The sequence below is a fragment of the Canis lupus genome, chromosome 16 (genome assembly GCF_011100685.1).
Source record: "Canis lupus familiaris isolate Mischka breed German Shepherd chromosome 16, alternate assembly UU_Cfam_GSD_1.0, whole genome shotgun sequence".
NCBI lineage: Eukaryota > Metazoa > Chordata > Mammalia > Carnivora > Canidae > Canis > Canis lupus.
Genome location: NC_049237.1, coordinates 55,433,388 through 55,504,103, shown reverse-complemented (window position 1 = coordinate 55,504,103; position 70,716 = coordinate 55,433,388). Strand labels below are relative to the sequence as shown.

General features: G+C 44.1%; 4 protein-coding genes and 2 long non-coding RNA genes across 27 annotated transcripts in view; 3 read left to right on the top strand and 3 right to left on the bottom strand.

Annotated features, from left to right (window-relative positions):
• The window catches only part of CBD139 (beta-defensin 139), a 19,140-nt gene extending 15,407 nt beyond the window's left edge, over window positions 1-3,733 (top strand). For 5 of the 12 annotated variants that reach the window (XR_005371706.1, XR_005371705.1, XR_005371707.1 and 2 more), the window contains 2 exons: window positions 2,684-2,756; window positions 3,380-3,733. Coding sequence is in view for 6 of the 12 variants with exons in the window: in XM_038560538.1 (XP_038416466.1) it covers window positions 2,684-2,756; window positions 3,380-3,585 (279 nt within the window). In the remaining 6 variants the exon portion in view is untranslated. Of the gene's footprint in view, window positions 297-781; window positions 832-2,683; window positions 2,767-3,379 lie in introns of all 12 variants that reach the window. The other 7 variants (XM_038560541.1, XM_038560537.1, XR_005371703.1 and 4 more) reach the window with 6 other exon arrangements.
• A 16,445-nt stretch (window positions 3,734-20,178) lies between these two features.
• On the top strand, window positions 20,179-35,506 carry LOC111090369. Of its 11 annotated transcripts, none has more exons than XR_005371691.1 (9): window positions 20,195-20,274; window positions 23,775-23,983; window positions 26,385-26,522; window positions 28,004-28,112; window positions 29,347-29,434; window positions 29,614-29,742; window positions 33,380-33,647; window positions 34,185-34,301; window positions 34,995-35,506. It is a non-coding gene; the product is annotated as an uncharacterized LOC111090369 (long non-coding RNA). The 11 variants fall into 11 exon arrangements; XR_005371699.1 differs by having other exon boundaries at window positions 29,347-29,456; XR_005371694.1 differs by lacking the exon at window positions 23,775-23,983.
• DEFB4A (defensin, beta 4A) lies at window positions 26,310-28,795 on the bottom strand. Its single transcript, NM_001113715.1, has 3 exons — window positions 28,661-28,795; window positions 28,015-28,094; window positions 26,310-26,505 (listed from the first exon to the last, which is right to left on the bottom strand). Exons 2-3 carry the CDS (start codon window positions 28,070-28,072, stop codon window positions 26,366-26,368), a joined length of 198 nt encoding a protein of 65 aa, NP_001107187.1. The 5' UTR covers window positions 28,073-28,094; window positions 28,661-28,795; the 3' UTR covers window positions 26,310-26,365.
• CBD103 (beta-defensin 103) lies at window positions 34,878-36,436 on the bottom strand. The gene is given in 2 exon segments (NM_001129980.1): window positions 34,878-35,121; window positions 36,266-36,436. Coding segments are annotated over 2 exon segments (204 nt in total). The 5' UTR covers window positions 36,324-36,436; the 3' UTR covers window positions 34,878-34,975.
• A 10,580-nt stretch (window positions 36,437-47,016) lies between these two features.
• Window positions 47,017-53,946, top strand: LOC111090370. The gene is made up of 3 exons (XR_005371690.1): window positions 47,017-48,154; window positions 48,714-50,460; window positions 51,346-53,946. It is a non-coding gene; the product is annotated as an uncharacterized LOC111090370 (long non-coding RNA).
• A 9,663-nt stretch (window positions 53,947-63,609) lies between these two features.
• On the bottom strand, window positions 63,610-65,378 carry SPAG11E (sperm-associated antigen 11 variant E). The gene is made up of 2 exons (NM_001171545.1): window positions 65,324-65,378; window positions 63,610-63,806 (listed from the first exon to the last, which is right to left on the bottom strand). The coding sequence occupies exons 1-2, from the start codon at window positions 65,376-65,378 to the stop codon at window positions 63,610-63,612; spliced, it is 252 nt and encodes an 83-aa protein (NP_001165016.1).
• Between the last annotated feature and the right edge of the window lie 5,338 nt (window positions 65,379-70,716).

Genomic DNA, 70,716 nt, shown 5'->3' with positions numbered 1-70,716 from the left:
TCAGAACAGCTTCTATCTCTGCATCTAATAATTGAAGATGAAACTGGGAATACAGACATAATTTAGGTAAACACACAGATAAAACAAATATCTTTAAGAAAAACTAAACGTGAGCAAAGAAAAAAGCCATCAATTCTGGCTACTAGATGAGTGGGTGCAAAACAAAAGGAAACCAGAAATAGTTTTTGCAAGACATGTGATAAAGGATTAATGACCTTACATAAGCATAGAGTTCTCAGAAATCAGTAAGAACACAGGAGTAGGAAAATGAGGAAACAAGTGAACTGTGTGAACAGGTAACAAGACATAAAAATAACTAGTGAATGTTGGTGAAAATGCTCAACCTCAGAAATGATGTTAAAGAGATATATTGAAGCAAACAGGAAATATTATTATTCACTAATGTGATTTGCAAAGATTGGAACAATCGATAGTAATCAGTATTGATAAAAATATTAACAGTCAAAGAAAGGTATTTTTATACACAGTAAGTGGATAAGTAGTACAACAGTTTCTCAAGTGGGCAGGTGGGCAATACCCATAATATTGGGGAGGTTGATATTTCGTGTCTAGAGATTTTTACAAAAGTTAAGAGTCCTATGAATTTCTAAAGATATATGTATAGTCATACAAATATGTGAAGTAAATGTATTTGCATAGACATTAAATAATGTCCCAGATAATATTCAAGTGAGGGAAAAAACTGCAACGGATCTGGTTGTGAAGTATGATTCTATGTTTTAAAGTTAAAGATTAATATTTACATGTTTTAATTCACAAGGGAGAAGAACAGAAGCACTCTGAATTGTAAACAGTGGTTATAATGGAAAGGTAGGGTTATGTGTTTTGTTTTTTTCACCTTCCAGTTCTTACATTTCTCTATTAATTGGCAGTTTTCCAGTGTGTAAGTATTATTTTTTATAATCAGAAAAGTAATTGGTTGAAGTGAAAGTAAAAGATAAAATTCAAATCTTAGGAATATTTTTTTCGGGCATATTTTTTCCCCAAATTTTTAACCAATATTCACTATCCCTTCCTTCAACATGGATTCTCTAGGAAGGTTAGAGCCAAGCCACCACCATTCCGGAGCTTCTGTAAGAAGCCCTGCACCATCCCGTCAGCTTGCCTCAAACTCTTTTCTAATGAACATCCTTCCCTGTAAGGAACTCTCTTGACTCTCCTGTTGCAACAGCTTGACTGTCCGTCCTCCTACTCACCCTCAGGGACTGCATCTTTGGCTTTGCCAGGACAGATGCCAGCCTCGCTCAGTGTGGTCAGATAGCAGTGCCTCTAAAAATGGAACTACTCTACCATCTGATAATTACACATTTTGGCATTTACCCCAAAATGCAAAACACTAATTCAAAGGGATACATGCACCCCTATGTTCATAGCGGCATTATTTACAAAAGCCAAGATACGGGAAGAGCCCAAGTGCCCACTGAGTGGATTTTAAAGAAAATATGGGGTATATATTTTAGGGTATACCATATATATTATATACACATACATATGCTATAATAATATCTATAATGGAATATTACTTAGCCATAAAGAGGATGAAATCTTGCCATTTGCAATGACATGGATGGAGCTAGAGATTATCGTGCTCAGTGAAATAAGTCAGAGGAAGAGAAACATCATATGATCTCAGTCATATGTGCAATTTAAGAAACAAGGCAGATGAGCAAAGGGAAACAAAGAGAGAGGCAAACCAAGAAACGGACTCTTACCTCTAGAGAACCAACTGAGGGTGGCCAGGTGGGAGGACGGTGGAGCGGCGGGGGAAACGGGGTGGCGGTGAAGGCTGCACCTGTCCTGATGCCACCGGGTGTTGTGTGGAAGTGTTGAATCTGCACCGTCCACTACCATCACGTGTATGTTAACGATACTGGAATCACAACTAAAACAAACCACGGCTTTAGTAGAATAGGTATGGTTTCTTCTTTAAACGTTTGATAGAGTTCCCCAGGGAAACCATCTAGTCCTGGACTTTTGTGTCTTGGGAGGTTTTTGATGACTGCTTCCATTTCCTCCCTGGTTATTGGCCTATGAAGCTGTGGTCTCTGTATACACTGGAATATTCCTCAGCCATTAGAAACGACAAATACCCACCATTTGCTTCAACGTGGATGGACCTGGAGGGTATTATGCTGAGTGAAATAAGTCAATCGGGGAAGGACAAACATTATATGTTTCATTCACTTGAGGAATATAAAAATAGTGAAAGGGAATAAAGGGGAAAGGAGAAAAAATGAGTGGGAAATATCAGAAAGGGAGACAGAACATGAAAGACTCTGAACTCTGGGAAACAAACTAGGGGTGGTGGAAAGGGAGGTGGATGGGGGATTTGGGGTGACTGGGTGACGGGCACTGAGGGGGGCACTTGATGGGATGAGCACTGGGTGTTATTCTGTATGTTGGCAAGTTGAACACCAATAAAAAATAAATTTATAAAAAATAAATAAAACAAACCACAGCGGTGCGTCCACCCTCAGGCCGAGAGGAAAGGTGACGAGCAGCCGGGCCCGCGGAGCAGAAGGGCCGGGAAGCTGCGGCTGCACCTGCCGCGGAGGAGCCGGGCTCGGGGAGGGGCGCTCGTTCCCACGCGGGTCCCTGGGCCGCCCGGACCTCCTCTGGCCCGGAGCCTTGGGCGTCTGACTGTCCTGCTTCTCGCCATCAGCCCCAGGAAGCCCGGCTCTGTCACAATGAGACTCCTCCATGTGGTCCTCACGGCCGCCTTCCTCCTCTCCCAGGTACTGCCCGGTAAATACCAGCCCCCCCAACCCGCCTGTTCGTGTTACTTTGCTCCCTGCTTCCCCCGAGGCCGCCACAGTCCAAGGGTAGAGGTGGGGGCTGCTCAAGGGCATCTCTAACCCGCCCCCCAAATAACTTCCCGATGAGTCTAGAAATTCCTGGAAGGGGGTGTAAAGCATCCTGCTGAAGGCTTGCTGGGCTGTCTTGCGCTCCCTCCCCTTCCCTGGGGAGGAATGAACTGGGTGATCGGGAACAATCCGTTGAATCACCTGCTGGAGGCAAAGATCCTTTACCCTGGCCCTGCCTGGGGACTGTTTGCTGCCCGTGTGACGGTGGTGACCTGGCATCTCGCCGGGCAAAGCTTCCTGCAGACTCGGGGTGTCGGGGCGCCGCAGGTGGGGGGCCAGTGAGGAGCAGCAGGTGGCCCGGGTTACCCTCCGTGGACTCCCAGAGGTTCCCGCTGCAGGAAGGACTGTGTGTCCCCGCCAGTGCTGTCTTGGGGCAGAGTGACAGGGGCGGCGGTGGGGTGTCGGCCTGGGACGGAGGGGTCTTCCCTCCGGGCGGTCTCCCCAGGGGCCCTCTCCGGCCTTCAGGTGCATGCAAGCCCCCGTTCATTTTCCAGACAGCACCGGGGCCTTCAATTTTGAAAGGCCCTGCTACCTGCGGGGCGGAAACTGCCTGAAGCGAGGGACGCCAAACTGTGAGCCCTTCCGAGGCCCCTGCCGAGCCTTCACCGTCTGCTGCAAAGCGAAGGGGAGCGGCAGGAAGAGGAGCAGCCAAGGAACCCTGGCTCCCCGAGCCAAAGCGCGGCTCCCCTTGTCCAAGTAGCTGCAAACAACGTGCAAGTCTAATTAATCAGTTATTTTGTCCTTAGGATTGATTGGAGGCACAGTTGTGTACTGTGTGTGTGTGTGTGGTGGGGGGTAGTCAGTGAGAGGGAGAAGATGTAAGAATAAAATCTCTGTTATGCTTTAAATTTTGCAAATCCTTTCATTCGCACAATGTGTAATCCTTAGAGGGTTTTGGTTTGTCAACCCCACTTGGTGGATGTAGAAACCAGACTTAGTTAAATAACAAGATGACACCATCGGTAAAAGGAGAGTAATGAACACTTCTGTTTTGGCTGGTGTATAGTACTCTACCCAAATGCAAGGGAAGTTATGGTTTTCCTTAACAATTGCAGGGACTCTGGGTAGGAAAGGGTCCCCTAGAGTAGGGCGAGGCGATGTGAGGACAGGACTGGGTCCCGGGACTGGCTGGTGCAGCAGGGCAAGTGCCCAGTGGGAAGGAAGGCGCTAAGGAGGGAGCCCAGGGCTAGGGGTGTGGTGCTGGCCCCGCAGGTGTACAGAGAGACCACCCAGAGGGGAAGCCCCACCTCAGGGCAAGCCTGGGAGACGTGTGATTATTTTGTCTTTCTTGATCATTTTTCTTGTTCGGGGCACAGTATCTGCTGTAGTGTCCTGAGTAAGGCACCTCTCCACTCCGAATGTCACTGTCCCACCTCTGCAGAGGGAGCAAACCCAGGGATGACTGTGGCTTTCTATGATCTACAAAGCCAACTTGGAAGCAGTGGGGAGAGGAGGCAGGAGGTAGGGCCAGGTGTCCCGGGAAGCTGGAGGACACAGAGAAAAGATAAGTTTTACTAACACCCTTCCAAAACCTAAACGGTCACAGGAAAAAGAAAGGAGCGTGAAAGGAATTGTGACAAGCAACAAAGAGAACCCTCTCTACCACCAAGGCCCCATCAATGAACAACTAAAGAACATCCAGTGCAAGTTTGTACAGGAGCAGTGGATTATTAGCAGCTGTAAATCAGCGTATATAAGATACCCCGATCCAGATGCAAATGTTAGTTTCCTTGGTGTTCTTCATCGGCCCGGGCCTCCCATACAGTCTGCCCACAGGGGTTACAGGACTGGAGCATTCCTGGTGTCTGTAACGTGAGGCCACAGTGTGCCCTGTCGGAATGATTTCTCCATCCAGTCACAGAATGATCCACGACCACCAGGGGAATTTAGGATCCGATGGGTTATTTATTTTATTTATTTTATTTTATTTTATTTTATTTTATATTCTATTTTATTTCATGTTAAGATTTTATTTATTTATTTGAAAGAGAGAGAGAGTGAGCATGAGCAGTGAGGAGAAGGAGAAGCGGTCTCTCCACTGAGCCCCAATGGGGGACTCGATCCCAAGACCCTGGGATCATGACCTGAGCCGAAGGTAGATGCTTAATGGATGGAGCCACCCAGGCGCCTCCCCATGAGTCATTTTAAAATTACTCATTTTCTTGTTTATATTTCTTCAACCTAAAGTAAAAACATCCTTCACTTTCTCATATATCTACCACCATGCACAGACTCATTGACATCTCTGTCTTATAAACTCTCTAGAAAACTCCAGGCACAGCCCTAGGCCTCTATTCCCTGCTCCTCCTTCCCTTTTGCTCTTGAGTCAAGCACTGTCTTGGCGACAGCAGAATAAGCACGGAGCATCAGAGGGCAGAGGAGGGATAGGAGCTCTCATGGGAAATCTGGAACTCTGTCACAGGGAAGGAAGAGAAGAGGCAAAGAAGAAGAACCAAATATAAATTTTGTTTGTACATGTTGGATCTCTGACGATCCTTTTCTCAGCAAAACAGTCGAAAGACATTATGGTTCAGATCGGGCTGCCCATTCTGCTGAACTGTGCAGAGGAAATGCAGTGATTACATCAACTTTCATTAATTTATTTTTCTTAACTTGTATTCATTGAGCAGTAAGCAAAACAAAACAAAACAAAACAAAAAATCCCTACCTTCGTGGTGCTTATATTCTAATAGAGGAGATAAACAATAGACACACAAACATTTAATATTTTAAATATTTAGAAGTGCAAAATGTGAAAAAATCAGGGAAAAGAGATAGGAAGTCCTGGGTGTGTGGGCAGGTGTGCAGGGTCGGCCTCACAGGGGAGCGTGTGGCTGATGAAATCCCTTTGCTCCATCTAACTCCATCTGGTATGGGTTTTAGTTAGTTATCCCGAATCTGAGGCTGCGCTCACTCTGGGGCAATCCCTAGGAATTGTTAGGTCTCTTAAAATAAAGTGGCACATTCTGGAATATGTTGACTCAAAATGCTGTCCAGCATGCCCATGCATGTTGTCTTTTTGCTGTGTCCTCGCGTGATGGTAGGGACAAGGAGCTCTCTGGGGTCTCATCCATAGGGACCTAATCATCTGCCACAGGCCACCCAAATACCATCACACTGGGGGATTAGGCATTAAAGTATGAATTTTAGGAGGACACATTCAGATAACTCTAAAAACCTTGACATATTTCATCCTTCTGACATTTTAGGAATTTTGGTAATAAATATTAAGTCTTGATTTTTTTTCAGTTATATAAGTAATGCATTCTTGTTCTCTACAAAACACTCAAAAATCAAAATTATGTAGAAAAAAGTTATAACCTATTTTCATGCCTCTACTTAGATTATCAAATAGTTTTTCTCTAGATGAATATTCAGTCAACTCTACATGCTTTTTCAGAGAAATAGTCCACGGCCTTCCCTCCCAACTCACATAAAGTCACCTTTATCATAAACTGTCAGTGTGTGCATGGTCTGTTTGTGGCTTCTCTGTCCTGGTATTTTTTCCTTTTTGGAGCCTCTGTCACATATTTCAAGCCTCACTGTCATTTTAAACAATAATAAGTGGTAGTGGAAGTCACCATTGTTACTCTTTATAAAAATATTCCTTCTTCTTACACATTTTCCCTATAGAGTGGATGTTTACGTTGCCTGGGTTAATGTCATAAAAACCTTTATTTTTAAGCCCTAATTTCTAAATGATCACTAGTCTATGGAAAGTTACTATTTGCCAGTTTATTATTCTTTTAAAATGTATACTTTTTACTGGATCCTAAGAGCCAATCCTTATGTAAAGAGATTAGTGGAATACCTTGCAGTAAGAAAGCACTCAGAATCCGGAACCACACTTCTGACTCTGACTTCACCACATACAAATATTATCACTGTAATAAGTATCTCCAGTCTTATTTTCCTCATGTGTACATTTAGGGATCATATTAGTACCTGCATAACGTAGGGCTACTTCTCCCCTGGCCACAGGGGAAGGTGGTAATAACGCCCTTCGGTATGTCTTCCTCATTGGTTCTAACTACTTATACAAATATAAGGTAAGTTACTATAAGGTAAAGTAAGGTAAGGTAAGGTAAGGTAAGGTAAATTAATGTAAGATAAATCATATCTAGGGAGAAGAGGCAAAGGTATGAAAATTCTTGAGTCAACAATTCCCAAGGACACTTGTTGTAGACAAGGGTTCATCCAGAGTCTGGGGAGATCATTGTTTTTTGAGGAACCCAAGATTTTCTCGGTGAGGAATAACTGAAATCTCATCCCCAGCTCCGTGACACTGAGTCAGGGTCAGCTAGCCACACCCCAGTTATAGAGAAGAGAGGCAGCAGGTTAAATAAAACATAAGGGGTAGATTGCCTTAAATCACCCTGCCTCAAGACAAAGGCCTAATTTGGGAAGAGAACTTGTCACTCTTCAGGCTTCGGTTAGGGAGGAAAGCCCCTCTGCTTTCACCTACACTGGAAATTATGTTTGCTTTGCAGGACAAGAGCCAAGAACACGAGGTTTTCTGTCATGAGATATTACCATGGCCAGAATCAGCAGGGTCATCGCTGGAACAGGAGAATTTCCCTGAGCAGAGTGGGCAGGACCAGTCCTTATTAAGACCACGTGGCATGGCCGAGCACAGCGTAGATTTCAGATCGAGAGACCAGAAGGACCACCTCTTCAGGGGGAGTAGGGCCTTGGGAGGTGAGTCATAAGAGGTAGGTGACGGTTTTCATTCTACCAAGCACTAGAGAGATGATTGGAAAAATATGAGGTCCTCTTATGACTGTGTCTCTACTCGGAGTTGCAGTACAGACTCTCCGAGTTCCCTGAGAATAACTGGGAAAAAAACTTATGCAAACCGTCCCAGGTTTTTCAGAGTAAATGCTGCATGAATCCCATGTTTATTTGACAGCCATTACCGTCCTTCCTTGGGCCTTAATTCATTAGGTGCTAACAAAAGAAATTCCTCCAGCTCTGAACCAAACGTTGCTAATCGCCGTCCTTGTTTATTTTACGTGCATTCATTGTCCACTATGTATTTCTGTTGGTTCTGTGATTACAATGGACATTCTCTTCTGTATTTAGTCAGCCCGATCAGACTTATAAAAGAGGAGGCTTTAAATGACTTTTTATTCAACCCCGTTACTCTGTCATTTGTCTTCTCTTTTCAAGGAACTTCAAAGAGGTCTCCACGGACTCGGCACCATGAAACTATTCTCCCTTCTCATTTTCGTTGTCCTCTTCATCTCTCAAGTCATGCCAGGTAAACCCTCTTTGGCATCTGCTTAAGCTGTGACCTGCTTTCTTGTCCAATCTGATGACATTTCTACAAATATGCTCTCCTTTCTTGAAGCTTCTACCTGCTGAGCTGTGTTTGAACTAAAGTCCTCCATCCTCATTCTCCAGATACTGTGTTTAGTGACTGGCTGTAAGAGCAGGAAAAGAGAGATCTTAAAGGTTTTCTAGAAGGAGGCAATTCATGTATTTAAAACCATGGTATTTTGGAAGAAACCTGAAGGTGTGTGCTCTTCCAAGCAAGAATAAAGGGAGTGGCAAGAAAAAAGGGAGAGAGGTAGAGAGGGCCTCACTTCCTGCCTGGTGTTCATTCCTGACATCCCAGAAGTACTGAATATCACAGAACAGCTCAGGGGCTTTATAGGGTATTATAACTCCTTGGATTTGGGGGGAGAAAATTGGCTTGAATGGTGAGCATCATGAAGGTCTGATGGGTCACTGAGAGTTTGAACGTTACTTCTTCCAGAAAACCAGCCATTTTCTTTTGTTGTCATATTGTGCTTTGTGTTCACCCACCTGAATCTTCCACCTCTACTTTTCTCCTCCTCTATATTCTATCTTTATATAAATGAATTCACCCAAATAGTCCATTCCTGTGTCTCATGGTTGGGGCTCCTATGCCTTCTAGAAGAGCACCACTTCGCAGAACTGACAGATGATGAGCCAAGGGGACAGGAGCTGGGTAGGGCAGGGTGCCCTAAGACACTGTCTTCCTTCCTGCTTTGTGTCAACAAGTCTGTTCACTGTGGACCCACTGAACATGATGATTGGTTTTGTTGCATCACTCAGAATAATGACCCAACCTCAGCTTCCTCATTGAACTGGTTTTTAATCCAAGAGCAGAGGAGAAGAGAGTATATTGGGCTATGAGAGAATGTATTTGGGGAAGAATAAGGAGAGGATTACAGGACTGCTCTTAGTGTAACTCTTGGTGACAGAGCTAGGGCAAAGAGATACTAGTGTTCTTAAGGATGGGTGGCCCTGATGCCCGAGCTGCTATGGTCATAGATGAAGACAAGATGGGCAGGGGGCCTTACATGATAGCTTTGACAATGTGGTGTGAAGATAGGGTGCAAGAGCCCATGATAAGCAGGTTTATGAAAGCTCTCTAGTAAATGCGCAGCTCTAACTATTTGCCCCAGTAGAAGGGGGGCAGGTTAAAGACAACGTAAACAGAGCAGAGACCCAAGAATGAAGTGAAGGAAGGGAGTAAACCTGCCTTCGACCCTTGAGTTCTTCCACAAAGGATATGCATGGCCCTATGGCTAGTCTGAGGCCCCACGTCTACAGCCTGGGTCCAAAGTTGGTGAATTAGCTAATAACCCATGGTGGGCAAACTGGACAATTGGCAGCACCAAGGCCCTTCTTTCTTGGGGCTGAGTGTAGGTTTTCTCTCTCCCACCTTCTAAGAGGCAGGAAAGGAAGACTTCTTCAGGACTAGTTTGAGACACATAGGATTTTTTTTCCCCTTCTGGAAACCTCTCTTACCTCAACCAGTGCCTGTGGGTCTTTTCCTCAGAGACTTGGATTTTAGATCTTTAATCTTATTTTTAAGACATATCTGATAAACCCTAAAGACAGGGATTCTTTTTTTTTTTTTTAATTTTTATTTATTTATGATAGTCACACACAGAGAGAGAAAGAGAGGCAGAGACACAGGCAGAGGGAGAAGCAGGCTCCATGCACCGGGAGCCCGACGTGGAGATTCAATCCCGGGTCTCCAGGATCGCGCCCTGGGCCAAAGGCAGGCGCTAAACCGCTGTGCCACCCAGGGATCCCAAGACAGGGATTCTAAGCCTCAGAATTATGGGTAAACTTCAGAGAGCTGGTGACATCCCTTAAATACTTTGAGGCACATTGTGTGAGTATACTTTTATATTTGACCAAATATGCATACAGATCTTTCTTCCTCAGATGAAGGGCTGTATTATCATCTTCTTCTCAGTGGAATCCTATCCCAGGAAGATAAAAACCAAAGTCTTTTGAAGGACATTGACAATCCCATAATCAATCACTAGGGGCACACTTGCCACTCTTATGGTATGTCAACCCAAGAGGAATATTTGAGGACTTTGATTTCAGCCTCCAAATAACATCATAAATTTCTGTTCTTAACAAGCTCTCAAAGAGGCATTGTCCTCCTGTTTAACAAGCAAGCAGGAGTGACAAGGCAGGGAGGAGGAGGTGCAGGTGACAGTGTAGGTTCTTGAGCAATAAAGTCTCGGGGTTTCTGCTTAGACTGAATTATTTCTCCCCTGTATGGGGGGCTTGAGACTTTCTTCACAAAATAAATAGTTTTTGCTCTTTCTACAGGTTATAGGCACGGTGAAGTGTATCATTTTTGTGACTCACAAACAAGCGTATGCCTGAGAAGGAAAAAAAATTGTATGACTCGCATGCCAGGGATGTGCCCTGGAAGAAGCTTCTGTTGCGTAAGAATGAAATGAATGGAAGAATTCATGTTTAACGAATCTACCCTGAATTAAGTAAACTGAAAAAGTCATGCTTACTGTAGCTACCCTGAATTAAACTGGAAGGCTGAGGCCTCGTGATATCATTTTCTTCATTCAGTGATTCATTAATCTTGTTAGTACTTCTTAACCACCTACTCTGTGCTAGGAACTGTACTGGTGTATGGGGGGCTGGAGTATGAATTCAAGGTGTTTTCTGCTAAGAAAACTCACAGACGTGGAAATCATATCCAAGTTGGGTGGTTCAAAGATGTCTTCCCAGTGAATGCCATATATGAGCTGAGTCTTAAAAAAATGGGTAAGAATTAGCAAGAGGAAGTTGAAGAAGTGATGTGTTCCAATGTGAAGAGAGCGAGGTCGTTATAGCACACACATGCCTGGCCTCACATTAGGGGGTAGCTTGAGAACCAGAATGTGATGAAATGAAACTAGAGAATATATGGCCCATAGATGGAGGACTTCAGATTCCATCTACCAGAAGAAATTTTACTTTATCTTTGAAGCTTTATGGAAACAACAAAAAAATTTAAATGGAAGTGGGGAAGAGAGATTGACTTGTACCAATATGGCCCCATGGCTGTTTAAGGTTTGAGTTGTAATTCAACAGTTCATTTTTTGGATGAAATTGTTTCAGGTTGGCCCATTGGGAGCTCTTTCAGGTCTCTCTTGGGTCCTCTCAACATGCCCCATTTTCTGAGCACTTTGTTTTCTTCTGGCCTCACCTTGCATTTTCTCAGTCCCAGTCCTGGAGCCAGTTAGCTCCTCAAAGATCCTTGGTTCCATCTACAGAGAACGGTATTTAGAAACAGAAATCTGAGGAGTGCCTGGCTGGCTTAGTTGATACAGCATGAAACCCTAGATCTCAGGGTTGTGAGTTAATGCCCCATCCTGAGTATAGAACCTACCTTAAAAAAAGACGTAAAAAAAAAAAAAAAATGAAACAGAGATCTGAGTACTCGATATGCTCATTGCTGCTGACATGTGCCTGATCCTTGTTTCTCTCTCTTGTTTATACACACACTTGAATATATCTGTATTTTAAAAACCCATGGTCTTCTTCAGTGTCTCCAGCATCAATCCAGCACCATGATGGTCCTTCTCACCTCCCTCATTCCTTATTTATAACCTTTTTTCCTCCATCAGTGACAAAACTGGCTCTTATTTACAGTGCATTTTCTCCTTTGTTCAACTCTGATATATACAAGTAGTTTTAGAATTGCTAATCCAAACCCCTGAAAAATAAATCAAACAACCAACTCCACTTTTCATGTAAGGTCTTTTCATCTTTAGTCTCGGATTATCAGATCAAAACAGTTTCTCAAAATCAGTTAGGTTAGTTCTTTCTTCTCCACTGCCTTTCGTGTGGTCATGATTAATGTATAATACCATTAGATCCAATTGTTGTAGTCTGCATTTCGTTTTTCTGCCCACGTCGAGCTGATTATTTTTAAAAATGTATATATATACTAAAAATCAAACTTCATGGTGTAGCATCATTTGAAGGGATTTGCAAATGCAGAGTGTCCCCTACCATACATCTATACATGATAGTCCTATCACCTACATTCCCCTTGTTTTATTCCTTATTGTCAGTCTCCGATGATCCCTTCCCTTGGCCACCACTGACCTGGCTTCCAACCCTATGGTTTTGCTTTTCACGAGTGCTATATAGATGAAATCAAATAATCTGTAGTCTTTATAGCTGGCTTCTTGAACTCAGCAGAAGGCCTTTGAAATCGGGATCCCTGGGTGGCGCAGCGGTTTGGCGCCTGCCTTTGGCCCAGGGCGCGATCCTGGAGACCCAGGATCGAATCCCACATCAGGCTCCCGGTGCATGGAGCCTGCTTCTCCCTCTGCCTATGTCTCTGCCTCTCTCTCTCTCTCTGTGACTATCATAAAATAAGTAAAAAATTAAAAAAAAAAAAAAGAAGGCCTTTGAAATCCATTCACGTTACTGGAATCAATCATTTGTTCCTTTTTATTGTGGCATGGCACTGCATTATGTGATGTGCCACAGTTAATTCACTAGTTAAAGGACATCTGTATTGTTAACTATTTTTAGCAAACATAAGCTGCTAACATTTGGATACATGTTTTTTTTTTTTTAAGATTTTTTATTTATTTATTCAGAGAGAGAGAGAGAGAGAGGCAGAGAGAGAAGCAGGCTCCATGCAGGGAGCCTGACGTGGGACTCGATCCCGGGTCTCCAGGATCACACCCCAGGCTGCAGGCGGCGCTAAACCGCTGCGCCACAGGGGCTGCCCTGGATACAGGTTTTTTAATGGGAATGTAAGTTTCCATTTCCCCTGGGTAAACACCCAGGAGTGGGATTGATGAGTGATATGACAAGCATACATCCAACTTCATAAGAAAGCACCAAATGAGCTTCCAAACTAGCCTTACAACTTTGCATCCCCAGCAGCAGTGTCCAAGAGTTTCATTTGTTATCAAAAGAAAGTCATTAAGAAAAGAAAAATTGTACTCTATTTCAAAATTAAAGAGTTTCTGCTAAAGATGGCATTTCCCCCTTCTAATCAGCTTCTAATCAGGCTTCTGCTACACAATCCAAATCCTATCTGTGTGGAAAATCATTCTGTGTGTTCTAAGAAAGTGAATCTAAAGGAATCCGCTATTTGGAAAGGCATCTTTGGAGAGAGAAAACTAACACTACCTGCTAAATCTTGGTTGCCTATGAAACAGTGGGTTGGTTTCTAGAATCTCTGAGTTCTGATTCTATGGCTGGATGCCTGGGTACCAACTTCGAGCTTTCTGCACCCTTAGGCCCTTCTGATCCATTTATTTCCCTTGTTCTTCAATAACCAACTGGGAGCCATTGCTTGATACGCAACAGTCATTAAGGGGTATGAAAATGAGAACAAAATCTCAGTGGATTTTCCCACATATTGTCAATACACACACATATGCATGAACACGCATGTGCGCACACACACAACTCAAGCTCTTATCCTCAATCAATTGATTGATAGGTATATATGAACAGATTACAAGGGGCTTGGAGAACCATTTGAATTCTGTAACTACAGAAGATGGAAGCTGAGACATAGAAAAGGAGAGGCCTGTCCAAAGTCAATCAGGTAATTAGTGGTGGGGACTGAGCTTATAACTTCAATCCCACACTGCCCCTGCCCTCCATTAGTTCCATGACCTGCCACCTAACCATGCCCTCAGAAAAACCTGATGCAGGACCCACGTGAGTGGCAATGTTTTATTCAGCAGAAGTCAGCAGTGGAGAGTCTGGACCCTGCTCTGAAGATTCACTGGAGGCTAAAGCTAAACTCGGCAACAGTGCTTATTCCGACTTTTGCATTCTGCAGGCAGGATGGAGCATCCATGGGTCTTTTGGTGCTTACAGACACCACCCATTCTCTCACATTCAAGAGATTTCCGCCTTTTTTCACGCCCTGAAAAGGAAGGAGAGGTGAAAAAAAAAAAACAAAAAACAATAAAGCATGTTTAACCAAAGCTACCAGAATTGATCTTGTACAGCAAGGATCTGCAACCTGCAGTCCACAGGGACAAAACCAACCCTCTACCCATTTTGGTGTGACTTGTCAGCTTAGAATCACTTTTTATTTTTTAATTGTAAAAAAAAACTTCAGAAGAATAAAAATATTTGATGATATATGAAAATTATATGAAATTTAAATTCAAATGCCCATAAATAGTTTCATAGACATTCATTCACAACTTGTTCATTTACATATTGTCTATGGTTGCTTCTCATGGCAAAGATAAGTTGTCATGACAGACCTCATGGCCCAGAAAGCTTAAAATATTACCTGGTCATTTACCAAAAAAGTTTATTGACCTCTGCACCATAGTGTCTTTCTTTTTCAGATGAAGGAACTTTAGATGAGAGAAAGCAAGTGACTTGGTTATGCTACATGGTTAGGGACACAGTCCACATGTTCTTCATAAAAGCTTCCCAATTGCCTTCTCTTTTTCAAAAAAGCAAAATCTTACAAGTGTGTAGCACAAGTTAGACAATAAGCATTAGACAATAAGTGGGCATTCTCACTCCTGAATACTGTCCCTCCCATCTCTCATGCTATGAGAGAGTCGTTGAATACATCGGGACATTTTAAATGCCACCACCATGGCATGTAGCTAGCACTGGTCTTCTTGGCTTCTGTGAGCTAAGCTGGAAAGAACATGGTACAGGATCAAGTTGGTTGACTATAGCAATTCAGGAAAAAACTTGAGAGTAGCGACAGCCTGAATGATGCCAAAGATTAAGAGAGCAAGAAAGACAATGATGATCAGCCACAAGGAAACTATGAATAAGTCAGAGGCTATGGCTTCTAAAAGCACTATGTTGTGATGGAAAGCACACTTGGCCAGGAATTAGGACACCTGGCTTCTGGTTCCTGTTCCACCAGGACCAGAGTTTTTCTCTGAGAGTCACAGATTCTCCTAATATTTCATAAGAAGGCAAGGTAAAATTAATTATATATATGTAATTACAAATTATATATGTAATACATATGCTTATAAATAAGAATGTATATATGTGAATGTGTTGTGTTCATGTATATTTATGATTGATATCATTTATAAAAATATGAATATATATCCACCTATATTCATATCTATATCTCTCTATTTATCTATATCCAACTGCCTATGTCCATTAGGCTTTTCACCAAATAGGTCTGGCTCTTTAGGTTCTTCTCACAAAGTAGGATTTATCTTTTGTATGATTGGGTGGGGCCATAAGACTTGCTCAGTTAATAAATTTTAATCAGAAGTAATGTGTCCTTTTAGGGCTAGAGCCTTTCACTGACAATGTTGGGTTCCTCAGAGCTCTTTTCTTTGACATGGCAACCAGCAATATCCAGGGTGGTGGCTGTTCCATCAGCTAGGTCTGAGCAGCTGCAGTAAACAGACCCATGATGGGTTTGTATCATTTGAGCAACAATTAAATCATGACTCTCTGAAGATGCCAAGATTCAGACCACAGCATAACCTGGCGCATGCTGAAGTATGCATAGGGTTGCCAGGTAAAATGTAGGATTTCCAGCTGAATGTGAATTTCGGATAAATAACATACTCTTTTAGTATGTATAAGTATATTCCAAATATTGCATGGGATGTACTCATCCTAAAAAGGTATTTAATGTTTACATATAATCCAATAAGTAAATTTATTTTATGAGATTATTGAATATTTAGTGAAAACATCATCTGAGACTAAACCCACTTAAGCTTGAGTCAAATGCTCCTACATAGAACCTGAAAAGACTTTGAACGAGTTACTTCATTTTTTAGTCTCATTTACAAGACAGAGAACACTTACCCATAGTGTTATGAGGTACCTGGGGGACACTACATTAAAAATTTTTATTGTGATGTTTGGTAAAGAGGGAGCGGTCAATATTATATTTTGTTATTGTTAGTGTTGTTGTTACTTCATATGGAAATAATTTGTAAGCTGTAGAGATCCTGTAAGTGTTATCTACCACCGTTATGACTTATGGGTTTACTACCAACTAATTAAGAGCAATCTTGGGAAAATCTTTTAATTTTTCTTAAGCTACCCTTCTCCTTATTTGTAAAATGGAATGTGTAGTACATGCTATGCTTCTTTCAACTTTGTCACTCAGTTTTTGTACTCTGGTACCTCACTGGATCATGTGTCAACGTGGCCCTATTCCTCTCCATGACCATCAGTCATATCATCTGACCAGTAGGAGCTGCAGCTTACCTGATGTCATCTGGACAAGACACACAAGGAGGAGAAACAGGAGGAACAGTAGCCTCATAATGGGAAATTAATTCTTGGGATTATAGGAAGAACTCCCAAAGTCTGATGGTGGCTCTTTCCTCAGGGCGCATCAATGGGGGCAGGTGACCTAGAGAAAGAGTGAAAAACTCGGTTAGAGAAGAAAAGCATTCCTAGTCCAGATAGGGCCTGGGTATTACTGGAGACTGTTGCATCTATGGACACATGATTACAGATCCAGCTTTCCTCCTGTCACAAAGGAAGAGCTTTACAGTAAGTCAGCACTTTCTAGTTGATTTTCACTTCTGCTTATGACTCTGAGGCTTTTTATTTTTGAGAAAAAAATCACTAAAATATGGAATTATTTTAGCAAATCACCTATCTATCCATTCACTTTTATTGCATGTCTCTACACCTGACACTTCCCCTTTAGAAATACAAAAAAAGTCCCCTTTTTAGGAGTTAAAAAAGAAGGAACTATCTAAATGGGAATGAGCTTCTCTGCTTTTTTTTTTTTTAACTCCTAATAATTTGTTTTTTTTTTTTCTGCTACCCATTTAAAAGACAGAGTTGATCCGTTCTAGACAAGCTTTTGCAACACCAAACTTTGCATAGATCAAACCCGGTGAGACTTTAAGGGCCAAAGTATTGCTTAATACGAGATTTCCTCACACATCCTTGCGGGAAGGGAATTAAGTAGTAAAACATAACAAGGTAGAACACTGAAATTCCTCTCCATCTCTTCCCTCTCTCCTTCGTATTGTTTATATGTCTCTCTTTTTCACCATACTATGAATTTCTAAAGCAACAAGTCCTGCTTTGTTACCTCAATTTCTCAGCACCTTGATCAGTGCCTTGGCACTGATGAATGTGTGTGCTTGTATGGAAGAACGAATATGTGGGTGTATGAATAACAGGATGGGGAGAGGAAATAAATGAGGGATGGAGGAAGGAGGGAGGGAGCGGTGGACGAGAAGGGGACACAGGGAACCAGACTTCTCTGTTTATCTAACACAGGTCACTAATGCTGAGGAGTCAAAAGAGCAGACCTCAAAGATATCATCCAGACTCTGAAGTAAGCAGGGACCTTTGGGGGAATAGAAACAAAAAGAATTTCGCTTAATATTTAAAGAACTTTGGGGTCGGCAGATGTTGTCGGTATACGTCTTTGCTCTGCCACTCATTAGCTGAGCGATCTTGAAATAACCTTTTCAAGTCCCAGTTTCTCCTTCTGTACACTTGATGATGGATAGAGTATCATCCTCCTAGCCCTGTCTCAGAAAAAGGATCTTAGAGGAAGCCAGTGGTAGACCAATATCTTTCTATGCTGAGAGTCGTGCTTTAAGTAGGATCACTGCCAGGGGTTTCAACCTACATTGTGAGGCGGGTTTTTTAGGGTTCCAGAAATCACACAAGATGTTGGTTTCTTCCATCAACATCTGGGATGTCTCAGAAAAACACTGCCTTTTAAAAACTTGAATTTGGCTAAATTGTACTTTTGTTGAGCCCATGGATCTCAAAGCTTGTAGTGAAACTTTGGCCACTATTGGCATGGAAAAAGACAATATATTTTTTTTAAGTTACCAATACTTATTTATTTATTTTTACATATTTTTTAATTGGAGTTCAATTTGCCAACATAAAGCGTAACACCCAGTGCTCATCCCATCAAGTGCCCCCCTCAGTGCCCATCACCCAGTCACCCCCACCCCCCGCCCACTTCCCTTTCCACCACCCCTTGTTCATTTCCCAGAGTTAGGAGTCTCTCATGTTCTGTCTCCAAGAAAGACAATCTTAAAAAAGAACCTGGAATTGCAGGTTCATACACACAATTCTCCCTCGGATTTCATTTATGAAACACAACTATTGCTTATTAAGTTTGCATAATTTAATAAAATAATATTAAGCTACTTTTGACTTTCACTCTAGTAGAAGAGAATGGGACAAATTTTTCTGGAATACCTATTATGTGCTAGGAATCTTAGAAATGATATCTGAGTTCATACAACTGTCATGTGAGATACTTTCTTAAAGCAAACAGAACAAATGCAGGTTGTATGGTTATAATAAAGTCTGGATATGAACCCTTTGAGCTTATTTTACAATCTTTTCTGCTAAAGTAAGCATGATGGCATTTGCCAGATGAAGGAATGTAGCCATAGCGAGATAAACTAGTGGGGTGTGTGTAAGTGTCTGTGTGTCTGTGTGTGTGTGAAAGAAAGAGGAAGGAAGGGAGAAGGAGAGGGGGAAGGGAAAGGACATGGGTAGAAGGAGGGCAGAAGCATGAGTGAAGAGTCCTGATTAAAGGTTTTCTAAATTAGCCTCCCTCTATCAATAAGGAAAATGTGACACAGATCAGGCTGGTGCCCCCTGAGCATGTTGACCAAATAATTCATCATCCAAACTGGGACACTTTTTAGAATGCAAGGAACTTATTACTAAAGTATGCTGGAACAACAGGCATAAACTGGGACTGTCTCAGGTGATCTGAGATATTGTTACTCTCTAAGAAATCACCTGTGTTAATAAGCACACATTTCTTTGCTAGAAGTCCTCGAAGCTGATGGTCCTCCGTACAATGCCCTCATATCCCTGTTCTGGAATGACCAAGAGCATACCACCCGGCCACAACGGGTTCTAGGTCATGGTGACTTTTCATGGCCTTGGCTTATCTGTGCTATTCATCTTTTGCTCATTTCCTCTCTCAGGTCAAAGGCTATGAGCTGATGAACCTTGGAAGAGATAGCACTCCCTCCACACATTTGGAAGTAACGACATCAACTTAATTACTATGCTCTTCTGATTTATACTAAGGTGAAACACATTTTCACTTCTAATCATGTAGCATTCACAATCCTAAGCTAACAGAGATAGCATTACCACAGCCAATTATTAATCTGGGAGGAGACCTGAGAGGGCTCTCTTGCTTCCCATTCTTCGTGGTACAAATTGATCCACCACCTCTAGCTTTCATCACACTAAGATCGGTCAAATTATTTTTGGAGAAAGGTCGGGATATCAATGAATGACTTATTTAATATTTTGGCCCAGGCATAACCTGATGGCCAGCTGAGGACCCATTAACTAGCCTTATCCTATAGTATCTCTGCCAAGCACGCCCCTTGACTCCCATCCCCATCCACTGTGTGCCACCAAAGTAGCCTTCCCTGCCCCACCTCTCTTCTATCTGAAAGAACTCAATCTGTTTCTGACATTTTGTGTTTGTGCAGAAACAACTTAGTGATAAAATGGTTCTGCTTTCGAATCCCGTGATCTGCATTTGAACCTTTCACTAAGTAGAGATCTATTTCAGTTTAGTGATATTGACCTAAAAATAGAATGTTTGCAGTAATCTGTTTAAACAAGTCACACTTAATTCTGTGCATTCACTGTGAGCGTTTTACTTCCTTGACTCCAGGAACATCACTTTTCTAATAGTACTAATAATAGCAATAATAATAATAGAAGAAGAAAAGAATGTATAGACTGAAACCTTTTGCCCTGCCTCCTATACTTGTATACTGAAAGCAATCCTTTTTTTGTAGATTCCCCGGATATCATGCATACATTCCCACCCCTTCTTCAACCACTGATGGCTCTCTCCTGGGAAACTTACTTTGCGGTTGATTCCTCCTCTGTTCACAGGCTGTCTGCTGCCTGTCATTCCAGCATCTGGGAGTGGCTGCCCATTGCCATATAATTAGGGGTCAGATCAACAATGGGCAGAGGGAGGTCACACAGGATGCATTGTGATCCTTTACTGACAGGAGTCACTTTGGTGAGGGGAGGGGGATGAGACAGATCTGAGTGGTATCAAACCCCCAGAGGAAGAGGAGAAGTGGGGACTGTGTAGACACTCCTTCCAAAGAGTTTTGCTGAGAAAGTAAGCAAAGACAAAAAGCAATAACTGGTCAATGACATAGTGTCAAAGAAAATGTCTGTGTTTGTTTTTAGTTTTTATAGATTCAGTAGAGGGGGCAGCAGGGAGAGTATTGTTCATGAGTAAGCAAGAGAAAGGACAAGAGGGACCCAAGTGGATAGGTTGGTCTTAGACCAGAGCACAAGCCCATTAATTCATAATCCACATAGAAAAGCTATCCTCTTCTTGCTACTGAAGTCAGAAAGGTATTCCTCCCACCTGAGAGTCATAATAAGACTTGTAGGAATGTTATGGCAGTAAAACATTAATATATTTATAGGGTAAAACTTAAAAGTTTAGAAAAAAACTAAAAATCAAAATCCCAGTAGAGAAGATGATAGAATTTCAATAAACTGTAAAACCAAATCACATTTAAAATCAGATGAAGTCTAATCAATAATAAAACAGGCTAGAAATAAAGAATAAAGAGACATGAGTCATCTGAGGTATTATATCAACATGACAAATCAGACCAAGGAGATGAAAAGGATGAACAAGCTTGTGGCTGTTAATTAATGAACAGGAATTCGGATCCAGGAGCAAAAATGAAAAATTTAAACTTGAAGAAGATTAAGGATTTTGGAAGCCAAGGAAAATATTGACGGTCAGGAGAGATCTAGAAAAGATGAAAGTTTCCAGTTAATAACCTGAGCTAAGGAAAGCTGCTGAAGAGTTTTAAGAAGATTAATGTTTGAAAGTATGATCTGTAAGATCCCTCCCAAGTTATTGCAAAGTAAGAGATTGATAAAGCTTAATGCGGCCCTTCAGACGAAGAGGCCCTGGGTGACAGGAGTATGATTCTGAGGGTCTGAGGGTATGATTTCACTCCTTTTCATATGTGTTCTGAGGGGCACATGACACAGGGATGCGCAGAGGGAGTGGATGTTGGCAGAGGCACCACGGGCTTTTGCGTGAATAAACATAAAAAATGTGTATGATCCTCTCCACAATAGTGGCACTCTGCCTTTATTTTGTCTGTGGCTCATTAAACAAATCCAGGTTTTGGTGCTATACCCTGGATATATATCAAAACATATAATTTTTAAGTAGTAAAGTAAAACTTCATAGTTTAAGGCCTAAATATCTTAACAAAACCAACGGCAAAACACCAAAACAGAATAGTGATTCAGCACCGAGAATCCAAACCATTTATTCAAGGAAGCTTCTCTCCAACTGGGGAGAAAGTAAGATGATAATTTATAAGTGCCGAGTAAGCATAAGCATTGAAGGTAACAATGCAGGTCTTTCTCCAAAGCAACACTGAATTTCCGTTTTCATTACATTATGTAACTTTGCCTCAGTGTTTCACTGGGAGAGAATCGCAATGGGACCAGTGGGACCAGAGCTGCCCCATAGGACTTTGTGTTGATAGGAATATTTTCCATCTGTGAGGCCCAACATGGCAGCACTGGCCACAGGGGGTTATTGAGCACTTGACTGGGTCTGACTGAGGATCTGAATTTTAAATTCTATTAACTGAATTAACTAAAATTTATATTCAAGTAGCTGCCTGCAGCTAGCTTCTACTGTAGCAGACAATGCGGGCTTAGATGCAAAGCGATATAGTGCGACCTCAAGATTAGACCTCTCCTGGCCCACAGCCTTCTCTTCTCATTCTTGTTGCCTATTGGAGTGCCTGACCCAATGCTGCCTCTTCGTATTTGTGAAGGAATGAGTTTATGATGGCTATCTTCTATTTGTGTTTATTAACACTGTTGGGTTCTAGTTCGTTCCCTGTAGTTCGTGAATTCCTCCCTTTGCTTGGGAGGTGATAATCTAGAATATCACAGCTGGAAGATACACTAAAGGGCTTCCAGTTCAGGAAAGTCAAACAGCTTGGTCATTTGGCCATAACGACTGAATCTTTCAGGAGTGCTGTGTTGAGAAAGACTCTGAGGCCATTTCAGCAAGAACTAGAAGAATGTCACCATCAATGGGTTACATGGTTGGGAGGTGGATGTGAAGAGGGGAAGGAGAGGTGCTCCTGTTATGTATTGCTGCAAAACAAATCAGTCCCAAACCTAGTTCTTTTTTATTACTTTATTATTACCACTCATGGGGATTCTAAAGATAAATTAGGATGAGCTGGATGTCTGGGGCTAAGAGATGCTCATGGGTCAGCAGTGAGATGGGGCTGGAAGCATTTGGAGGCTCACACACATGCCTGGCACATGGGCTGGAAGGTTCCTTGCAGGGGCTGGAACAGCTGGAGCTGGTGGGGCATCTGTGTCTCCATGTAGTCTCTCAGGCCACAGTTTCAGAGCCACCAGCCTTCTCACACAGGGCCTCCAGGCTCCTACGGTGTGTGTCCTCAGAAAGAAAAGCCCAAGTGTGGCTTTGTGACCTCAGCAGCCCCTTAGCATCACTTTGGCCACTCTCTTAGTTGATGAGATCACAAAGCCTTGCTGGGGTTCCAGGGGAGGGGACATGGACTGCACCTCTTGGTAGAAGACCCACTTGGTTCTGGAAGAGTGTGTTTGGAAAATACAATCTGCTCCATGCAGAAGCAGAGCAGAGGCACATGTGCCAGATAATGACTTATTTTTTAAAAAATATTTTTATTTTATTCATATGAGATAGTACAAATGAGTAAAAGCATGAGCAGGGGAGAGGAGGAAAAAGAGAGGGAGAAGCAGAGTCCCTGATGAGCCGGGATCCCAAAGTGGGGCTTGATCCCAGGATCATAACCTGAGCTGTAGGCAGACGCTTAACTAACTGAGCCACCCAGATACCCCAATGACTCATTTTTTAAAATGAAACCCAAAGGGGTTAACTGTCTTTCCCAAATCATTTAAGACCAGCCCCGCTGCCCTGGCAAGAACCTGGAGTTGGGTTTGACCTCCTGGAATAAAGATGACAGGGCCACTCGAGAACGCACCCTGCCTGGCTGCTAGAACAAGGGCAGCTCTACGCCCCCTGCTGCCTCCTGGGGCTGTGGGCTGTGGCCTCTGTCGGGAACAGTACAGAGAGCGCCCCTTCTTCCTTCTGCTCTACAGATGTGAGATAGGCAATGCCTAAGTCCTCCTCCCCCATTCGCCCCAGTGAAGATTTTCTTCCTTTAGGACCAGTTCTTTAAGAAGGAGCTGAGCATGGAACACCCAGGTGGCTCAGTGGTTGAGCATCTGCCTTTGGCTCATGGCATGATCCCAGGGTCCTGGGGTCTAGTCCCACATCGGGCTCCCTGCAGGGAACTTGCTTCTCCCTCTGCCTGTGTCTCTGCCTCTGGGTGTCTCTCATGAATAAATAAAATCTTAAAAAAAAAAAAAAAAAAGCGGAAGGAGCCGAGCAGATTCAATAAGAAAGAATTGGCTGCAGTCTTTAAAATTAATATCTTTTTTCTTTTGTCTCTATACTTGCAACAACACTATAGGCTATTTATAGTTTTATCCATTTAAAAGATGAGGTGAGGGAGCTTTAAAGATTCTAAGTAACTCAATTCATTGTTTACTCCTTTATCTGACCAGAGTCATCATTGTGATGATAATGATGGTAATACAATAGCTACAATTCATTGATCCCTTTCTCAGTGCCCACAACTGTGCTGTAGCTCTTCCCAAATCATATCCCAACAAATCCATATAACTGGCACGAAACCAAGTCCGCCAACCTCCTGGGATCAACCTTTCGTTTATATCAGAATCATATACCTGAAGTTCCCTCCTCAAACATGCAGGTAGGTAAAATCCCTTTTTAAGATTTCTTAGGATTTCCAAGTGTGCTTGTGCTCATCTGGCATCAAACCCCAGCTGCCAACATCTCCCGCTGATGTAGGAAAGACATTAGGATTGGAAGCTGACGGCCAAGAAAGAATTCCTGTGAAATCTTTGGTGCAAAAGGGTTGTTTTATTAAAGCACGGAGACAGGACCCATGGGCAGGAAGAGCTGCCCTGTGGTCATGAGAAGTGGCCCATTGTATACTTTCAAGTTGGGAGGGGGGCAGGGAGAGCATAGGTCTCTAAGAAATTTTGGAAGCAAGGTTTCCCGGACCTTTAGGGATCTAGCTCTTATTGGGGAAGGTCATTTGTTACAGTCTATTAAACCCTGAGTCATGAGACCCTTCAGATGTGTATCGGTGGGCCATGTGCTTGGGGGATGATCGCCAACACATATCTTGGGGGTTTAGAGATAACGGAAATTTCTAAAGGAATTTTTATATGTTAATGGAGACTCACAGGATCCTGGGGTTGGGGCTAAGATTGCCCCTTGCCTTCAGCAAAGTATTAGCATGGAGGTGATTGTGTCCCTAGAGGAATATCCCTCTGCCTGTTTCAATGACTTGACAATGGGCTGTAGGTAGTAAGGATATTTAATAAGTTTTCTTCTGCCTTTGTTCCCACATCACCACCGCCTTTGGATCCCAGGTATGGATCCTGCAGCTGCTTCTGTCTCTTGCTTCTCAGACTCAGTGTGATATGGTCCCTTGTTCCTTGGCTGAGATCCCACACCCCAAAGGCCAATTGTATGTGACAAGGTTTTATGAATGTTGGAAACAGTGGATGGGGCAGGGGTGTGAGTCACTGCAGAAAACAGAAAACAAATTACCAGTAGACATGACAGCCTTTTGCTGCCACCTCCTCCTCCAGACTCTCCCTCTGGTGTCCCTCCTCCTGCTGTCCCCCTGGGCATCAGCATATGCCGCCCCAAACATGCCACTTAGACATACAGATTATTTTGAGCTGAAGGCAATTGAGAAATAACAGATGCCAAAAAAAGCTCTCTGCTCTCCCCTAGCATTTGCCCAAAAGCAAGCCTAGACCTAGACTCACCAGCCCAGAGATGGTAGGAGAGGAATCCACAGAACAAACTTGCTAACATAACTCTTGTCTTCCGTTAGTCTCCCCATCTGGTTACTTTCCCACCTTTTGCTGCCCTGAAAGCCTCAACTCCTTTTCCTTCCTCTTGTGACTTCTCTGCATTTATTGCTCTTTGTTACGATGTTCTAAAAGTCCCAGATTCTAACCTCCCTCCAAGTTACTCACCCCTGGGTTTCTCCCACACATATACACACTGTACATGTTAATAAATTATATTTTTCTCATTTTTATGAGATAGAGAGTCAATCTCTCTATTAGCAGTTTAATTTCTAGGATCTCAGCTAAGAACCTAGGAAGGTAGGGAAAGGGTCTTTCTTCCTCTAAACCCCATGGGTCTGAGACCCTGGTGGTGTCTAAACAGCGTCCTAATGAACAACTAAACTTTTATTTTCAATACATAGATCCATTTAGCACTTATTTTTCTTTATCTCCATATTATGTATATTTCCAAAAGCTTTGCTTTCAAAACTAAAATGTCTATTGTGTTTGCTTAAACCATAGAGCAATTTTCTCTTTAAAAGTCAATCATGGGGATCCCTGGGTGGCACAGCGGTTTGGCACCTGCCTTTGGTCCAGGGCGCGATCCTGAAGACCCGGGATCGAATCCCACATCGGGCTCCCGGTGCATGGAGCCTGCTTCTCCCTCTGCCTGTGTCTCTGCCTCTCTCTCTCTCTGTGTGACTATCACAAATAAATAAAAATTTATAAAAATAAGTAAATAAATAAATAAATAAATAAATAAATAGATGTCAATCATGGGGATCTCTGGGCGGCTCAGTGGTTTGACGCCTGCCTTCGGACCAGGACACGATCCTGGAGTCCTGGGATCGAGTCCCAGTCGGGCTCCCTCCATGGAGCCTGCTTCTCCCTCTGCCTGTGTCTCTGCCTCTCTCTCTCTCCGTGTCTCTCATGAATAAATAAATATTTAAAATAAATAAATAAATAAAAGTCAATCATTCACCTGTTACCCAGGAATGAGTGAAATTACTAAAAATCTGCATTTTTCCCCTTTTGACCCATTATAGAGTAATTATTTTTCCATAATAGAGGTGAGAGAATACCTATTAGAGTCTAATCTTAATCTGAGTTCATAAAACTCCGGAACACCACACAACCAGAATTACAGGAAATTGGTTCCCTGATTCTGAACAGTGATTTAACTAGTTTTACATTTTACAAACATATCTTAGGGGAGCGGCTTCCCGCTCCACCATGGTCTTGGCAGTTGGCTTTCCTTATTTCTACTTCTGTCTTCTGCAGCATTTTTGTATGGGGAAGAAACATCTGCCAATCTCTTCCCGGTTATGAGGGCATCTGAATGGAAAACAGAAGCCACTGCTCCCAATACAAGATAGAGGAAACAGAACCCTTCCAGAGAGACCTGAAAAGAAAAAGGAGGTTAAAAATTTGTTCACACACCATTTCAGGAAGACTCCAAGCACGAGTCATCATCCCTTCATAAATCCTTGAAGGGGCACCTGGGTGGCTCATTGGGTTAAACATCTGACTGTTGGTTTCAGCTCAGATCATAATCTCAAAAAAAAAAAAAAAAAAAAAGATCATAATCTCAGGGTCCTGAGATCAAGCCCTCCCTTGGGCTCCCTGCTCAGCAGGGAGTCTGCTTCCCCTCTACTTCTCCCTCTGCCCCTCCCCTAGCTAGTGCTCCCTCTTTCTCTCTGAAATCAATCAATCAATCAATCAATCAATCAATCAGTCCTTGAGGCAAAATCTTCTTTCCCAAGAACAGGGCTCTATGACCATGATAATTTTGACATGGGTGTGACTTCTCATAGATAATTTTCTGACGAAGGTACTGGCTCTGCTGTGTCTCTGTGGATACTTGTTCTTGAAGAATCAGATGGCTGGACACTCTAATTTGTGGCAGAGTGACTTGGGCCACTGGATGTGTTCAAGGGGAAGAATGTTGAGGGTTTTGTGCAAATGTGTCTCTACCCCAAGAAAATAAACTAGAGACCACTAAAGGTCAGTAGTTACCAAACAGAAAAAGCAACCCGGAGGCCGTTTGTTTGCTTTTCATTCTCCCAAATTATCTGGTTCATTGAGCATTTGGGCTTAGGTGAGAAGCGAAGACGCAATGAAAGGGTAATTATTGCTTTATAAACATTTAGTCATCTGAGTGCTATCATATGAACATAGCAAAGTTATACAAACGAGATTTACAGTGTTATTTCATATTTTTGCTGTTTTCTCAAAACCTTCTCTCTCTTCTTCCCTCCCTCCCTTCCGTCCTTTTCTTTATCTTTTTCTTTATCTTTTTTTTTTATCTTTTTCATTTCTTTCTTTTTTTTTAAATTTTATTATAATGACTGTAAGTGTCAAGACAAATTAAAGGAAGGAGTAGTAACCAAGTGAATGATGCTAAAGCTCGCCCACACTCAAAAAGATGTGACAGTGAACAATATACTCCTGATGATTTCCCTTGTGGAGAGACTACACAGGGACACACACTGGCAAAAGCTTCCAAAATGTATAATGGGAGCCCTAGTCCTATTATGAGTTTCTCCAGGTGACTGAAAACCCCACTGATTCTAAAAGGATAAAAAAGACAGCCAGGATTTCTATCCTTGGAGTAAAATGAACCCTATTTCTACTTAGGAAGGCACGGTACTTAGGCTTTAAGCATAGACCCTTTGATCTTGCCATGAAATAGCAGTGGAGCATTACCCACTGATTTAGTCCGTTAGGCTGAGTTGAGAAAAAAATGAAACTGAGAACTCCCTTAAGATCTTCTGCACCTTTCATGGTAAAGGGAGAGTATTTAGTTGGAATGAATGATTCAGATAATCTATTTAGTCTGGAAAAAATTAGTGAGAAATTTCAGTCTATCTGCAAATTATTTCAAGCTTCTTAATTCTCAGGTCCATCTTACCTGGAGTAGGTGACGAGAATAAAACTGGTAATATGAAGAAGAGACAATGGATCTTCATGGTTGACAAACTCAGGGACTAGCTAAGGATGGAGAGCAAGGTGATTTTCTTTCATTTTTCGTAAAGATTAAGGGAACTTGGTTACTTGCAGAAGCAATGTTTGCAATTCTAGTAAAATTACACGACAGTGAAAAGGTTGCATCTTTCCTTCTGTCTCTTGTGTCTTGCCAAGACACATAACATGTCTCCTGAACCACAGGATCCTATGCCTCAGAAATTGCTATCATGCTTCCATTTGGGATGCAGAAAGCATATGCACAATTGGATTCTTTCTGGCAGTGGATCCAGGTGGTGTGGAGCTAGGCCTGGTCTGTGTCCATTTGGTAGCCATCCTAGGATGCAGAGCCTGGGTTTAATCTGTTCCCATTGTGGTTCTTCTAAGCTCCCAATTTCCTGTGCTCCCTGCAAGGGACAGGAGGCAGAATGAGGCCAAAATCGTTTTCAATTCAGTATGCCTAGGGGATAGTCAAGCCTGGCTGTGAATCAGGACTTGGTCAGACCGAGAATCTCTATGGATACTCTGGGAGTTTGGGCAGGACAGAATAGGTTAACTATTGGACCTGAGAGAAGACAGGAAAAGTAGGTTACCTTCAGCAGGCAAAGGACCCCATGACACCTGAATTTTCATATACGATTGAATTTATGTGAAGAGCCTCTAAAATTCACCACCAATTACGATACAGACTATGAATTAGGGTGATATCTTGTTTCTCCTCTTCAAAGAAATACTGACGGGCCAAAGTAACTGGATTGTCACTTCTTGATGTCACTTCTTGATGACACTTTCTATGCAAATGAGGATTCTAGGAACCTGCCTTTGTGACTTCAGGTTATTCATAGAGTATGATCATTCTTGTTCAGATCCCAAGTGGCATTTGAAGATGTTGAAGGTAACATGGTGTTTTGTGTGGCAACAGTTTGTTTTTCTTAGAGTAGCCTTCTGGGGGTATGTGATGAATTAATAACTAAACCTCCAATCATAGGAACAAGGCTTCAGTGGTGTAGACCTACCGAGGAAATGCTTTTGGGGGGAGAGATCTTCTTGGAGATGTAAAATCGCAGGACAGAGCATGCGCTCCACCTCCACCAGGGTGCACCTTTTCCAAATAAATACAAACTACATATCTGAAATAAACAGGTCTTTTTTGTAATGGTGAGCGCAGGGCCCTTACTCAGGGAAAGAAATCGGACACATGAACCATGGGCATTTCTATGAAAAAAGATACATAAATAAAATGTTGACAATTTTTGCAATTTTTTTCTCCACTATACAGCGTAGCTTTGGATCTTTTGTGTGGCTGATGAAAGGAGGATGGGACTATGGCTAGATGGACCTCCTCAGAGCCTGAGGATCACACAGAAGTGAGTGGCCATGGACACACTTGTAAGCCCCACTTTACTTGATTATTCAGGCAACCTTAGCCATTCAGGGTCTTTTGTGGTTCTATACACATTTTATGATAGTTTTTGTCTCTGTGAAAAAATGCCATTGGAACTTTTCTAAAGATGATCATTTTAAGTTTAATTCATGTTTTTCATAGGAAAAGGAATAACATCTTTGTTGGAGTTAACCAAATTCATCATTAATACTCACCTGATAAGGTAGAAATAAGACTGAACATTAATTTGATCATAAAGACATCCCTGAGTGCTGCAGACCATCTTTTTCAGTAAGTTGGGAAATCTGTATTTCTAACACAATTTTATAGCCCTCAATCTATTCTATTTTGTTTTTTAAAGAAAAAATGGTATATATTTAAGGCATACAAAATGATTCGATATGTATCCATAGTGACATGGTTACTACAGCCAAACTAATTAACGAATCTCCTCACATAGTTACTGTCTCTTGGTTGTATGGCAAGAGCACCTGAAATCTATATTCTTAGCAAATTTCTGGGGTTCAACACTGTATTACTAACCCCGGTCATATGCTGTACACAGGATCACTAGACTTTCTCATCTTACATAACTACCACTCTGTAGCCTTTGGCCAATATCTCCGTTTCTCTCAGGACCCCACCCCTAGTAACCACCATCTGACTCTGCTTCTAGTATCCAGCTCTTAGATTCCACGTGTCCGTAACAACAGGCAATAATATTTCCTTTCTGTGTCTGTCTTATTCCACGTAGCATAATGCCCTCAATACTGTCCACATGGTTGCAAATGACAGGATTTCCTTCCTTCTGAGTGGCTGAATAATATTCCATTGAATGTATAGCACACTTCTTCACCCATCCATCTGCTGATGGATGCGTAGGCTGTTCTCATATCTTAGCTATTGTAAATACCGCTGCAATGAGCATGGGAGCACAGATAGCTCTTCAAGATTCTGGTTTTGTTCCTTTGAGTCTATACTCAGAAGTGGGATTGCTAAATCCCCCGGTATATCTTTTTCTTGAGGAATCTGCTTACTGTTTTCCACTATGGCCATATCATTGTGGTCGTACTAATTGACATTCCTATTAATAGTGTACCACAGAGGCCCATGGTGGCTCAGTTGGTTGGGCATCTGCCTTCAGCTTGGGGTCATCATCCTGGGGTCCTAGGATCGAGCCTTGCATTGGCTCCCAGGGAGCCTGCTTCTCCCTCTGCCCCTCTCCTTCTTGTGCCCTCTCAAATAAATAAATAAATAAATAAATAAATAAATAAATAAATAAATAAAAATCTTTAAAAAAAATAGCATACCAAAGTTCCTTTATTTTCTACACCCTTACCAACATCTGTTTTATTTTTATTTTATTTTTTATGCTGGCCGTCCCAGCAGGTGTGAGGTGATAGGTGGTTTTGATTTGCATTTCCCTGATGATTAGTGATGTTGAGCATCTTTTCATGTGTCTGCTGACCACTCAGAGCAAAGGAAACAACAAAATGAAAAGACGACATACAGATTGGGAGAAAATGTTTGCAAACCATATATCTGATAAGGGCTTAATATCCAAAATATGTAAGGAAAACATACAACTCATTAGTAAAACAACATACAAGCTGATTTTAAAATGGACTGAGGACCTGAATAGACATTTTCCAAAGAAGAAGTACAAAGGGCCATTGGAGTTTTGATATTGATTCCATTGAATGTGTAGTTGCTTTGGAAGCACGTCTTAAACATAAGAGAAAAAAGGGGGACGTGACATGCCCTTGGAGGAGGTAATGGTGAGGGTGTGAATTACCATCACCTGGTGGCAACTCTTTGTCTAACTCACCCCAAGATGCATACATGTTTTCATTTTCCTGCCTGCTTAAAGGGAGTGTGTATATCCAAGGCATCTTATGAGTTCCCCCCTTTTTTTTCTTTTTCCCTCTTAATGAACTAACAATGTCATGGTCCTCTCAAAGATTACCAGGTGTCCATTTTCTTTTTATTCACTTTTATCCTCTTTACTTCGGGTTACTTCCCTTTATTCTAGCTCTTTAGGGTAGACATTTATGTGGTTGATTTGTGAGATTTACTCCCGTTTACCTTAAAAGCATTTGGTATTATAAATTTCTCTCTAAGCACCGCTTAAGCTGCATTCCCACAAATTTCGGCATACTGTTTTCATTTTTAATGAGTTTAAAATATTTTCTGACTTCCTATGTGATTTCTTCCTGTACCCATTAGAAGTATGTTGATTAATTTCCACATATTTGGGGATTTTTCAAGATATCTTTGTAAATTCCACTGTGGACACACACAGTGTATATCTGTGTAACACTGAATAATGTTAAATTGTTTTCATTTTTGAGACTTGTTTTACAGCCCAGTATGAGCTGTATTGCATAACATTTTAATGGATTCTGTGATTATTGAGTAGAGTGTCCTATAAATTTCAATTAGGTCACACTAAATGGTAACGTTGTTCATGTCTTCTGTATTATTGCTTATGTTTTATCTGCTTTTTCTTTTCATTACAAGTGAAATAGTGACAATATCTAATTGTATTTATGTATTGGCTTTTCCTCTCATTTCTATCAATTTTCCCTTAAGACTTTTGGGACCTTGTTATTCAGAGCATGCTAATTTAGTATTAATATATGTTCTTGGGGAATTAACCACCTTATCACTGGGGAAAGTATCTCTTTTTATCTCTGGTAACGCTCCTTCTAAAATGAACTCCGATTTATAGGCAATTCGCCAACATGGCCAATTCCATTTTCTTTAGATAAATAGTTTCCTTAGCATACTTGCTTCCTGTCTTTTATTTTTAATCTATCTTTGTCTTTCCATTTGATATCTCAAGTGGATTTCTTATAGACAGTACGTATCTTTTTTTTAAGGTTTTATTTATTGATTTGAGAAAGGGAGAACGAGTGGTGGGAAGGGGCAGAGGGAGAGAGAGAAGCCGACTCCCCACTGATTGGGGCACCCCAACGCGGAGCTCAATCCCAGGACCCTGAGATCACAACCTGAGCTGAAGGAAGACATGTAACCAATTGAGCCACCCCGGCACCTGTGTATCTTATTTTTTAAGAAGTTGGCAATCTCTTCCTTTGAGATAGAATCTTAGCCACACTCTCTTGTGCAACCTATAGAGCCAAGTTTCCAACTGTCATTATTTTTCTTCTGCCTGAAGAATTATTATTATTATTTTTGATAGTTGAGGTTGTCTGGTGAGGAATTTTCTTAGCTTTTTGTTATTGTTTAAAAAGTTTTACCTTGGGCAGCCCGGGTGGCTCAGCAGTTTAGCACCACCTTCAGCCCAGGGCGTGATCCTGGAGACCCAGAATTGAGTCCCATGTCAGGGCTCCCTGCATGGAGTCTGCTTCTCGCTCTGCCTGTGCTTTGCCTCTTTCTCTCTCTCTCTCTCTCTCTCTGTGTGTGTGTCTCTCGTGAATAAATAAATAAAATCTTAAAAAAAAAAAAGTTTTACCTTTGGGCACCTGAGTGGCTCAAGTCAGTTAAGCCATTGCCTTCAGCTCAACTCTTGATCCTGGGGTCCCCATATCGAGCCCCACATCAGGCTCCCTGCTCAACAGAGAGTTGGCTTCTCCCTCATTTGCAGCTCATACTCCCTCTCTTGCTCACTGCCTTTCTCAAAAAGATAAATAAAATCTTTAAAAAAATAAAAGTTTTACCTTATTTTTTTTAACAGATTTTATTTTTCAGGGCAGCCCGGATGGCTCAGCAGTTTAGCGCAGCCTTCAGCCCAGGGCATGATCCTGGAGACCCGGGATCGAGTCTCACATCAGGTTCCCTGCATGGGGCCCGCTTCTCCCTCTGCCTGTGTCTCTGCCTCTCTCTCTCTCTCTCTCTCTGTCTCTGTCTCTCATGAATAAATAAATAAAATCTTTTAAAAAAATAACTCTCAGATTTTATTTTTCAGAGCAGTTTTAGGTGCACCACAAAACTGAGCAGAAAGTACAGCTATTTCCCGTCTACCTCCTGTCTGGACACATGCACCACCTCCCTCAAGATCCATATCCTCCCAGAGGATCTGTTACTTACAACTGATAAACCTATATTGCCACATCATTATTCCTGGGAGTAGTTCCAGACTGGTTCCCTTTAGAGCTCAACAGCGCTACTACAAAGGCAAGCCCTTTCTGAGGACTCTCATCATGTTGCTGTGGGAACGCACAAGTTCCAGCCTGGTATGTGTTCCTTGAACTGTCCATCCAATCCCTCAGGTGTTTTTGTTTCCCTGTGGATTTGCCAAGTTTTACCCCAGACGTGCTCAGACCAGCACTCAGGGCAAGATTCAAAGGAGCCCTGTGCTGCACTTGGGAGCTCCACCCCCATCTAGATGCCCCCTTCTGCTTTTCCGCCCGGGGAATGGGGGTGTTATGCTGCCTGAACTTTGATTCCATCTCTCGGACTCAGAAGGATTGCTGGTCTGCTTGGGTTTTCCTTCCCTGTGCTTTGGCCTGGAGTCTGCTTCCTGCAGGAGACTGGAGACAATGGATCTCACTCATGTGGCCCCCGTTCCGGCAGCCACAGTCCCATGCTGCTGGCCGGCCGGTGCCTAGAAGGCTTGTCTCACATCTCTACTTCCCTAGTTGCATCATGTTGGAGGGCAGTTTCCACAGAAGTGCATGCTTTTTTGATAAAAAGTGGGATCTAAGTTCTTCTTTTTGGGAATCTGCTCACTCCCCTCTTCCTGAGAGCCTGGTTCTCTTGTCTTTCCATAGGGCTGATGTGGGGCAAGTTGGGCCTCCCATGGCATCTCCTGGAGTCCTTCAGTATCCACATAGAGAGGACACTGAAGAGTTAAACTGCAGAGCCTCAAACCGCTGGAATGTACTTCGGTAAACACTTTCTGCGCAGCTTTTATGCTCAAGACACTTTCCTAGGCAGTCCAGCAATGATTAAGACAAGGTCCTTGCCCTTAAAAAATGATGCAATCGAATAAAGAGATTGGAAATATGCAAATATATACACCGCAGAGGTCAAACAGATTCACAGAAGGAACACTCAGTCAGAACCCTGCAGTGAATCAGGGGAAAGCTCCTATTCTTTTGGGAAAGCGGCTCTCTTTGTAAGGAGGAGGTAGGATTGTGATGGTCCCCGGGGGATGGGTGAGAGTTGGAAGGGCTACTATATGCCAGGTATGAGGTCAGCAGGAGCAGGGGCGTGGGTGGTAGGAAAGCAAGGGGAATATTTTGGGAGGAATAGGGAGTCCAACCTCACCTGGGCACATAATTTGCAAAAGAGGAGTCAAATCTGATAACGCTTGTAAAATGAGTTTAGGCCCCTTTGGAGATTCCTCCAGAGATTATCCTGTGTTTGAATTAAAGATGAGTCAGTGAACACTTTCTAAATTATCACGTGGTAACAACTGCCACAATAACCAGACTTTAAAAAGAACGATCAAGCTTCTAATTCTTTTGAAAAAAAAAATATTTAATTCGGTTTTTCTTCTATAAACTTCCAGGAGGCATTTTCACACTTTACAACGCTCCCATCCCATTTCTGGATTTTTTTATTTCTTTCTTCGGCAGCATTTTCGGCCAGTGGAAGAACAGCGGCCTATCTGCTCCTCCTTTGGCAGGCAGCTCAACAAGGCGCACCGACCGCTCCTTATTCTGCAATAATACCTCTGCAGGGTATTTATAATTCCCCCATTTCCTGCAAAGAAAAAAACAGAACGTGCCGGAAAGCTTTAGGAAGGCTTTGCTCCGAGTACAAGGCTTTTGGAATTCCCCAGATGTCTGATGTCTTCCCTTTCTCTTACTCTTCCCCTGAGCCCCAGTACACACTTCTCCTTAGGGTCAGGTAGGGAGTTCAGTTATAATCCTCATTGTACACCTCACAGGGATGAAGACATACATCCATTTCTTTAAATTAAGAAATGAGGAAACACATGGTATAAAGATACTGGTTAGAATTTGGTAGATAGGGATCCCTGGGTGGCGCAGTGGTTTGGCGCCTGCCTTTGGCCCAGGATGTGATCCTGGAGACCCAGGATCGAATCCCACGTCGGGCTCCCGGTGCATGGAGCCTGCTTCTCCCTCTGCCTATGTCTCTGCCTCTCTCTCTCTCTCTGTGTGACTCTCATAAATAAATAAAAATTTAAAAAAAATTTTTAAAAAAAGGATTTGGTAGATACCAGTTTGTAATTTCCTTTACACATAAAATATTATTCTGATCACTATTAATCCTTCAAGGGAATTGTTTGTTTTTCTTTTATTTTAGGGTGTTTTCTTTCTTTTTTTAAAAAATTACTTTTTCTTTTTTCTGTAAAATGAGAAAGTAGAGAAAGGACTATGCAACCAACTGTGCTTCTATAGGCTTTTATAGGCCACAGCTCAGCCCCACAGGGGCGGTGGGGGAGGGGCATGGCCACCCTGGGGCCCAAGCCTTGGAGCCTACAGGTGCAGGGGCTGGTCACAGTGGTCCCTTGGGGGCTTGCCAAAGACTCTACTTGCAGTCACTAAGCTAGTAAGTGGAAGTCTGTGCTTCTGATCTCAGATTAAATCCATCTCTCCTGTTGGTGTTAAAGTTTTTGTATCACTTTCTTTATGTCTCACGAGTAGGTAAAATGGTCTTTCCATAAAGGGGTGGTCTTTGTGAGCTATTTAGTCTCTGGGAAGATTGGAAAAATAGCTTCAAGATCCCTGATGAGTCTCACCAGAAAAAAAGAAGATGGTGACATCTGTTCCCATACAACAAATATACCTGGTCTACAGTTCCCTGAAGAATGGAGAAAGGCAGACTCTGAATGACATATTTGCGATTCCTTCACCCCTCTGGCCTCCCCACCCCATCTTACCTGGAACAGGCATCAAGAACAGCAAGGGCAACAGGAGGAGAAGGTAATAGATCCTCATGACCAACAGGCTTCGCGACAGGCTGAGACTGGATGGCAAGGTGCGTGCACTCGTCCACTTTATAAGGTTGCAGGACACACAGCCATAGGTACAAGTAAGCAGCGGCTGCAATTCCTGTAATAGTACAATGATGACAATATGACTTGTTTCCTGATGCTTCATGCCAGTGTCTCTTACCCCACAGACCACACCCACTCACCCCAAGTTAATTGCAAACCAAAAGGGTGAAGCAAACCTGATGTGAGCACACAGCTATCCTGATGCCCTCTAGGCTCCAGGAGTGCATCCAGGTCTGGCTCAGAGCTCGCTATAGGTGTAGGTGGGAAAACCCCCTTCCTCTTGGGAGCAATCCTAGGGCATGTAGTTGAGAGCTCCTTGCCCCCATTGTGGTACTTCTAAGCTATCTTCTGAAAGTCCTGGGACCATAGCAGTCCAGCTTTGGACATATTCAGAATCCAGGTGTAAACTCAGGCTGGGTCACACCTCAGGTGTGCCTGAAATGGAAATTAGATGGGATCAGCTTCTAGGTAGTAGGAAAGGGAGGAAAAATGGGCTACTTTCCAGAGTCCTTGACCCTATGCTCCTTGGCGTGTGATGTGGGCTATAACATGGGTGAAACATGGCTTACATTTCATCATTATCTGAAAACTGTCAGATTCATGAGTCAAGGTGTCTCATTTTCCTTCATCAGAGGAGGAGAATGCTAGGATGATGTATCTGGTGGACTGGTACCTCCTCCTTGTTGATGACACTCCTTATACAAATAAGGGGCTTAGGAAGGTACGTTCAAGACTTCTGGCTACTTACTCATGGCTTGGGAGCATTCAAGGAAGTCCAGAGATCAGGTAATTTCCACTGGACATAGATTCAGTGTTTAAAGTTTCAATGTTGAAAAAAAAATATTGGATTTAAATGTTAAGGAATCCATTAGTGGTTTGTATTTGTTGAAAGACAATTTAATTGGGAGCTGAAGTCACCATGACGTTGCCTGGCTGTGAATGCAGTTATAGCGGATCCACCGAGGTTCCAGGTATATTAGTTCTAGGAGTGTGCATCCAGGACTACGGTACCCATGGAGTTCTGTAAGCAATCTGAGCACACCTCCTACAGATAGACAAGTGCCGTGTGCTTGGGGTCAGTGGGATGCAAGAGGGTGAGATGCAAAGAGGGACCAGATTGGGTTCTTTCTCTCAGAAAGCACCTGTGATATGCATGCAATAAAATAAGCTATAGAAGGGGCATTTTGACAAGTGTCCTAGTAAGGGTTCTAGCACAGGGCTATGGAAACATAGAAGAAAGGTAATTCACAGTGAACGGCAGGTTTAGATGATTTAAGAAAAGGCTGGAGTTGTAGACACTTCATCTTTTCAAAAGCAAAATTTCCTCAGAAGTTCAGAATTTAAGACAAAGCAGATATTTTTAATCATTATTAGAGAGAGGAGGGAGGAAGGGCAGAGGGAGAGAAAGAATCTTAAGCCCACGCGGGGCTCCATCTAATGACCCAGAGATCATGACCTGAGCCGAAATCAAGAGTTGAATGCTTAACTAATGAGCCGCCCAGGTGCCCCCAAAGAAGGTATTTTTAAATGAGGGAGGAAGCGAGTGTGGGGCGGGATGGGTGTTGGCTGTGCAGACAGCCTTGCTCAGTCTTACCTCCATAGGACAAAAGAGAGGGCGGGGTGGGTGTTGTAGAGAAAGACAACCTGCTCTCAGCCCGGGCGCTCGGAGTCATCTGAGCATCAGGTCACTGGAGATGATTTACTTTTCCACATGGAAAACAGATCTCCACGGTGAACTCTTGGTCTAACTGGTTCTTTCAAAGACTGGAAGGCATTTTAAAGGCAATGCCACTATTTTATGAAGTTCTTTAGAAGCCCTTTACCTCATCAGCTAATTTGGAAGCTGGGGCTTGGGGATGGGGCTCTGGCAGTGGCTCCCCACACCTCCCCAGCTACACAATGAATTCATTGAGGAGCATTTTGAGAATGTTTACAAAAGTCATGAATGTTTGTGGTAAAAATTCAAATAGAAGAGTTAGACAATGTTCTTCACTTTTCCTCTACTGGGGGAGCCACTGGTAACTATGGTGTGCCTTCTTTTTGGCTTATCATACCTTTTTTTTTTTTTTAATGTCAAACATACTTCTAGCTTCTCCAGTCCTGGCAGTTACAGATCTCCCAGCTGATAATGAATTCGGGCCTGTGGTGTCTGACACATGAGAGAGAGTTGGTGCCACTGCCTGGCCCTGGAACCTCGAGTCATGGAGCTTAAAACTGCAGGCCGCACACACTGAGGTGCCGGGCGTGCTCGATTTTTTCTCAGCTCTGACAGCAGTTTCCCGATGTTGATAAGGTTGACGAGGGGAGATGTCAGTTATTTAACATTTTTTGTGTTAGACTTTGTGCTAGCCTTTTTTTTTTTTTTTTTTTAATTCTGTTTTGAAAATATGAAGCAGAGATTTGGTTGATGCAAGTCTGGGGTCCAGGAGCAGCACGAGGTGGAGGGCAGAGTGCTGGACCAGGGTTTGGAGAGAGGAGTTAGCAATTGAACTGTCAGCCCTGTACACTGCTTATTTGGGTTTCCCCGAGTAAGTGCCTTAGTCCTCTGAGCATCTGCACCTCAGCAGTAAGCCCGGAGAGGAGCGGTGGCCCTGGCCGACGGTGGAAGCCCTGGGAGTGAAGGCTGTGGAATTGACTGGAAACTGCAAATTACCAGGTGACCCAAGGATCACCCTGTGGCCCTCAGGAAGTGTAACCAATGAGGGGATGGTGAGTGATGTTCGGGCAGCTTAAAGATGATGGCCTGGGCTCCCAGCAGGGGAATCCAGATATCCACTCCTTTCTTTATCTTATCATAGTCGAAGGGTGGCCTAGCCACTCTCCTTTATGGCCATTTTAGTCTTGTCATGACCACTGCTGGGGGAGTCACCCAGGCAAAGAGACACATTATCCCAGTCTTACAGTTGAGGAACCTGAGGCATTGGTTGAGTGACTTGCCCTAGGCCACCCAGCTAGTCAAGGCCATGCTGTGAACTGCAGGGAACTGTATACATTTTCCAGTAACCCCTGCTCTCAAGGTACCATATACATTGCCAAAGAGATGCCTCGGCATAATAAGGGAAGGCAGGAGGTGGTGAGAAGCCAGGATATTCCTCTACCTCTATGTTAGGAGGCATCTCCTCTGTGCCTCCAAATCCTACCAGAAAGCTGCTTCATCCATGGTCCTAACTTCCACCAAACAGGTCTGCCATGACCTGTTGGGTGCTCCATATCCTAAGGTTTGGAGACATTATCTCCATCCTCCTTCAGCCCCTCTGGTCCTAGGGAAGAGTAAGGAGCAGGTAGGGCTAGTTAGGGAGAGATAAGTAGGTGGCTATGGGATCAGGCTTACAAAAGTCCCAAAAATATGGAGGTGAAAGTAAACCAGAGATAAATAAACCAGATCATCTTGTCCCAGGTGTCAGAGGTGGGGTCTTGTTAGAACAGCTACTTGTGACCCACAGAAAATCACCAGACCCTAAAAGGGAAACGGGCCATTAAAGATGTTATCACCAGTCCTTACTCAGTGGTGATAGCAATAGAGACATTAAAAGGATTTAGGTTCCCTGGTTGGCTTTCAATAAAAGACCAGCCCTACAAGCCCCCATTGGCAACCCTGTTGGGACCCCTCTCACTCCTGAGAGCTCTCTCTGTACCCTTGGTTACTAAATTTCTATCACTTCACCCACTCTCCTTTGTCCAGGAGATTCGTTCTTCGACTCAGTGAGACGAGAACCTTGCTCATCCTGCTTCAGGGACAGTAGTGCCTTTCTGCTATTGCAAATTCTGAGGTGACTCACCATACATTTGGCTTCTTAGCTCTCGTAAATAACTGTCTATATTGAGTTCTCCCCATTTGAGGCTCTTAAATTTATTACAGTTTCTCTGGTTGGCCCTTGATTATACTCAAAGTCCATGCTCTACATTCACAATATTCAAGTCCTGTTAATTCTTCTGCTTATGATATTACGGTATTGTCACCAGCTAGAACAATGCTTTGCTCTGCAGTGTCCTCCTGTATACCTCATCAACATCCCAAAATGTAGCATAAAGTAGGATCCTTGAGACAGTGGTGGGGGGTTGCACGTCGATGCCAGCTTGTCATGGCCTCTCGTTGACCTGTTCTCATACCCCTGTATGTTTCCACTGTAGGTGTATGTGAGGTGGTTTCTAGCACTCCGATTTATCACCGCTATTTTAGATTAATTTTTCTACAAAATAATGTAAGCAAGGAAACAGGAAAAAGAAAACCTGTCTCCAGCTATGTAACCATAGATTATCTTTACTTCCAGAAAGGTAGCAAACTGGAGGCCTCTAGTTGGGGACCATCCATGGGGGTACTTTGTTTTGCAGGTGAATTAGGCCTCCAGGGAGGTATTAAAGCACAGCTGGGCACGTAGTCCCACCTGCCCTGCTTTGTGCCTTGGTAACGTTTGCAGAGTTCCTGTGGGCATCTGAGCTATGCCTTCCTGCTTTAGGAGATACTGTCTTCCCTCCAAACCCAAATCAGAGAGCTACTTCTCTCTGGGCTAGGAGAAGCAGAGGCTTGATTTCACACAGGCTAACTGGGTTGTCTGTTTTCACCAAATCATCCAGTGTGGACAAATACTTTGTATCATCTTTGCTAGCCAACTCTTGTCCCTTCTTTGCAGCTTCCCCTTGCCTTTCTGTTGATATTTTCCCCCTCTTTTTTTAGTACACCGGATAGAGCACAACAGAATATAAAGTGCTCACAATACAGTGAGAGGGGTCCCAATAGGGTTGCCAATGGGGACTTGTAGGGCTGGTCTTTTATTGATACAGTAATACCATAAGCAGAAGAATGAACAGGACTTACATATTGTGAGTGTAGAGCATGGCTTTGCTAGCCAAAGATGACACAAAGTATTTGTCCTTCTTGGCATTTTTATATCTAGCAGACATGAACAAAGTTCATCCTTCCTTCAGCTTCTGGTAAATGCCCCTGTATTGTGAACACTTTATTTTCTGTTGTGCTCTATCCACTGTACAAAAAAAAGGGGGGGGGGATATCAACAGAAAGGCAAGGGGAGGTGTGCAAAGAAGGGACAGGAGTTGGGCCTGAGTGTCTCACCAGGAGTCACAGGATGTGGTTGGGTTGATGGGGTGGGACAGAGTCAGAGCCACCACCTAGATGGTGAAGCATAGAGCCAGTTAGGGAGCAGTGAATAGTCTAGTTTGGCCAAAGTCAAGCAGACGAGCCTGTGGACAGGTTTGCATTTGATTGGAGAGATATGCCATGGATTTATGAGAAACTAGATCTAGGATTTAATTTCTCAAGCATGCTGACCACCCACTGACAGCTCCTTCAAGAAAGGCTGAGGGCAAGGGTTGAGAACGCTGTGCACATACAATCCGGCCAATGAGCCTGGTGGGAACTCTTTCCCAAATTCTTGAGTCATAAAGGGATTTACATCATCTTTCTGCAAACGGTGTCAATAATGGCTCTGGGAGCTCGGCCACTGTGAGGTGGATACTGATGCCCAGGCACCTTCACTGGGTCCCCTGCTCCTCCACACCACAGCAGGAGTGTGGTTCTCTAGCAGCGAGACACAGTCTGGAGGAAGAAGGTCTCGAAGAGGCGCTGCCAATTTTCTCTGCCCAGAGGCTGTGATGTGGGGAACAAAGGCAGGAGGGAATGTGGTAAAATTAACTTTCCTGACAACCTGCAGCCCATCGACAACTCCTTGAGACAGGCAAAGTGTGACATTCCTCCAGGAACGCCAACTGTCTTCAAATGAATGCCTTAGCTTGAGGATAGCCAGACCTCCAGGATCCTGTGAGTCTTCTTTAACAGATGCAAGTCCTTTTGGAAACTTCCCGTTGTCTTTACCTTCCCTGATTCCAAAGAGCCACTGCTCACAACTCCAGGGCAGCTCTTTCTGCCCAGGGGTCCTGTTCTTTTTTACACTAAAGACTGTCTCAGGAATTCTTTCTTGGCTGAGTCTCTGAACCCCAACATTTCCACATCAGCTGTGCCAAAATTCTGACTCAGAGCCTGTTGGGGAGGCCAACTGAGCATACCACCTCTGCCGTGGTCTCACACTGAGACTCACTGAGGCTCTGGATATCATCCACAAATTAAAATTGAGGCAGGAGAGTGGGGTTCTTGTCTTATGGAGTCAAAGAATGAATCTCACAGACAAAGGAGAGCGAGTAAAATGATAGAAGCTCAGTAAGCAAGGATCCAGAGAGAGCTCTCAGGAGTGAGAGGGGACCCACAGGGCTGCCCACGGGGGCCTCCAAGGACAGTCTTGTATTTAGGACTGACCAGGGAGCTTATGGCCTTATCATTCTTGTGATGTCTTGGTTTGCGTAAGGACTGGTGATAATATGTTTAATGGTTTTCTGCTTTTTAGGGTCTGGTTATTCTTTCTTGGTCATAGGAGATTGTCATAATAGAAGACTCCCCCCCCCCCCCCCCCCCCCCGTTTAAAAAAGAAAGACCTCCCCTCAACCCCCTTCCCACCTAGGGCAGGGTGGCCTGGAGTGTTCCCTTATCTCTGGTTTCTTTACACTCTGCATTTCAGAGATTTCTGTGAGCCTGATCCCGCAGCCCCCACCTCTCTCTCCCTCCCTAGCCCTGCCTGTCCCTTACTCAAAATCGTCCTACACTGCCATTTCTTTAGATGCAGAATAAATTGCTTTGAAGAGACGGTGCTGCTTTTCTACTTTCCCCACACTCAAGGTTTTACCTTCACACAGCCATGGCCATATCCCTATTCTTCCCAAACTGGACCACTCTAGTCCAGCCAGGATCCCGGGCTCCCCATCATTGCCCATGCTGAGGGACCATCCCTCAGGATATTACTCATGGATCTAGCAGACCCAGGGAGATGCTTACCTCTGGGGAAGGGAGAATAAAATAAAGTGAGTCCATATCCACATTCTGCACCAACTCTCCTCAGAGAGACCCTGTCATTGCTTCCTTGGGTCGTAAGTCCAAATCCCCCCAAATTAACCTCCTTGACAGTCCTTTGAGGGGGTGCCAGGTTCACCTGATGCCATCTGAGACTGTTATGAGAACAAGAAGAAATGAGAGACCTTGTGTGGTAAAATGGAACCTCTCGGGAGACTAGAGTTAGAAGATTGTGTTGTGTCCAAAGGGAAGCCCTTAACCAGAGCCTGCTGTGTGCTGTGCTGGAAGCGCCTTGTGGCCAAGTTCCTGGGCCCACCGCCTTCACGTCATATTCAGGGAGGGACTTGAAGGGTGGGCTCTTCCACTTGAGCACACACCCAGGTCAACTCCTGCAGGAAAGAGAAGAAAATGTCTTCTGAATGAATACAGCTTTTTTTTGGGGGGGTGGGGGGGTGGGGGGTTGGGATGGCTCTTCCTAACTTACATAACTTGATGATACCCTTTCAGAGAAAGAAAATGCCCAGATGGTCCAGAGGGCACAATTTTAGTCAAAGATGTAAAAGACCTATACAGGGCTCTAAAAATTAGTTCTTCCCAGCTAATGGGGATAGAAGGAAAGAGGAACAAATCCTTTCCCTAGTGGGTCACCATGTTCCAGACTCTCCCTTGAATTTTTCTTTTTTTCACTTATTCTTATTTCTCCCTCTTGGTTAAGAGGAAGTTTTTCTCCTTCCTTGGCTCTTCTCTCCATGCTCTTTGAACCCACTGCTTTTAACCACACACCATTACGTAAACCCTTCTTTCGCCACTCTCTTACTCTTGGCTCCTTCACTGTAGTCCACACTCACACTCAATTCTCTATTTAAAAATAACCTGTAATTGACCCTTCTTCTCTCCTTAAACCATTATGTCACCCTCTTCTTTCATTCGTTACCAAATTTCTCAAGAGTGGTCTGTGCTCATGTGGCCTCCTGTGCCCTCCACCCATTGCTCTCCAGTTGATTGCTTCCTGGCAAATAGAATGAAATGGGATTGGTACTAGCATTTACCCAAATAATGAGTGGAAAGAATTAAGGTGGTGATACCCCCAGGCACTGAAGGGAGGCATGTTCTGGAGAGAGAGCCAAGCTGAAGAGAGGACACCTTTTAGCAGGCTCAAATTAGTTCAGGAATTTGAAGCCTTAGCAGTGATGTGGTGCTGTGTGCCTTTCCCAGAGCCTAAAATCACACCTAACAAGGTAGGGGATGAATCTCCTGACTCCTGAGGGCAAAATCAAGAAGGGATTAAGTACATAAAGATTCATATGAAAGGCTACCCAACCATCCTCCTACCTATCTGTCAGCAATTTTTTATTTCCAAATGGAATGATGTGTGTATGATGCATTACTTTCTGTTTATATTTTTTACACTCTAATCAGATTCTTTGACTGCATTTCATGCTCAGCCCCAGTGAAAACCCATCACATAGCAACTCTTGCAACAAGCCTACACGGTCTGCTGGCTGCTTCTTTGGGAAGGACTTTTAGGGTACAGGTGGCTCTTACAACTCATCAGTGGGCTGGGGGCTGGGATGGAGGAAGAGATGTACCCAAAGGCAAGAGGTGGTACCGCAGGGGAAAAAAAAAATTAAAAACCTAGGACTCCTGCCACTATTAGGTAATCAGAACCAATGTTTTGAAATAAATCTATCAGCCACAGTTGCCATAGGCAATGGGAAACTGTCAGATGTTTTATAAATAACGAGTGGCATCTACGGAACTGTCATTATGTCCCTAGTGGATGTACATGTTTGTAATTGGCACCTTAGTGCATTTTTGTGACAAAAAGGTGTGTGGTCATTATTGTAATCTATATTTTTATATTATAATCTATAAACCTATTTTTATATAATCTACATTATAATCTATAAGGAAATTGAGGCTAAGAGGAATGAAGTAACTTAGTACAGTACTTGGAGCCTTGATCCGTCAGGTTCACAGATTATGTTGAATTACGGTCATGCTACTCTACCACTTGAGGTCATTATAACTATGGGTTTTTGGTTTGTTTGTTTGTTTTTTAGTTTTTATTTAAGTTCCAGTTAGTTAACATACGGTGTAATACTAGTTTGAGGAGTACAATTTAGTGAACCAACACTTACATATAACTCTCTGTTTTTTTTTGTTTTTGTTTTTGTTTTTCCCAAAGGTTTCATGAGTGGGGTTTCCAGTAGAAAAGTGCATGATGCTATGAGGTAGAAAAGAATGCAACAGGACTGAGGGAAGTGAAGCCATGCCTCACCCACTTGACCCAGACTACAGAGCTGCTTCTGCTTTGATAATTCCCAGATAAGTGTCTATGGAAGTGTTCATCATGGCATTTATGATGCCAGAGCATCGAGTGAAATGCAAGCAAATGATGAATTTAGCATCTCTATTTCAAGTTCCTCTTCCATATTAAAAAAAGGGGGGGTTGGTTGCATAGATAAGGAAACAACAAAGTTTTTTCTGTAAAGGGCTATGCAGTAGAAAAATATGAGGTTTTGCTGATCATAGTTTCTGTTGTAACTACTCAGGTCTGCAGGTGTGGTGCAAAAGCAGTCACAAGCAATATGCAAACAGATGGGGGCATGGCTTTGTTTTAATAAAACTTTATTTCTAAGAACAGGTAGTAGCTGGCTTCAGCCAGTGCACCATGGCTGGTGGACCCCTGGCTTGCATTTGTGAGACCATGAGAGCTGAGATGGCCTCCGGTGATTCCTAGCTTCTAGTATTCACATTCTTGTGTCATCCCCTCTTTTTCCTTGTGGACTAGCCTTATTGACTCATTTCTAACACATGGAGTAAGGCAGTAGTGATGGATGCCACTTCTGGGCTTAGGTTATAAAGAGACAATAGATTCAATTTTGGGTGCCCTCTTCTCTCTGACTTGCTGACTTTGAGGGAAGCTAGATGCCATATTTACGGCTGTCCTATGGAGAGGCCCATCTGGCAAGGAACAAAAGGAAACTTTTGGCCAACCCAGCAAGGAACTTAAGAGACCCTTAATCTTTTTTTTTTTTTTTTATTGAGCAAATATCAATTTTATTTATTTATTTATTTATTTATTTATTTATTTATTTATTTTAAATTTTTTTAAATAAAATAATTTTTTATTGGTGTTCAATTTACCAACATACAGAATAACACCCAGTGCTCATCCCATCAAGTGCCCCCCTCAGTGCCCGTCACCCACTTACCCCCACCCCCCGCCCTCCTCCCCTTCCACCACCCCTAGTTCATTTCCCAGAGTTAGGAGTAAGAGACCCTTAATCTAACAGCTTTCAAGGAATCTACTTCTGCCAACGACTGCTTGAGCGAGCGTCACAAAACGGATCCTTCTCTCCTGAGCTTTCAGATGAACTACAGCCGTGGCTAACAGCTTGACCAGAACTTCGTGAGTCCCTGGATCCAGAAACGCCAGGCCAAGCTGTGCACAGTTCCCACGACCCACAGAAACCCAGATACTCAACATTTGCTGTTGTGCAATGGGTAACTACTACAGTGAGCTCGAGGAGAAACATTACAAGACATTCAGAGGCCTGTGTTCTGGGGCCAGGGTTTGTGTGAATCGAATTTAGGTACTTACCCATCTGGGCAACATTTAAAGGAGTAAAGATGGGGCACCTGGGTGGCTCAGTCGGTGAAGCATCTGCCTTTAGCTCAGGTCATGATCCCAGGGTCCTGGGATCCAGCCTCACATCAGGCTCCTTGCTCAGTGGGGAGTCTGCTTCTCCTTCTGCCTCTGCCTGCAGCTCCCCCTCCTTGTGCTCTCTTTTCTGTCAAATACATAAATAAAATCTTTTAAAATACAAAAAGAATAAAGGAGTATTCTATATAAAACTCCATATCTCTGGCTTCGTTAGAAAAGCTTAGTGATTTTCACCACTAGGGCCCACATTCCTACATGGGAACGTCAAGGTGTATCCAAAGATCTCTTGCCCCTTCCCGTAGAACCAAAGCCCCCTAAGTCAGAGCCCCCACTTGTTATCTTTCACTGGTTTGTCTCACTTCTTCAAAATGCCTGGCTCTGATGAGTCTGATCTTGCTTTGAGATCTTTCCTATAATAGAACAAAGGTGTTCTCTTACCTCCCGGTCATGTCTTGAGTCTGGGACATTGGCCCTTTGTGCGATGCTGGCTGTGTCACACTGCCCACGCCCACAAGTTCTGCTGCATGGGCCTCAGGGAAGGCCCAGCTCAGAGCCTGGGCATGAGGTATGAGTGGTTTGCCTCTGCGCCTGTCCTTCGCTCTCCCTTCCCTTCCACATCTGGAAGACCTCTCTCCCTCCCACAGCCTTTAAGGAAAAACACTCTTCAGCGCTCAGGTGTGTGCACACACGCGCCTACACACAATTGTAGAATTCACTGTCACTCAGAAGCTACGTTTCCCTATTTCCCTGTTCTTGACATAGAAGAGTTAGAACAACTTTTCCTTCTTCCACCTCATGCAGAACCTCGCCGCCCCTCTTACCTGATGTCACTTATCTCTGACACAATCTCTGTGAACCCTTGACTCTCTTCCCTTTTCTCCACCCGCCTCCTCCCCTTCACCTTCTTACAATCGCATGGTTTCTATTTTTCTGTGTTGCCTGTGTTTGGATTCTCACTCTTTTGAGTGCCAGGTACTATCAGCTCATTAAAAGCACAGTCTACCTCAGATATGGATATATGTACCTACTGATTTAAACTACCATGACTCAAAATTTATCTTGATTTATCTTGTGTGGAGGACATATTTGTGTTTGTGTTATAAGAATTTCACAAGATGCATGTTTTAGGAAACACTCTGGCCTCGGGCCAAATCTTGGCTTTAGCACGCTACTTAGGTACACATAGCTCAGGACACCTGCTCAGACCTGCCTACCCAGCTACAGAACTTGTCCACCCGACGACAAGGTATCAAAACTGGGGGGTGAGGAGGGGCGGACTAACAAAAATATCTAGCTGTTGTCACACGTAGTACATATTTGAGAAAAATAACTTAGATAATGGATTTTATTTCTCCTGGAGACTGACATTTGGCGACCACCCACCCTTGTGTTCATAGCGCTGTGAACATCATGGCTCACTGGACAAGGGAGACCGGGTGGCCAGGACGGGGGGCGCAGCTTTCCAAAGGGCTAGCGTTGCTTCCGTCAGTTCCCTGTAGCTTCTCGGGAACTAGATTTTCTTCTAGAGAATTGGTGCCGAGAGTCACAGTTTGCCTTGTTCCATTCCCCGACATTTTTTTTCTTTTTTAAGATTTTATTTTATTTGGGAGAGATAGAGAGAGAGCGTGAGAAGTAGAAGGAGCAGAGGGAGAGGGAGAAGCAGGATCTCCCTGAGCAGGGAGCCCAAGGAGAGGCTCCATCCCAGGACCCTGGGATCATGACCTGAGCAGAAGGCAGACGTTTAACCAATGGAGTCACCCAGGTGCCCCCTTTACTGACTTAATATTTGCCTCTTCCTTGGACAGATGTGGAAGCTCCAAGTATGAGCCTGCAGACCCACAACAAAGCCGCACCCACTTTTTCAACAAACAAAAACGATGCATTTCTTCATCCTTTGGAGATAGTTTCTTACAAAGAGGAAAGCCCTTTCCTCTAGTGTGAGAGATCTGTTTCTATTTTTTCTTTCTACCTGCGCAAGTAAACAAGATGGCTATTCATTCTCCTCCCCCCTTATTTTATTTGCTCTTCTTTGAAGTTCCCAATGTTCCCAACGTGCCCCCCTCACCTTCTCCAGGAGGACAGACCCGCTGGGTTGGATCCTGATTGGAAGAATCCAGCTTCACTTCCTGGGACAGGAAGGGAGGGGAGGTGCTCTTCCCGGATCCCAGGGAGCGTCGAGGTGGAGCAGGGCAGAAACCAAATGCTGCTTTGTTGAACAATGAGCTCCTGACTCGCCGGAAGTGAGAAACATCTTAGCAATTAGGGAACTGTGTCCTTCCTCCCTCTGAGTTAAGCCTGCGTCGTCCTGAAACGCTGATGTCTGGCCTGGGGAGCCCCGTGTCTCACAGGGTCGGGAGCTGGACACTAGCTGTGTGCCTTTCCCCTGCAGGCACCCACGAGCCAAGAGCCAAGCCTGAGGTGTGCGGCCACCCACACCCTCCTCGGGAAGCCCAGCCCCTCCCAGCTTAACGTTCTCTGGAGCACGAGTGTCCCCAGTCTCCCTGGTTGTCCTGTTGCCGCCCAAGGGGCCTGTCCAGCATGTTCCGGGGAATGGGAAGAGGTGATGGGTGGAAAGAGTGACACCCCTCGCTGTAGGATTGGGGGAGAGCTTGAGGGTGGGCGGGAGGACGACGGGCTGGGTGCAGGAGACTGAGGCTGGAGTGGGAAGAGCACAGTGGAGTAAGACTCCCTTTTTAGTTTATTTTTTTATTATTTTTTAAGATTTTATGTACTTATTCATGAGAGACACAGAGAGAAGGAGAGACACAGGCAGAGGGAGAAGCAGGCCCCAAGCTGGATGTGAGACTCGATCCCGGGACCCCGGGGTCATGACTTGAGCCACCCAGGTGCCCCAAGACCTGCTTTTTAAAGGATCTAAGTGAAGGGACTTTCCTTCTGGAATGTGGGGAAAATATTAATTTGCCAGACTTTAATTTTTTGCCTTTCTCTGGTAAGAATTCTAGAAACATGAGTAAAATATCCTATTGGTACCTGAACGGTCCATTGCAAGAGCCTAAGGGGGTCAGCAGGAGCGTCGGTGAAGGGGAGGGCCTGGAGGCCCACGACCCCGCCAGCCGTGTGCTTGTGCTCGTGTGCATCCCCCGGGGCGTGGAGGGGACAGCAGCAGGGACCACGGCCAAGGGGCACTGCGCGCCGGAGGGCTCGGCTGTGCCCCTCACGCAGACACCCTGGGTCTCAGCCCTGAATGCACAGCAGCGTCACCCAGGACCTTCACAGAAGCAGTGAAGGACCAGCCGGATGCCTGCGGGTGGTGCCTGGGGCGTGATGAGTAACTCGGAAACGAAACGCGGCCCGCATGGCACCAGGAACCACTGCTCTAGAGGAAGACGGTTCCCAAGGGGAGGCCACTCCCCTGGCTTAGGGACACACCTCACCTGTGGCTGCTCACCACCTGCACGCCTCCACGTCCCTCCCTGTGGCGACACAGGGACAACGATCAAGTGAAATGTGCAGCTTTTCCAGTTCCTTCGGTCATGTTCACCTGTGACGGGCACCGCACCCAGCAGGGAGCATCACCCGACACCCAGCTCTGTGAGTCACTGCGACTCGGCTCCTCCGCGAGGCAGGTGTGAACCAGGGCGCTCCGGGCTGCTGCCCGCATGGCCCGTCTGCTGGGCCTCTGCTCCCTCCCTCCGGGGTGTGAAGCTGCATCCCTGGTGCCTCGGGTGGACGCCCTCCTGCCCTTCCTCCCGGTCATCCTGCCTCTGTAGGCTTTGTGCACATGGAGGGAGCTGTGTAGACAGCCAGCTCCTCCTCCAGAGGCAGAGTCAGTCTGGAAGGCTGGTCTGATCACCCTTCCAGATGCCATCGAGTGGGTTCATCCTTAACTTCCTTCATTTCTTCCTCTACCCTTCCTCCCCCTGCTCCCCAGACACACTCACTCTCTCACTGGTCATTTCCCATCACTGTGTTCCATCTTCTGTGGGATCCAGTTCTGCTGTAGAGGGCCCCATTCCCCCCGGGGACCCAGAGCCGCCTCCCCCAGCTCCACCAACTTCGAGTCTGTCCTCTTCCCCATCTGTGCACCTGCTGTGCAGACCCCACCCCCACCCCCCACACCCCCACCCCGGGCCCTGAGAGCTGCTTCCCTGCCTCGGCTGTCCTGGCAGATGGCTCTGGTGCTTGCACCCACCTGCCTCCTCCCACCCGCTGTCGGAGCTGCAGAAGGAACACCTGCTCCTGAGGACTCCCAGGATAACAGAGGGCCGCACTCAACCCCTGTGGTTGGCTCAAGCCAGAGTGTCTGCATCTCTAGTTCCTTTCAGGTTCCCAAGAAGAGAAATGCAAACAAGATTTGAGTGTGTCCTTGGATGCTCAGGGGGAAGCATGAAGCATGCTCATGCTGAGATGGGACAGGGAGATGGAGATGGTTCAGCGTAAAGCCTATAACTCACTTCCTACCTTGCCCACATTTAGGGATACAGGAGCCTTGGCAGTACCCCAGGCTCCTTTCACATATTCACCCAATGGGCAGGAGAAGAAACTATGGCCAGCAGCCCCTTCCTGCCCCTTCGTTAGCTCTGTGGTCTGGGAACTGTCTCTTCACTAGGTAAGTTTTAGTTTCTTCCTCTCTAAAATCTGAGTAATGACACACACCTCAGTGCAGATCGAGGGTGTAATATAAAAGGCCATTCGTAACGGGTGGTCTTCTACTATCACTGCTATGACCACACTGATCCTCACATCATTATTTATTAAGTTAGGGAGAACTAGAAGGGATATTGTGGGTGGATACTGCTTCCTCTGTATTTTCTAGGATGAGGGAATGGGGGTGAGGGGAAAGGCCCATCATCAATCTTTCATCAACTCGCTACGTGACCTCAGGCGAGCATTTGAAACCTCAAAATAATATACTGTAGTCTGCTGGCTCCCTGGCAGATCCCAACAGAACTTCCTCCCTTAGAGCTGTGTGGCTCTGGGTAAGCAGCTTCACACCTCTGAGTCTTGGGCATCTCCTCTGTTTTATGAGCACACTCACATCTGCTCCCTAGAGGAACCAAGAGAGGTGCATGTGGAGCCCTTAGCATGGGATTGGCACCAAGGAAGCATTTAGTAAGCACCAAGTAGCTGCTGCGAGGTGGTGCTGCCGAAGCCAGAGAGCAAGGTTCTTGTCTCATGGAGTCAAAGAATGAATCTTGCAGACAAGGAAAGTGAGCAAAATGATAGAAGTTCAGCAAGCAAGGATACAGAGAGAGCTCTCTGGAGTGAGAGGGGTCCCCACAGGGCTGCCACTGGGGGCTTGTAGGGCTGGTCTTTTACTGAAAGCCAAGCAGGGAGCTTAATCCTTTTAACACCTCTATTGATATCACCATTGACGAAGGACTAGTGATGACATCTTCAATGGCTTACTTCATTTCAGGGTCTGGTTATGTTCTGTGGACCACAGAAGACCGTTATAAATAAGACCCCCCCTCTCCACCACCTAGGGCAGGGTGGTCTGGAGTGCTCCCTTATCTCTGGTTCCCTTACACCTTTGCATTTGGGGGATTTCTGTGGGCCTGATCCCATAGCCCTACTTTCTCCCTACCTAGCTTTGTCTGTCCCTTACTCATTCCTCACCCTGGAATAGTAACCCTAACTCCTTTTAGGGAATGGGATGATGACCGCTCTGGCTGTTTCCTGCTGAAATGGGGCTGTGGGCTGTGCAACAGTTAGAATCTATCCAGGGATTAGTCCAGGGCTTGTGGTATGGCTCCAGGGGCTCATGATGGACAGCAAATGGTGCATGCATTAGCACACGCAAAAAAGATAAACATATGTAAGTATGAGGCCCAAAATTATGATTACATCCCTTAGATAAGATCCCCAATGACCAATTCTGTCAAATAGATTAGTGGATATCTTGATCTTATTTAATTGGTCATGAATGTCCCCTATTAATTGAGACACATTGTGGGAATTAACTGTAATGTCAAAACAACACATGCGAGGAAACTCCTCACACCCCAAATGTTGTAGCAATAGTAGACAGTCAATAGTGGCGCGGTTCTTGAGAAGTCCTTCTCTGACTTCACTTAATTCTTGGCCGAGTGTATCTAGTACCTGGGAAGTATCATTCAGATTTCTGCTCAGCAAGCATTCTGTTCTGTTTATTTTATGTTGCAGTCCTATCATAAGTTCTGGAAGTCCCGTAGCAAGCGTTGAGTCTCTGCTTACCAGGAGGGTTGTTAGATGCTTGGCTAACGCCTTTATAGAGGTAGCTTCTAGAATAAATATGATTAAGGGATAAAGCCATCAAGAAGCCCTCTTTGTTTGATGTCTAGCCTTAACAATATCTTTTTTTTTTTAAGATTTTATTTATTTATTCATGAGAGACAGAGAAAGAGAGAGAGAGAGAGGTAGAGACATAGGCAGAAGGAAAACCAGGCTCCAAGCAGGGAGCCTGATATGGAACTCGATCCTGGGTCTCCAGGATCACTCTCTGGGCAGAAGACAGGCACTAAAGCACTGAGCCACAAGGCATCCCTAGCCTTAACAATATCTTAATTATGAGGAATCACTGTCAAGTAGAAGAAAACTTGTCTCAAGACATAAGGGCATCCATCCCCAAGTTCATCATCCAATCCAATAATAAAGAAAGCGGGGCCATCCATTATCTGCCTAAGTCCATAGTGAACTCCATGCAGCGGGGTACACTCTGGCTTTAAAGGAATGATTTTGTCATCCCAGCCACACAGAATTGATCAAGGCTAGTTGAGTCATAGAATTATTGAGTAATTAATCCAATTTTCTAGTTGTTTAAATAATCACATGCCCATGGGGTTCTGTTACAATCTCCACAGAATAAGAAGCAAGAAGACTGCCTGTATATGAGCTATTGTGGCAATTTCTCTGCAGTTTACCTCAAGCTGTCTAGCTTAGGCAAACAACAAACATTTGAAGACAGTCAGAACTAGAATTTAACATCTGCCAAGATATTTTATTGAAACATAATTTTTCTCTCTAAAATCCTCTTCATTGGGCAGCCCGTGTGGCTCAGCGGTTTAACGCCGTCTTCAGCCCAGGGTGCGATCCTAGAGACCCAGGATCGAGTCTCACGTGAGGCTCCCTGCATGGAGCCTGCTTCTCCCTCTGCCTGTCTCTCTCTCTCTCTCTCTCTCTGTCTGTGTCTCTCATGAATAAATAAATAAAATCTTTAAAAAAAAGTTTTAAAAACATAAATTATCCTCATTTTTAATCAGAGATAGCCAAATAAAGACTATTTCATTTGCAAAACAAGTCCAATTTTAACAAACTTGGCCTATTTACATAAGCTGAGCAAGAATAATGGTTGACCATATAGATCTTTTAGAATCTGCTTTGCTGGAACTTTTCATAAGGGATCTCTAGGTTGAACTTTCAGTAGTCTCCTTAGGCCAGAAGCCAAGCCAAGTACTTACCATCAGACATGTCTGCAATACCTATAGATGTGGGCGGATTCCTCTTTTCGAGGTTCCCAATATATCTTGAGGTTCCCACACCTGCCAGGAAGTGACATTCTTTACCCACCTGGTGAGGCTGCTGGGAACTCTATAAGCAAGGTATCAGGCCAGCATTTTCAAGGGGCTTTATGGCTCCATGTTTCATAAGGTCAACCCTAGTTCCTTAAAGCTGTCTGGTCATATCTGAGCCTACACGTGTCTCTCAAATACGACATTGTAGCCAAAGTCTTGGTAAAACAACCAAGGTTTCCAATGGTGTCCTGCTATGAGGACAGATTCTTACTGAACTTAGGCGAATGACTATGCTTGCCATGGAAGAAAGAATACTTACTGAGACCTTCAGAATTTCAGAGGGTTCAGGAAGAGAGAAAAGTTAAATGCTACAATTTGTTCACAAACGAATACTTTATCACATTTCTGTGAGTCATAGATATCTCAAGAGAAAGTTTCCTTAGTCTGGGAGAGCAAACATTAGAGAATTAGCCGTGTTTCAAACAAGAGTCACAATTCAATTAATCCCATGGAGCTATTCTTTAATTTGAATGCAACTTTAGTTAATTTTGGACATTCTTACCCATTTTAATTTTGATCTTCATGATCTCAAAAGCCTGTATTTGTCCTAAAGTCCTTTTTATGAACTCCCTTGAAGATGAAACTCATTTGGCAAGACAGTAAGAACAATTATACATGGCAAAGACTCAGAAATGGACATTGTTCATGACTTGATGAGAATTTACAATACAGTTGGCAAATAACCTGATTAGGTTATTTCTGTGACACAGAACACTTCAATGATCAAAATACCAAGTGATGACTTTATATTGAAATATATTAAAACTTTAGGAATTGCATATCCTTTCTAGAGTAGTTGTAGCATTGACCCAAATGTAAGGCTTACTATTTGTTTAATAGTGCTTCCAGAGTAACTTAATACATCAAATAAAAAGGCCTAATGAGCCAAAGAGATTTCATTTACAATTTAAATCTTGGGAAGTTTGTTAAAACCTTAGGTTTAAAGCACATGCCTAAATAAAATTACAAGTCATTTACAAAACAATTTATTTAACCAAGGTGACAGGGAGAGATTCCAAAGGCAATTATGGAGGCTTATAAAGTTGTTAGCAAAACTCATTTGCTTTAACATTGAGAAGTTTTAACTCCATGACCAAGCAGCTGATAAACCATACAAACTAGTTTTCTGGGCAGATGAGAAAATGTAAACAATTTTCTTATCAAGAGCAGACCAAAAATCCAAAAAGAACTTGTCTTTTGAACAGAGAGAAAAGCATAATTTCAATCTTCCAACGGTGTACTTTTAAAATCCCTTCATTTTAACCTTAGTCTGTCCTGACCACACGTAAAATTCCAAAGATTTCCCTACAACAAACCTTCTACAGTTTTCCTTTACATTAAGATTTTGTCCTAAGCCATTTCTCTCCAAACAATCAGTCTTATTTAGGGTAAAATTACCTTCTTTTACCTTCAACAAAAATGTATTTCCATTCCTTGAATCTTTCTTGCATGTAGCATTGTTTCCCTTATTTCCAGCAGTTTTCATTACATTTAGCAGAATTTTAATTCTTAGAAGCCTTAGTCTCCAGTGAAGACTACGCAGTTGTGAACTGTCACACCAGAGTCTCTTAGATGGCAATTTATGAATCAATTAAGCACAAAACATGTAATCAATCCTTTAATCAGTAATCAATGCTTTAGCACTTTACCCTATTTGGGAAAGACCTAGATGTCCAATGAATTTAATTCCATTTATCATCCAAGCAAAACTTTTAAAGTTTCAGGTTAGTAAAGATGGTCACGACTTATTTTACCTTGCCTTGAAGAACCTGCCATTTTCAACCCGTGGAAAACACTAGAGGAGTTTTACAAGGGAAGATTACCCCATTTTGCAGTCCCTGATCCAGAGGAATCCCCTCACAGGATGGTCTGTTTCCCATCTCTCGATTCTGGTGGGAGTCTGTTACCCCACACCTGTTACAGAGAGGTGACTAGGAAGGCATCCTGCAGCTCAGCTCTCCCCTGTGAACCCAGGCGTCCCTGGTTTGCCAATCCAAGGTCAAAGAGTGGTCTGACATCTTGGGTTGGGAGGCGTCAGGCCAATGGGAGTAGCCACTCTTACCCATCCGTCATCTGATCTTCCTGGTCTCCTCTGGATTTTCAAAAAAAAAAAAGTCTGGCCTAATTATAGGATTTAGCAGAGGTTAACAGTTTAACTTTGATATTCTCTTTAGAAAGCTAAGAATGTGAGCAAAACAGCTAGAGTCCCCCAGTAGGAGGTGTGTGCTGCCTATGGATAAGGCTTCCCCGGGTGTGAACCCCAGGGCCAGCCTCCATCTTCTACGTGTCTCAGAGACCCCCAGGTCACTAATGGTAACCAAAGGGCAGGTTCAGAGCTCTGGATTGTCGGTCCTTCTGTGCACTCCCAAATGAACCTTCAACAAAGCAGGGAACCCTTTCAACGACCTCATTCTTGGGAGCTCCCCTGAAAGAGCTCTCAGTGTTTGGTCATGTAAATTCACTCGAATTCCTGGCCCCAAGGGGCCGGATTAGACAGGCCAATTACAAATCAACTTCAATTGTGCTTCCTTGCCTTCCCCCTGGGCACTTCTTCTGTCCACATACCTGAGGTCCTATTTGCAAGCATGGCTCCGTTGAGGGATGTGGACCCCAAGATTTAGCATCACCATATTTTCATATTTTTGTTGTTGGGACAAGAAAGCCTCAACTACATGACCCATGGAAGTCTTGGCCGCTAATGCAACCAGTCAAAGACTTGGCTGGGGGTTTGTAATTCCCTCCTTGATGCCTGAAGTATTCCAAGGGGGAGAAAATGCCCAGGAAACGTTGGGCTTCCTCCAACGTGTCATTAAAGAGATAGCTTTAATCCTTCTTGCTGATTAATTGGGTTTTAATTCCTGGCTGTAATTAAACCTAAATTATATCTAACAGAAAAAAACGTATGTCTTAATCGGTTAATACATTAATCTGCAAAATGAAAATGAAGAGAAGATTTTTCTCCTGAACTAAATTCTCAAGAAAAACACTTTTAAGTGAAAAAGCCTTATATCTACATAGGCAACATTCTTCCTGAAATGAATCCCTGATTAAAAGGGCACACGGATCATCCGGGATTGGAAGGTCCCTACTACAGACCAAGTCCCCCAGGTGGGAGAAAGTCGTTCAAGAAAAGCCAGAGGACAGAAAGCAGAACCGGGGAGGGTTAGGCCAACATTCTCTTCTTTTGAGGAAGGAGGACTGACCAAATCTTTCTCGGGAAGCCTGTCACCTGAGACTCAAGACCAGCGACTGCTCTAGTCACCTGTGACTGGCCTCACCCTTCCGGGGGAGTGATCGCGGATTTTGGCACCAAAAAGAAGCTGGAGAGCAAGGTTCTTGTCTCACAGAGTCAAAGAATGAATCTTGCAGGACAAAGGAGAGTGAGCAAAGCCATAGAAGTTCAGTAAGCACTGATACAGAGAGAGCTCTCTGGGGTCCCCACAGGCCTGCCCTTGAGGGCTTGTAGGGCTGGTCTTTTACTGAAAAGCCAACCAGGGAACTTAATCCTTTAACATCTCTATTGATACCACCATTGACAAGGACTAGTGATGACATCTTCAATGGCTTACTTCTTTTCAGGGTCTGGTTATTTTCTGTGGACCACCGGAGACCCTCATCACCTAGGGCAGGGTGGTCTGGAGTGTTGCCTTATCTCTGGTTCCCTTACACCTTTGCATTTGTGGGATTTCTGTGAGCCTGATCCCATAGCCCCCTCTCTATCTCTCCCTCCCTAGCCCCATCTGTCCCTCACTCACAGCCAGGGATACCTTGGGAACAAAGCTGGGTCTCCGAGCATTTAGCACAAGAATTCTTCTGGACCTGGATGCCAAGCAGACCCAGCCTGAGTCGTGCATCCCCCCCGGGGCCCCAAGCTGATGCTGTCTGTACCCTCCCAGGGGCCTCCTTCTGGGTGACCCTGGTGATCACCACCTCACCGACAAGCCCCTCCCCTGCGTGAATTCTCAGACTTAGCCAGGGCAGGCACATGTTTCCCTGCAGATGAGACATGTGACAGTCTCCTGTGGAGTCATCTGGGGAATACCCAGCAGGCAGGTGAGATTCCACCTACCTGGCCTCCAGCAAGGAGGAAGCCTGCAGAACACAGGATCTCCTGGCATCCAGCCACGCTGAGGACACTCAGGAAAGCAGATGCGCCTGCCTTTCAGGGTTTCTGAGTCTGGCTGATGCTTCCTTCTCCCTCGAGTGGGGGGAGGTAGCCCAGGACCATGGGTGGATTTCTGAACCCCCAGCTGCCCCAGGGGTAGGGGTTTAGTTTCCTTGGCTGCTGGAGTTGCTAATTGTGTTGAACTAGATTCTTTCTGAGCTTTATGGAGGAGGATTGCAAAGGCAGTTCCAAAAGAGGAATTTTAATATGTTGAGCGATTGCAACATTATTGTTTAAGTGTATGGCCTGTGGCTTTTCCAAAGGACTCTTTTAAAGGGTGTTCTTGTTTGTTTTGTTAAAAACCCATTCCGTCCCTGGACTGTTTCATTCCTCCACAGAGAGGTGATGTGTAGACAGTAGGCGGTCATATGGGCCTGCTTGTCTCCCTTGCTTAGGGTTGTCATGGCACAGGGTCTGGTGGCAATACCTCACCTTCAGAGGTGGCCATAGGGCAGGCTTCTCACCTTTCTCTGCAGCTTATCTGCACTGTTTGGTAGAGTTCTAGTTTTTTTTTTTTTTTTTTACTTTTTAAATTTTTTTAAAATGCCAGTTCTTTGAATTGTGGCTTTTCTCCTGTGCCCAAGGCAGAAGGATCTGTTCCGGGTCTCAGCGTTAATTTGGTGTGTGGCATGGAGGAGGTGCATTCAGAGTCTTCCTACATTGCCATCTTGAACTGGAACCCAAACCAAGCGCAGCTGTTTTGGTTCCTCCTCTTAGAGTCTCCCCACAACACCGTGCTGCCTTGCAGAGGACACGGTCTTTATTAGGTGATCACTCGGGTCCCTTTATTGTCTAAGGCTCTCTGGCCAACAGACAGGGGACAGCAGACGACTGCTCCTTGTGGAGACTCCTGAGGCTTCTCCAACCCTTGCTCTTTCCCTCCTGCTGCCCTGAAAAGGAGTGGGCTTGGAGTTCAGTTGGGAGGCAGTGTCACAGAGCAGGGCTAGCAAGGGCTCCGTCTCGCTCCCTGGCTGGCTGTGATGGGAAAGACAGGGCTGCAGGCTTCAGGGGGCATCCGGGTTCCCCGGTGGCCCCAAGTTCTGCCCTTGGGCCAGGAAGGATGGTAGCAATGGACTGAGGATGGGTGTTTGACAGTTGTATTAGTTTATTCATTTTCCCCCACCCATTTCACATTGTGCTTGGCTGGTTTAAATAGGAGTAAGGCCCAGACCTGTGTGCAGGATTTCAAAGTCTAGAGGGAGACCCAGACATGTGGCAGATGGGGGCAGAGCTTATAAGAGGAAGGCACCAACGGCCAGAGGGCGCACACAGGGGCAGCCATGGGATGCAGGGCAGGGGGCAGGGAAGCTTCCTTGGGTTGGGGGTGGGGGTGGCATTTGAGCCTATTTGATTGCAGGGAAGGAATGCTTTAGTGATTCCTAGTCATCTCCTAAGTACTGGGCTGAGTCTTGAAGAGCTACCGTGAGGAAGATTATACTTGTCTCAGGAAAGGAGCTATGGGGAGGGTATAAAGAGTTGCCAAAACCCTGGATTCTTGGATCCGACCTGGCCCCCCCCCTCCCGCTGGCCGCCTGGGGTCCCCAACCATCAGGAAACTCGGTCCCTCCTTGGCTCAGGAAAGGGTTCTTTCTCTGACCACCATTCCACCAAGAGAGGAAGCTTGCACTCTCCTGAGGCTGCTGCACCTCCTCCCCCGGGCCCCTGACTGGGTGAAGCAAGTGTCTCAGAGCAGAATCCCAGGTTGGAACAGATCTGGGGCCCACCATGCAGGATGCAGTGCGTCCAACTGTTTGTACGGGTACGTACAATCCTACCACAGTGTCTCCTATAAATCCCTGGGGGAGGCCGTCAAGGAGCACAGCTCGGTGGCAGACTCAGGTTAGGACCTAGGGACCCTCTTCTGAGCGCACTGCCTTTCTGCTGCTTCCCCAGAGCAGAGGGTGCTCAGCGCACAGCCACTGTTGGGTCAAGACTCCAGGCGACAAGTGGCAGCAGGAGGCAGGCGGGCTCTGCTTTCATTATTCACAGTTCTTAGGACCACCTGTCCCCTCCCTTAAGGAAGAGCTGCCAGGTGACGCTTGAGTACCTGTCCTGATCCATTCAGCTAATCCCCACCAGCCTGTGGTTGGTACTACAGGGCAGGAGTGAGTGAGGCCCTGTAAGTAATGCCAAGAAATGCAGGCGAGAAGGGTTGGCCCTCAGGCTCCCTTTGTTCTCAGCCCAGATTTGACTCCTACCTGCTGCTTTGTGTAGCCAGGGGAGCAGCTCCACACCTGGTTAGGGAGTCAGCAGGTTTGCACCCACCGAAGGCAGGAGCGCCCCACCTCGTGGTAGGTTCTGGTATCGATGGGCTGCCTGCCCTGCCAAGGTGGCTTCTGGCTTCTGGAAAGGAAATGGCATTTGGGGTAGCTCACATCATCTCAGAACCGTACCACGGCTCTTAGGGACCATGCACAACTGGGTAACTTCAAAAATGACCGTGCAGATGAGGTAATTGGCTCAATATTTCCGAGAGGGAGAGCAAGAACCTGAATGCAGGTCCATGGAAACATCCAGGCACCTGTGCAGGCCCGGGCTGGTTCCTTCTCAAGGCCTCCCAGAGGCGATCTTCACAGAATAAAGTAAAGTGAAGGGAGGCCACCGAGGACATCCTGGACCCCTCACCCTCTTCCGGGTCCTCCTTACCTTCCCCTCATATGTGCCCCTCTGAGCCTTGGCAAACGCTCAAGGAGTCGGCTCTGTGCCAGGCAATGCTGTAGGTTCCGCTCCCATAGCTCACACATCCTCCTTTCACATAAATTTCCCATCCAAGAGAGATAACATTTTCCACGTTGAAAGCCAGACCAGGCCCAATTTCCCTTTTTAAAATATTTTATTTATTTATTTATTTATTTATTTATTTATTTATTTATTTATTTATTTTAGAGAGAGAGAGGGTACAGAAGGAGGGGGGAGAGGGACAAGCAGACTCCCCATTGAGCATGGAACCCCACATGGGGCTCGGTCTCAGGACCCCAAGATCACAACCTGAGCTGAAATCAAGAGTCAGACTGAGCCACCCAGGCACCGCACACCAGACCCAGTTTCCACTAGAAAATGTTTCCATCAGGAAAATGTGAAGAGCAGAGTTTAGGGCTTTGGGCAAACCCCCTGCTGACCAGTCCTGGGCTCTGCTGCGGGTTCCCAGTGGCTGTCACCCACCAACACCACGGAGGAAGGAGGCAAGGCTGGTTCTCTCTCCTTGCTTCACTTGGAGGAGCAGAACCCCCACCTAGGATCATGGGTGGAGTATCAATTCGACCCCCACAGACTGGTGAGATGTGATGGGGTCTCAGGGGTCCGGAGCAGCTCCCACATTTTATTTTTGAGGAAAATCAGATCAAGAGAAGAGATTGTCTGACTCAGGGCACATGGTCAGTGCAAGAGGTAGCAGCAGGCTCCAGCTCCCCAGCCTTCTGGACACTGGCCCATTCCTTCATATATTTATGGAATATTTTGGTACTGTCTGGTGGACAGATGTTTTGAGCATGGGGTGCTGGTGCTCCTGGCAGAGCGTCTGCTTGTCTGAAGCATGAAGCTTTGTTGTGTTTCACTGAGAAGCTAACTGTGGAGTCCACCTCACTTCCAGACAGGCATTCACACCAGGTCTGGAACAGGACCTCAACCCTCTGATGGGGGGCTCCACAGAGATGCCTGCGGTCAAGAGAGGCTCCAGTCCATGCCACCCACAAGCCTGTCTGGTTATATTTAGAAAATAAAAAAAAACAAGAGTGAGTTAAAAGGAGTGTGAGGAGAGGACCAAGGCAATACTCCAAATGTTAGTTGAAACTTGACCTGGGAATCAAGACAGGAACCCAAGAGTCTATTTTCCAGGTGACCCTTCATGTTCAGCTTATTGAGGAACAGACTGCATTTAGGCAGTGAGCAGGAATACTGAAACGAGGCCACTTCTTAAGCTATTAGTCTAGAAAAACCTTTGTGCAGGGTTTCACACATCCAACAGCACATTTGCTTCTCTTATTTTCTGACATTTCTTTTTTTAAAAAAATATTGGTATCTATTTATTTGAAAGAGAGACAGAGAAAGCACGAACGGGGACGGGGGCAGAAGGAGAAGAAGAAGCAGACTCCCTGCTAAGCAGGGAGATCATGGCCTGAGCTGACAGCAGATGCTTAACTGACTGAGTCACCCAGGCACCCCTATTTTCTGACATTTCTTACCTGTGATTACTGTTCACTGCTCTTCGGGTGCCTGGCTCAAAGATGTGGTGTAGACAGCATGTGTGAGCGGGATCCAGAGAAAAGCAAAGGGCAGTGAGTTGTACGCGCTCAAAAAATCTTCATGAACAGAAGCTCTACCTCGCTGCAGGTGCTCAGAAGTATGTTGTTTAGAAATCACACAGTGCCATGCGTGCATCGAAATCCCTCAAACGAACTGCTGACCTGGGCAGTCTGCTTAACCTTTTGGTTTTCATTTTCCTTCCATCCCCCAAATGGAGCTGCTTATCCATCCTCCATGAGATTGGGTTGTGTTCATCAGGTGGGATAACCTAAGAGTAAAGGTTGGGTTCGGTTTTTGCAAACTAAACTCCTAAAGACATGTCACCCATCGTGATGATTACCTGAGGAGGCCAGGAGAAGGGGACAAGGCTTGTCAGGGCTGGAGCATCCATAGGTGGAGGCTGGTTTGGGTTTGATGAGAAGGTGGATGGCATTTGGTGGGAAAGGGGCCATCAGACTGACTGCATTTCTGTCCATCTATGGATGAGATCAACCTGGAGCTTGATCTCTAGTCTACTCCCATCTATGGGTCAGTGGGAGACTCTCAGGAACAAGGAAAGGAGGTAGGCTATTTTATAAAATTCTGAGACTCTTTAGGAAAAACAAAACAAAACAGAAAAAGGTAAAGTAAGCAAGCTTTTAGGAAAACTCTTTCAACAGACCATCACCCTTGCTGCTGGATTCATTCAACAAACATTTATTGAGCACCTGCCATAAACCAACATTCTTCTAAGTCATTGGGATGCTTCAAGAGCCCTCCTGCCTTCCAGAAGCTTACATGTTAGGTCTTAGCTTTATTGTTTCTGTCATTTGTCTCTGGTTTATTTTTAATTTCTGCTTCTGTACTTGGTAGGCAGCACCTGTTCCAGGGATCAGAGCAGATTTCAGCCTTTCTCTCACCAAAATGGCAGAAGAAAAGTCTGCATGTTCCATGTTGTGTAAGGCAGATAACATCTCTGATTCCAGGTGGCATATCCCCTGTTGATACAATAGAATAGAGTTGATGTTGAATTCATATTGTACAGAGAATAAAAGATGACCCCGGCCCACAGCCCAACTCTGAATACTTATTATATTTTTCCAAAGTTCGGGGTCTTTGGACAAGTTCTAGTTTAACCAAGCTTTGGTTTCTTAGCTTTAAAACAGGAACAATCATCTATACCTCAAAATGTTTTCAGAAAGGTGTATATTTTATCCCATATTATTATATCAGGATTCTCAAGCCTCCTGGTGACAAGACTTAGCGAATTAGGGGAAAGCAAAGGGAATTTCAGAGAACAGAGTGGAATAAAAGAGGGGCGGATGTCAGTCTCTAGGAAAATTGGGAATAGCTCTGATTCCCAGCTTGTGGCTTCATTTTTAGTTTTATGTCTTATGATGAAAAGAAGAAAAGAAAACCTTTTTCTTCACCATGACTTGTGAAATTGTAAGTCAAGCACAACTACCCATTTATGGAAAGTGTTTTCTATTTGTCCCAAGAAAAAGACAAGTGTAATTATGTGTGGTGATGGACATTAACTAGGCTTCCTGTGGTGGCCATTTCACCATGCATACAAATATGGAATCATTATGTTCTATGCCTGAAACTAGTATAATGTCCTATGTCAATTCTGTCTCAATAAAACAAAGCACTTCCTGTATTTGGGAATGAGATGGTTGAATGAAAGCTCTTATGTCAGGTCTGCAAATGTCACCTATGATGAGTAAGAAAACCAACGAAAATCACAAAATGCCCATAGTGTTGGTTTTGCATGATTAAAAGACAACCTTGTGCAAGATCTCAGCAACACCTGGGGCCTAGCCTGTGACCCCGTATCACCTGGGCTATGGCATGGCTTGGGGAGGGCAGCCAGGTGAAGACATGGGCCCCACAGCAATGAAGGCACCACAAGCCTGGGAACCTGGAGATCTGCATTCTAGCCTCATCTCCTCCAGTAGCTAATCAGCTCTCCTTGGATAATTTGTTTAACCAGCCGTGCCTCAGTGTGCTCCTGTAGAACTGACCACCCGAGACAGCTGCAGGAACACTAGCCTAGGTCTGAGTCACGGCTCAGGCTGTAATGGTAAGTGCACAGCCATACACTGTCACTCTGCTGTGAGCTGGGTTTCCTCTCCCTGGAGAGTGCAGGGCTGCCATGAAGACTATGGGCCCCTATGATGGGACCCATAGTCCCTTCCAGCTCTGATATTGGTCCGTCATTACCTTCTGGAAACTTTTATCAGACTGTGGTGAGTGTTTCCTATGTGTCTCAGAACTAAGGTGCTCCTCTGTCTTGTATTCTATGACCCTGGTAACCCATATTTCACTTCTTAAAAAAAAACTCTTCAGAGGGAAGATCCACATGGTCCAGAGCTGAGCCCCAGAGGGGTCCACCTGCACCCATTAACAACACAAGACACCCCAGCCCTCCACATGGGCAGTCATCCACGGGGTTCCTGCCCTACCTTCCCTGGTCACCACAAGCAGCTCTCTGCACTGGCCAGGAGACATTTACCTGAGTTCCCTTGGACCAGACAGAAGAGGACGGCAAAAAGAAAGAGGGCCTTCATGTTTCAAGGTTCTCTGAGGTCTCCCAGCCCTCCTGTGCAGAAAAGCCAAGCCAAAGAGACAGTGGCGTGGTATGGAGAGGACACAAAAATGGGACATTTATAGGTTTTTGGGAACACTGATCAGGAATGAGCATAGTTATCTGGTCTACTGAGTAAGGCTGTGGGCAGAAGGTGTTGAGGAGAAATTATTTGGGAACTAAATGTTGCTTTTCTCTCTTTGCCAACAAAAGGTCACCCTATCAGTAACTATGACTAAGCAATCATAAAATAGATATCAAGGTGTGTCGTATGTGGGGGTCAAACAGTAAAGAGGGAATCTGTTAAAATTTGGAATTCTTTTTCTCTGGAGCATTTGTTCTCAACACATCTATGGATTTTGTCATTGTGAAAAAGGCATAAGCATCTTGATTCGATCCTTGAGAAAACGAACTTCCACACCAAGAACACATCCTGAGTTCATGATTCTCAATGAATGATTGTAATTCTGAATCCACCTCCATGGATGGAAAAGGACAGTTCTACGGTACAAGAATTACTTTCAATACAAACTCTAGCATGTATGTATCCAAATGTATGGGCCATTTTTAAAAAGTCACCTTGGTAGGTGAAACCATAAAAGCATGTTTTGTACTTTGCGTTCTTTCTTGCTACTTAGACTTACTTGATTTAGAGAAGATTTAAGGTAAATGTGGATGATATATTTTTTCTAGCAGTCTAGCCAGCACTCACATAGTTGTGAGATTATAGCTTAGAAATTGTTTTCTATATAGTTTGGAAATTTCATGAGCTGTGTTGGAAAAGTAGCTCACCTGGGAGAGAAACACATGAACAGTATTAGAATTTATCACCCACTTTTTACTTTACATGCAGATCTATTATTTCCAGGTCACAGATTCAGATGCAACTACTAAGGAAGAATTCCATAAATAGTGTTGGAGACTCAGGCATGTCATTCCAACATCATAAAACTAGGAAATCCAGCTTATTGAACAATCTCATTAATATGGTCATAGGGTCATTGGTTCTTATAATTACAGGGTTGAAAGGAACTAAAGCTCAGTTTGTCCCAGCACAGAAGGTAATTATCCTGGTGTGCTTTATACTTATACAGAAGAAGATGGCATTAGGAAAGATAAAAGATACCCTTGGGTTTGAAAACATTTGAGTGTGGCAAAACATTTTTATATATTAAAAAAAATACCTTGATACAGTTCAACAATAATTAGGTAAACAACTCCATTTAAAAGTGAGCAGAGGACTTGAATAAACATTTCTCTAGAGAAGAAATGCAAATGGCCAAAAACCACATGGAAGGTGCTCAAAATCATTAATCATTAAGGAAATGGAATTCGAACCAAGAGATGCCACTTCCCAGGCAGGCACTAGGATGTCCATTGGAATAATAATGATGATGACAACAATAGCAAAGTGATGTTGTTACCTAACGACTCGGAGGAATTTATTTCCAAATTCAGTCTAACTATTTCACTAAACGAGTACTAGATGGCTAGAATTTGGCTGGGAATCCCATCCACCTGCCATCCTGTGACTCTGAGATAGGGTTCCACTGCTCTCAAATAAACGGTGAGTGAAATCATTTACGCTTTCCACTTATTTACCCCATGAGAATGTAAGCTCCATTCAGGCAGAGGTTTTGTGTGGTTGGTTCTTTATCTTTAGGACCTAAAACAGTGCTTGTCATACAATAGAAGCTCAATGGATAGTGGTTGAATGAACTCCAACATTTCCCACTAGAGATAGAATCAAATCAACACAAAGCATAAGAAAAAAAAAAGTACAAAATAGAGGTCTGGGAATATTACTGGAAAGACTAAGCAAGCCAGCTGTCTTGGAGAAAAGATTCAGTTGTGGAAATCAGAGGAAAATTCTGTCTCATGTATTAAAAAAAAAAAAAGAAAAGAAAAGAAAAGAAAGAAAAAGAAAAAAGGAAGAAAATAGCCATTGCATCTACTAGTTAGAAGCAATTGTCTATAAGGACCAAATAAGGTGAAATAGAATAGAAGGCTATGACAAAAACAATGAATTGGAAGAGTAAAAAAAAGTATGATGGCAAGGCAAAATTGATACTTTAGAAGTTGAATTACATGGCATGACGGTCAAATTTGAGTTAGTATTCCAGGTGGAGGGGAAAAAGACACCGTCGGAAAGTTATTAGAGAAGATGAGACACCATAGAAAAGCAGGTGATCCCTGAGGTGAGAACAAAGTTTTCAAAGAAGAAATGAGGTGGAATGGTGGTTATGAGGGGCTAGAGGAAGGGGGAAATGGGGATAAATGATCAATAGGTATAAAGTTTCAGGTATGCAAGATGTATAAGCTCTAGAGATCTGTCGTAACACTGTACCTAAAGCCAACAATAATGTACCCTTAAAATCAAAGAGGACGGATGTCATACAAAGTGTTCTTATGACAATACAATCACAAATTTTTAAAATACAAAATAATTTTTAATGAGAAATGTATAGGGGAAACCAGAAGAAAGGAAGCGACTTCTACTGAATTATTACTGCACGTTTGCTTAGCACTGGGCTCAATGTTTATATCTCAACAACTGTTAGTGTCTCAATTGTCAAATACTTTCTGGCCTTAGTACTTTTGCAACTGATTTTGACCATATGATTCACCACTTCTCATATTTTTATTTTTTTTTAAGATTTTATTTATTTATTCATGATAGATACAGAGAGAGAGAGAGAGAGAGAGAGAGAGAGGCAGAGGGAGAAGCAGGTTCCCGGTTGGGAGCCCGACATGGGACTCGACCCCGTGACTCCAGGATCACACTTTGAACCAAAGGCAGATGCTTAACCACTGAGCCACCCAGATGTCCCACATAGTTTTATTTTTAAAATTTTAAAAATTGACTTTTTTCTTTTAAAAAATTAATTCTGGTATAATTCACATATAGTATTACATTAGTTTCAGGTGTGCAATATAGTGATTCAATAATTCCATACATCACCCTGTGCTCATCATGACAAGTGTCCTCTTAATTCAGTTTGCCTACTTCACCCATCCCCCCAACTCATCTCCCCCCCTTTTTAAGAAAACAATGTTAAAATACACTTTTTATATTGTTTATAAATTAGAATGTTATCAGAGTAAGCCAATTAGAGGGTTTTCTAATTTTTCAGATGAAACTAATAAAACGAGAAGTATGGTTAAACATGACTAAATGAAAAAAAAATAAACATGACTAAATGAAATGTTAGAAGAATAAACAAAAAGAAATCCACAAAAATCAGGTATCCTGCAACAGAACAAAAGCAGACCTGCCTTGTGTGTGTTTTATGCCACACGAAATACCAGATGAGGAATGGCGCTTCTGACACTTTAAGATGAAAAGTGTGTTGCAAGAATTGGTTTCATGGCTGATTATTTTTCACAAGTAAAGGAGAAAATCGTCCTGAAATATTCAAGGAGTCAGAAAATGTTTCATCCAAATGCGTTCTTGAAAAGATGGTAATATTTACATTTGTTTCTATTCTACGTTGTCTTTTTTTGCCTTTTTTTTTTTTTAAGGAATGCCAGATACCAGTTTCTTCCTTTAAATTTGCCATGTTCAAAGCCATGTTCATGTGTCCCAAGGACCAAAAGCATGGCTGTGCCCTTTAAAGGTTAAGACTCTGTGGCTTTGCCATCCTGTGGATTCCAAAAGTTACATCCCTTAGTGAAAAGCAGACAGCAGGTTGGCTGGATTTTACCTTTCCCTTCTCAAAGTCATATTTAACATTCATACTTACATTTCCTCAAGCCAGATTGGCTCCTCAACTTTACAGAACCATTTCCTCCTCCCCATGTGTCTGTTTCACTACATACTGTGATCCATGTCTTCCTTTTTATTCCTGGAGCAATAAACAGAATTTTCAGCCTCTGCTCTCCCAGTGGGACCATCTCCTGCTTCCCTAAAAACCACAGGGGAGTGTCTTGATTGCCTAATGTAAGACCACTGCCCCCATTCATTAGAGGCTTCACCAAGGGCACGGTTCCCAGCCACTTGAATTAGGTCAACACAGCCCTTGGGTTTAGACCAAAAGAAATAATAAACTGGATCTCCATCACCCAACTTGGGCTGCAGGTAATTGTTCTTACTCTTCGGCTAATGATTCTGACCACAATATCCCCTTGAAATGATCTTCCCACCAACTTCCTCTTATCCAAGAATCTATTTAGGCCCTTGCTCACGTGTCTTCCTCTTGTCTTTATTCCTGCAGCTTCAAATAAAGACAAAAGTGACTGATCAGCATAACCAACCTTCTTTCCTCCTAGATCTGGAAACTCCTTTGGGACTTTCTTTCCACTATCCTAACTCTATTCTGTTGTTGGGCCTCTCTATGACAACCCCCTGTGTGGCTAACAATCTCACCAGAACCTTGGCTAAGCCAACGGAGAACGTTTGCCATTTTCCCAGAATCCTACACCAGATTCTTGTCTCATTTACTTCACAGGACTGTCTCTTCTAGGCTCAACATAATTCATCACAGGAGAGAGCATCAAGCTCCTGCAGTCACACTCCTTTGTCTACTGTACTTGGGTCACGTACAGAAATAGCTCTCAGTTTCCCTTCATCTAGACACACTGGTTTTAATTTTTTTTTTAAAGATTTTATTTATTTATTCATGATAGTCACAGAGAGAGAGAGAGAGGCAGAGACACAGGCAGAGGGAGAAGCAGGCTCCATGCACCGGGAGCCCGACGTGGGATTCGATCCCGGGTCTCCAAGATCGCGCCCTTGGCCAAAGGCAGGCGCCAAACCGCTGCGCCACCCAGGGATCCCTGGTTTTAATTTTTGTTCTTATAAATACAACCTGTTGATTGTTATGAAGAGCTTGGGTCTAGAAGGGCATGTTTGTCCACTGTGCTCATCAGGAGTTATGCAAACCAGAGACACAATGATTGCTAGAGTTGGGGCTAAGATCCAAGCATCAGCGTTCCTGGGGAGTGCTATTTCCTCTGCTCACCCACCCACATCTAGTGGCATCTGGGAGTCACAGAGTCGCATGCCCACCTACAGGGACAGTGCCTTCCCTCAGAGCTGGAGCCCCGTCCTGACCAGCGTCCATCTCTCTGAGGTTGTGGCTAGGAAACATTCTGAAAAACAGATGTATGTTCTCTTAAAAATGTCAATGCTGTGTAAGACCAAAAAAAGCCCACACTTGGACTTTTCTTGCCTGAAGGGAGCTGTGTTAGTGTCCTGGATGTGTCGTGTGATCACCACCTGATTTGGGTTGGATCACTTAGCTCTCTGCCATTAATTTGTCCAACAATGAAATAGGAACAATGACTGGCGTGTTACAGGTGCCTTGGAGAGATAGGTAGGA

Bases quoted from the DNA above. Each gene is read 5' to 3' on its own strand.
- SPAG11E (NM_001171545.1), bottom strand. From the start codon at position 65,378: ATGAAGGCCCTCTTTCTTTTTGCCGTCCTCTTCTGTCTGGTCCAAGGG. The intron at 63,807-65,323 runs GTAAATGTCTCC...TTGTATCAACAG, and splicing joins TCTGGTCCAAGGGAACTCAG to GGGATATGCCACCTGGAATC.
- DEFB4A (NM_001113715.1), bottom strand. From the start codon at position 28,072: ATGAAGATCCATTGTCTCTTCTTCATATTACCAGTTTTATTCTCGTCA. The intron at 26,506-28,014 runs GTAAGATGGACC...TTTTCTTTTCAG, and splicing joins ATTCTCGTCACCTACTCCAG to GTCTCTCTGGAAGGGTTCTG.